At 38.5% G+C, this 72,089-nt stretch overlaps 2 pseudogenes across 2 annotated transcripts; one reads left to right on the forward strand and one right to left on the reverse strand.

The window, feature by feature from the left end:
* Positions 1–28,765: 28,765 nt before the first annotated feature.
* On the forward strand, positions 28,766–29,290 carry LOC311581804 (cofilin-1-like; annotated as a pseudogene). The gene has a single exon. The product of its transcript is annotated as a cofilin-1-like (transcript).
* A 14,799-nt stretch (positions 29,291–44,089) lies between these two features.
* LOC311581339 (ADP-ribosylation factor 1-like) lies at positions 44,090–44,612 on the reverse strand (annotated as a pseudogene). Its single transcript has one exon. The product of its transcript is annotated as an ADP-ribosylation factor 1-like (transcript).
* Between the last annotated feature and the right edge of the window lie 27,477 nt (positions 44,613–72,089).

The following is a 72,089-nucleotide window of genomic DNA, read 5'->3' on the forward strand; positions in this document are numbered from 1 at the left end:
ATGTAGTACAACGTTCTCGGTGTGTACAATTAGTGTTACTCATATGTAAATGATTTCAGGGCTGACTACTTGGTATTGGATAACCAATCTGGAAACTCCTCCCTGAAGCAGACTATTTCTCCTGCTCTAGGCTTTCTTTCTTTCTTTCTTTCTTTCTTTCTTTCTTTCTTTCTTCCATTGTTTTTAGATATAATTATCTCCGCCCTTCACTTGGACAATTGCTCCCAATGCACCTTCAACTGAATGAACACACATTCAGTCTTCCTTCCTCTGGGACTGTGATTTCTTCAGTTTCCTTTGCTTGAAGAGTGTTTCCCCTGTCCACGCTACTTTATTCCATGGTTTTGCTCCTTGCTTCAGTTCTGAGCTGTCACAGTGGCTTTGGAAGGAACAAATTTCTCTGTTCTTGAACCACAGGTGACAAACCTATGGTGACTGTAGGAAGCTCCATCAGACAGGAATGGTATGCATGGCTCTCATTGCAGAAACCGCCTCTTTGTTGGTTACTAGATTTGAGGAATTGTGGTCACCATCCTCCAATTTTCCATATACTTTTTTTCAAAATTGAAGTAATTCCTCTCATTTGTTCTATGTCAGCAGGATCAATGTCAAGTCATGGGATATATCTGATTCACTCTCCTAAAACCACAATGGAGATGTTTATGATATTTCTCATTTGAAAGTCAATATAAATAAAAACATATATCCCGTTTAAATTTCTGGCTTGAGTTCCAAAGAAAATAGGTTTTTTTCTTATATCCATTTCCCGGAAAACTGATTATTAAAGCAGGAAGAAGAGCTGCTGGCTGACGTTATTCTTTAGATGACTGCTATGCCGTAGCAACAGTTCACCTTGAGAGGAGATGTACAATCCATCCCGAGACTATAAGTCTTTCCATATGTCAGAAAAACACACAACCCTTTCATTGTTTGTAGCTGTCTGGTTTCCTTAGCAGCTTGTAAACAGTAATTTTAAATAGTAGACTACTAGAACGCTTCTACATATGTGATTGTTTCCAAATTTTGTCTCCACAGCTGTAGGCAATCACCAAATGGAGATGTCTGAAGGGACTTGTACGAGGGGCAGATGCCAGTCAATTACAGTGACCTCATTATAGCAAAGCACCTGGCACAGATAGACTGATAAAGTTTTCATTAGACTGGGGAAAAGAAACTACCATGTAGATGAATTTTGAGCTGATTTAGCCTATGAGGGAAGAAATTGAAATCTACTGTTTAGAAAAACTTCTGTTCTGAGAGCCCTTTTTTTTTTCCAAACAGGTTCCCAGCTATTTTTATAATTTATTGATTTTTATTTTATGTACATTGCTGTTTTGCCTGCATGTGTGAGGGAGTCAGATCCCCCGGGACAGGAGTTATTGTAATTGTCAGTGGGTGCTGGGAATTGAACCTGGGACCTCTAAAGAACAGCTGGTGCGTTTACCTGCTGAGCTATCTCTCGAGCCCCCAGGTTGCTAGTTATTATTTGGGGGTAAAACTTCACATGCCTGAGCTGCAAGCCCAAGCATAGATGCCTAAAAGGAGTTTAAGAAAGTGATAGGAAAATCTATGACAGAGCCCTGACTTGAGAGAGTTATAAGGTTTATTTTTTCCTCAAACCTAGATGACTTCAAGTGACCTTAAAATTATTACTTGCTCTGGATACCTCCAATTTCTATCCAAGAAAATAATTATCTGCATGAGACCAGGAAAAGAGATACTGGGTTGAAGTGTAAAAAGAATTGACAGGACTTCATGTTGGAGAGTCTAATTGCAATGTTGTCACTAACGGCTGAGTTAACAGATTTGTGAGATGTACTACAGTGATTATTCTGTCTGGGTCATCAGAAACTGTCCCTTAATGATGGATGGGGTTTCCTTTCTCTGCAAAAGAACTGGTGCTTTGCTGTCAATCAACCTAAGGAAGTTTAATTGTGAGGCAGAAAGTATAGCGACTTGAACTAAGAAAGAAGTTTAAAAAAAATCTGAACGTGATCAGTTTAACTAATATTCCAGGCATAATAGAAATTTAAAAAGAGTATAACTTTCTCCTAAAAATAAACTAAGATCAGAAAGGAATATAAGTCAGATTTGCCCCTGCAGCTTGGCTGAGTGTCTGAGGCCTCTGTCCTGACTCCAAGATTCTCTTTTCCCTCTCCTTAGAGCGACTACCTCAAAACCCCCTCCCTGCTTCTATTTGGTATACATTGGTTTACTTAACTCACCATTTTTAACAACCCAAGCTATCTTCTTCCAGTGTTTTGAGCCATTCCTTATGAATCCAGTCATCAAGGGAGAATTGGCCCTTTCTTCTAGTTAGTGTAAACAATAGAAACCTACCATAACTTAGATGGAGTCTTCCTTCAGATTTCCCTGGTACCTTTTGCCGGGAAAACAAAAAAGGAGAAGAAGAAGAAGAAGAAGAAGAAGAAGAAGAAGAAGAAGAAGAAGAAGAAGAAGAAGAAGAAGAAGAAGAAGAAGAAGAGAAAGAAAAGAAAGAAAGAAAGAAAGAAAGAAAGAAAGAAAGGAGAGGAGAGGAAAAGGTCATTTTTATTTTGTGTAAAACAAATTAACCAAGAAATCCTGTGTATCTGTCTCCTTACTCTCGTTGGCATCCACCTCTTGCCTCTATAATAGGCCTTTGGGCTCTAGGCTCCAACTGGGGAAGAAGCAACACCCCTCCTAACTACAGATTTGCTTTCTCTTCTGAACTGATTCATTTTTCATCTGAAATCTTGTGTCCCTGTTGTAACTATCATGCAGAAGAGGTGCAGCAACTGCTGCCACATGATGCTGCTTACATTAGGCTTTAAGTAACAGAAGCAGAGAACACTTTCTATAGCTGCATGTGCTGCCTTTCGGTGTGACTTTTCATCACATAAAGGCTTCAGAGATTTGGCTGCCATGCCCATCAAACCAGACACTTTTCTAATCTTCTCCTCACTTATCTCTCTCCATTTCACTTTTCTTTCCCTTCTATTTCACTATTCCTTCTTTTTGTTTTCCTTTCAGTTTAATCCTAATGTCAAGAAGGCTGCGGAGGAAATTACTTCCACAATATCTATCACTAGCAAACATTCTATTTGTCTGCTAGTCACAATATTTTCTTAACCTTTACATTTTTCTTTTTCTGAAATGTTTTCTTAAGGCAAATCAGTTGTACAAAACAATGTTTTTCTCAGTGACAGTTTATTCAACGGTATTATTGAGTCGGACAATTTCCATTCCCCATTACCCTCTTCTGTAGCCTCTCCCCTTCCCATTGGCTTTCATAATGTCAAGAAATAGTCACCATTGTATTTTCATGTTATATACATATACATGAAGCCATACAACATTTATACTGATATATATATGTACATATATACACTATATATGTATCTATAATGTGCATATGCATATGTATGCACATACACACATGTGTTTGTTCCATATAGATTACTTATTTTCATGACCTCTGTACCATCCATTGTTTGGCAAATGTCATAAGTTTGTTCTCTTTGTGTTTAAATGACACTCCGTTGTATGTCTATAATTTACTCACTTATCTTCTAGTAGACATCTAGGCTGGTTCTATGTTGTCACAATTGTAAACAGAACACTTATTAGATAAATGTACAAGTGTCTCAGATTCCTTCAGGTGTATTCCCAGGAGTAGTGTAACCAAATACTATGGTAAATCTATTTTTGGTGTTTTTCAGGTTTTTCACAATGTATTGTATACTGTTACATTCATTTCTATTCCTGGCAGCAGTGAATAAGGGCTCCTAATAGCATCATCTCCTTCTTCCTTGCCACTGTTGTATACATGTATGTATTGAAATAAGATCAGATCCATCTTCTATTGCCCCCACCACTACTTTGGGTTTTGTTTGTTTGCTTGCTTGCTTGCTTGATTTTGTTGTTATTATTTTATTCTAAATGCTAACTCCTTGTCAAGTTCATAGCTGGCAAGCATTTTCTCCCATTCTGTAGTCTTCCTTTCATTTGTGGTGTCTTTTGTCATATGGAATCTTTGGGGGGGGTGTGTGTGTGGTTGTGTGTGTGTGTGTTATAGTGTGCAACTTAGCATGTATGCATGCATGGTTGGGTGCACATCTGTCTTTGTGTATATGAACATGGGGACCAGAGTTCAACACTGGATTTCTTTCTTTCTTGCTCTCTTCTTTATTTATTGAGAAATGTTCTTTCACTGAACTTAGAGCTTAGTGATTCAGTGGACTAGCTGGCCTACAAGCCCCAGGAATTCTCCTGTCTCTGTCACTGTAGAGCTATGATTATAGGCTCTTGCTTTTTGCATGGGTTTTAGGGTTCTGAACTCATGCACTCATGCTTGTATGATAGGCACCTTACCAACTAAGCTATTTCCCAAACACATTTTCAATTTTCTTGCAACCATATTTTTTCAGTATTATCACTGAGATGTTGCACACTTTTTCAGAAAGTATTTGTTATTTTGTCTTTTTTTTTTTTTCTTTTTAAAGCTGAGGACCAAACCAAGAGCCTTGAGATTTCTAGGCAAGCACTGTACCACTGAGCTAAAAACCCAATCCCCCAGAAAGTACTTGAATATGCTTATATCTTGAGTTATTTTCCCTAAGTGGGGAGGAATTTTTGTCCAGCAACATGGCTGCTCTGACAAGGGACCACATCCAAAGATCTTTTGCGTCTGTGTGATCTGGTTGGAACGGCATACCTTTAATCCTTCTAATTGGATGCAGACCTGCACTTAGTACACATTTTTAATCTTAAACAAAGAAGGAAAAGTTAGTTTGTAGAAGGAAGCAGCCATCTTTGAAAGTGATGTCTAATTGAGGGGCAGAGGAAGTGATGAATCAGAAAGACTTGACAGCATAGTTCAGAGTTAGGACGCATCCAAGTCTCGCAAGAACAGCACAAGTGTGAGGGTATTTAAAAGCAGAGCAATGAGAAAAGGGAGTTCAGTGAGTTGGGAGCCAGTGCAATGAGTGCAGTACAGTGGAGCTGAATTCTTTCAAGAGTCCATGCAGTTCAGTGCAGGCCAGCAGAAGCAACTGAAACCAGAGAATAAGGAGCCAGAAGATTAGAACAGATTGCCAGAGTTAGTTTGAGGCCAAGAAGAGCAATTCAGTGAGAAGCTGAAAGAAGCCAGATTGAATCAGTCAGCTTAGATAGGAATTTGAGCCAGAACAGCCAGAGTTCAGAATGTCCTAGAAAGGGTGAACTTATTCAGTAGTAAGTCTCAGAGGCTGAAAACATTCTAAGCCTACATTAGCAGACAGAGGCTGGAAGCTGAAGCCTTCAAAGTCTTGGCTTGCAAAAGATTAGATTGTGTGGAGTCTAGAAGCTTCCAGGCCTAGGCCGGGGGATAGTTAGAACAGAGATAGAAATGCTGTGGGCTCAGCCCAAGCCATGTATTTGTGTTCTTCTACACCTACCTTTCCTTTCTATTGAGGAGGCTGCTTTTTTATGCAATATGTTTTGATACTTTCGTCTAAAATCAAAAGATTGTAGCCATGTGGGAATATTTTTATGACCTCTACTCTATTCCATTGTTCTATGTCTTTACTGGGCCTATACCATATTGTTTGTTTTGTTGTTCTTTTTTCTATGACCAGAAAAAAGGTATTATGGAAAATAAGGCATTGTGTTATTTTTTACATTATTCTTTTTGCTCAAGATTGATGTGGGTCATTTTGGTCTTTTGTGTTTCTGTGAAAATTAACAATTTACTATGCTTCTTTGAATAATATCATTGCAATTTTTATCAGGAATTCATCCAATCTGTATATCTCATTCAATAGTATAACCATTTTTGTACTATTAATTCTGCCAGTCTATAATTCTAAGTGTTCTTTCCAACTTCAATGCCTTCTTTAATTTCTTTTAGCAGTGTTTTACACTTCAAAATGGAAAGATCTTTCACACTCTTGTTTATGTTTATTCTTAAGATATTTCTCTGGTTTTGTTTCATTTTGGTTTGCTTATGAGGCTATACCTTTTCATACAGTGAGTCTTACTTCATTTCTGTTCTTTATATTTCAACAACTCACAATGTCAACACACTACTTTTTGATGCTGAATGAGAGAAGAGATGTGAGGCAGCTCATCCAGTAGTGTGTTTACCCAGCATGCACAAGCACCAAGCTCTCTCTCCAGCATCACGTAAACCAGCTATGTAGGTGATGAGTGAAGCCTATAGTCCTAGCACTCAAGGGTGTGGGCAGGAAGGGCAGGAGTTCAAGGTCATTCTCAACTACATAATAAATTCCAGACAAACCTGGGTTACATAGGGCCCTGCCTCCCAAGAAAGAAAGAAAGAAAGAAAGAAAGAAAGAAAGAAAGAAAGAAAGAAGAAAGAATGGAAGGAAGGAAGATCCAGAGTAGATCACAGTATGATATTAGTTTTTTCTGCATTTTATATCAGGAAAAAGATTAAACTTAAAAGAATGCCAGAGTTTGAACAAACATTGTTATTCTCTAAGACAAAAAGCAGTTATTCACCCCAAGCCTGTCCTATGAAATAACAATCCTGTTTCACAAAGATCAGCAGTATGTATTTCTCTAGAGAAATATGCCGCCCATTGAAAGCCTATGTTAATAAATCCTGTGCTTGTGAAAAATCATTTAGGTATAATATAAACATCCAGGCATGGCAAATAATGTTTTTATTTTTTAGAAGAGGGGCACACTACCTGTTGATGCTCATCTGCTTCCATTAAAGTCACTGAGCAAAGTAATTGAACTATCTCTGTGCCGCACTGGAGAAATAATCAACTTGGTAGATGTAGCCATAAGCAAAAATGCAAGTGGTAAACCTCCCTGGTTTCCAGCTATTTTAATCACAGCAGAGGGTAATGGGAACAAGTGAAACCCTGCACCTCATCACGGTTCATCTGGAGTAAGTAACTTCTCTTAGGAACTGTTTGTGAGGGGAGGCTAGAGATTGAGCCCAAGGACTGGTCCATGCCAGTCAACGCCTTTGCTGCTGAGCAGTCCACTCACAGTCTATATACTGTAGTTCATATCATTTTCTACTGATAAGCCACTTTATCTGCAACCTCATGCAGTTCCCACCAAGTTTGCAACTATGTCTCTCTCCAAAATTCCATGTTCACATCACTTTTCATGCAGTTCTTAAGATATGTTCTCTAAAATCTTTATCTTCATTGTCTTCCTGTAAAACCTTCTGTTTTACAAAAAGATAGCTAAAGTGTGAAAATATTTTCATTTTACTTTTAAAGTTTAAAATTTTTAATTTTATTTTCACTTTATTTTATGCAATATATTTGTTCTTATTTTTCCCATTCCTCTGCTCCTCTCACATCCCCTTACCCATTTACCCAGTGAACATAATGTTCTTTCTGTCTCTAAAAAGAAAGAAAGAAAGAAAGAAAGAAAGAAAGAAAGAAAGAAAGAAAGAAAGAAAACAAAACAAGTAAGCTTACAAATGTATACACACACACACACACACACACACACACACACACACACACACCAAAAAACAAAAAAAATAACACCGTGTCTGTTTGTTTTTTGTTGGCAAACTACTCCTGAGCATGACACTAGAGAAATATAAAATATGATTGGTGTTCCCAGTGCCATTCCACTGAAGAAAACTCAGTTTCCTTCTCTTAGAATCTATAATTTGCAAATAGCATATTGGTTAGAGGGATTATTACTTGGTCATTGTTCTGTTGCTGTGAAGAGACACCATGACCAAGGCAGTTCTTATAAAATAAAGCATTTTATTGGGGGGTTTATTTACAGTTTCAGAGGATGAGTCAATGAGCATTATGGCAGACATTAGTCCTGGAGAAATAGCTGGGAGCTCTCCTTCTTGACTTGCAGGCAGGCAGAGAGAAAGAGAGAGCACCTGGGCCTGGTGGAGAGTTTTCAAATCTCAAAGCCCATCCCCAGTGACAAATTTCTTCCAACAGTGCCACACCTATGCCAACAAGTCCACATACCCTAATTCTAATTTTTAAAACAGTTCCACACCTTTGTAACAAAGAACTCAAGTATATGAACCTCTGGTGACAATTCTTACTCAAACCAACACATGTTTGTGCCCATTTTCCCCTTCTAAAGTGTTAGGATTTGTTCCAGTTTAAACTTATACAAATATTGTACATTCTATTACAGTCTTAATGAGTACATATGTGCTTCAGCCCTGTTGTGTCTGGAAAACGCGGTTACCTTGGAGCCATCTTCCACCTCTGGCTCTTACAATCTTTCTGATTTTGTTCTAAAGTTGAAATATTTAATGACAAGCTAAAGAGGTTTTTGCTCAAAGTCCCTTGCAGAATCTGTACAGTCTTGCTAGTGTTTCATAAGTTATTTAAATAACTACAATCCACTGTGATACAATTCTCTCTCTCTCTCTCTCTCTCTCTCTCTCTCTCTCTCTCTCTCTCTCTTGCTCTCTCTCTCTTTCTCACGCGTGTGGGCGTGCATGCGTACACACACACACACACACACACACACACACACACACACAGAGAGAGAGAGAGAGAGAGAGAGAGAGAGAGAGAGAGAGAGAGAGAGAGAGAGAGAGAATCAGAGTGCTGGCAAAGACTTACTATGCAAGTATGAAGACCTGATTTTAATCCCTAGTACCCATGTTAGAAGTCATGCATGATCTTGTACACTTAAATTTCTATCAGTGAAGACACAGAATTTGGAAATTTCCTGGCTTCACTGACCAGTAAGCCTGGTCTAATCAGATGTCCTGTCTCAAAAAAACCCAGCATATATATGGCTCCTAAGGAATGACCTATGGTTGACCTCTGACCTCCACAAGCACATATACACACACATATGTGCACTGTAAGTGCATCTCCACAAGCCATACACATACAATGCAGAGATACATTAGCAAAATATTAATTATAATGTAATACAGGAAACAAATTTTAATCTAAAAATATTTAGCTCATAATTTTCATTTAAAGTTTTAGGAGAAAAAAGTCTTAGGAAGATTCCCCTTAGGAGGTAATGATTGAACTGAAAGATTAAAGGTAAGTGGGACATCTGTTGCAAAGAGAAGTTCCCTTGGTGAGAGGTAAAAACTACATTTATGTGTGGGTATAAGGACACACGTTTACAAGTTCTTGTTAGGAACCATGTTGGTTTTGTAAATGAGTGGGTGTAGATTCTCCTCTGATAACCATGATCTTACTAGTACTGAGTAGCTATCTAAGTCACCAGTACTGGGCTCGCCATCCCTTTTGTTGAGTATGTCTTACCTCTAATTAGAAAGCTGTTAGTTACTGCCAGGGTATGTGTGACACTCCTGCACCCATACGGTTATTGTACCATGCTGGTCATGGGTGTGGTTCATAGGCATTCATAGCTGGGTTGAACTGTTGGATGACTCCCTCCTTTGGAAGCTTGCATTTGCTTTCTGATACCAACTACAGCCAATTAATATTTATGCTAGTGCAGCCCAGTTCTGATAGGTAGATCAACAAACACTCCCACACCTAAGGCTAAGGGAACATATTAGAAGATGGGGAGGAAAATTGTAAGAGATATTGGATCAGAGAGTGTGTTGTGATCGTGTGCCTCCTCCTAATGACATCAGGAACTATATTTATAAAACTCTCACCACTACTGCCCAAGTGAGATCTAAGCATAGATGACATTATCGAACATACCAAATGAGACAGGCATAATTTCACAAGGGTTCAAAACTACAGAAAAAACTATAGGTAACTGAGTAAAGCTGAAGCAGGAGAAGTGGTTCTCCCCAGGAAAAAGCACATCAATCGGTTATCCAGTGCCAAAAGATCAGCCCAGAATATGTGCATCCAATTAACAACATATTGACCTACAATGTTATCTTTAGGAATATACATGTATATACAAATTTATATATGCATGCCATAACAGTTAATATAAAAAGTGGTCATGAATTTGAAGGAAAGAAGGGAGGAGTGTATAGAAGAGCTTGGAGAGAGGAGAGGGGAAGAGAAGGCTTGAAATTAAATTAAAATATAAAAATAAACAAAAAATATAATGACAATTGGCACAGAGGAGAAAGAGTTTTCTAATACTACATAGTTTTAGAACTCTCCTTGCCCACAGAGTGACCAGCACTGTGAGGAAAGATAATCTATCTTGGACTGCCTATGTCTGAAGATAGAATAATGCTCTTTCACCAACTTTTACTAATCAGGTCCTGCTCCTCAGAGAAAACTAAGAGTGTGCTGTGGATATAAAAAGTCTCCCTAAGTAGATCATGTGTTGAAGGATTGGTCTTGGTCTTGGAACTTCTAGAAACTTTAAGATGTGGGGCCTGTTTACAGAAACTCAACCAAGGTCACCAGGCGTAGATTTTTGGTGAATCTTGTTCCTGGGCGTGCTATCTCATATCCTGTTTATATCCAGGCTCTCTACCTATGTCTCTCTGTCTCACCTCTCTGACTCAATCTTTCTGTTGTCTCTCTGTCTCTTTCTATCTCTGTCTCTCTGCTCTGTCTCTGTCCTCTCTGTGTGCCTGTCCTCCATCCCTCTGTGTCTCTGTGTCTCTGCCTCTCTCTGTGTCTCTCTGTGTCTCTCTGTGTCCACCACTCGATCCCATTCTTCCGTGATGCTGTATTTCATAGTTGGCTCATAAGATTGCTAAGGATCCACGGCCTGAAATGCAAACAGCAGAAGAAGTGAAATAGGCACAGGAGGAAATGTTACTTCTCTACCATCATGTGCCTCAAATATGCCAATTTTGACGACATTGCACTGCTACAGAATAACAGTGATCCCTGTAAAACTGTTCTTTCAAAAGTAAGATAGATAACAAGCCTCCCGAACAAACCAATGGCACGTATTCTTATGACACCTGCAGATGCCTTATGAGAAATTGTAGAGTGTACGGTTTAATTTGAAATGAAAAGCTACAAATTGGCACCATGAAAGTATAATAAATTATAAAACTCTTTAAAAACTAATAGTATATCCAAATTTTGAATTGTCAAATAGTGTGGTAGTTGCTTATTTTCACTTTTCACTCTCCTGTGAAGATTATAGCCATAGCTTCTGTATTTTGTTCTTGATATGAAAAATATAAATGATTTTGTATAGTCAAGTGCAAATAATAGCAGCTTACCTCAAATACTGCAATATGAAATGTGAAAGCCGCATGTCAAAACCAGAGCAAAACTTGCTATTGCAAAGTACACACAAGACTGAGAATGAATCCCAGCACATGACTATAATAATTGCAAAGTAGTCTGAAGAGATGGTTCAGCAGTCACTAGCAGGTAATACTGAGGACTAGATTTTGGTTCCCAGAACTTAGACCTGGCTGCTCATAACCACCTGGAACTCCAATTCATAGAGATCAGATGCTTTAGATCTCCACTGGCACATGCATGCATTCACGCACTTATGCATGCATGCATGTGTGCACGTGCACGTATGCACACGCACACCACATAAATATCACATCACACAGTCATATACACACATCATACCCTTACCGTATTACAGAGTACTATACAAACACCATATACATACATGTAAGCAAACACACATATATTACACATACGTATCATATCACTCACACACACATCACACATATATCACATCACACTATCACACACATACACTCACATTCACATACAGATGTACATAATTTAAAATAATTAGAATAAATATTTTAAAATATCACTTAAAATAGATGATTAAAAGGAATAGCAAAACATTTTAAAATGATACAAACAATAAAGTACCAAAACTAACTGTTATGTATCAATCATCATTTTAAATGTAAAGAAATTAAATTCTCCATTAAAAGGATACAGAAGGATTAAAATTTTTAAAAAGACACAGCTATATGGTTCCAACAAGATTCTCCTTTTATTACATAGTATGGGTAGCCTGAAAATCAAAAGAAATAGAAACATATTCCATGCAAATATACACAAAGAAAAGAGCAAGAAGAGCTATAATTAGGTCAGATCTAAATTAGTTTTATTTGAGAAGAAAGATAACTCTGTTGTAATGAGCACTTGCTTCTCTTCTAGAAGTTCAATTTCCAGTACCCATATCAGGTGGTTCACAATCACTTGTAACAAAAGCTTCATAGGATAAGAAACATTCTTCTGGCTAATGCTGTCACCTGCATATACATGGCCCATTCTCAGACAGACATACAAATAAATAAATCAAAATTAAATATAAAAAGCTACAGGAAACTATAATGAAAGACAAATAATATCATTGCATAATATTAAAATCATCATTAACCAAGATGATATAAAAATTTTAATATAATATTGGGATCAGAATATATAATTACATAAAACAAATAATAAATCCAAGGAGACAAAGGGCAGCAACATATTAACCACAGAAGACCTCATTATGATACATTCAACAAAAGATAGATGGCAAAGACAAAAAGAGTAATGAGGAAACAGCATAAAATGGGCCTTGGAGATATTTATAAAACATTCTATTAAACAGTTGCACATTATAAGTTTGTCCCAAACATAGACAAGGCGTTCACCTGAAAGGATTATACTGTAGTCCATAGAACTGATGTTAACAGTTTGACATGGATTAAACCATAGCAGGTGTATTTTCTAACTACAGTTATCAGTATAAAAGTTGAAAGAAAAATCAGCAAGAGAGGAGCTGGGAAGAGGGCTTGTTGTGCAATCATGAGGTCCTGAGTTTGGACCACAGAGCACACAGAAAGCCACACATGGTAGTGCACATATGTAACCACAGTGGCCCTCCTCTATGATTGGCCCTATATGCAGCTAGGTGTATGTGTGAAAAATCTTCTCATGTGAGCAATTTTCAAAACAGTGTAAGCTCTTTGTTTCATCTGTCAGAAGGCTGGTTTCCAACAGTATTCTGGTACAAATATGACAAGTGACCTTTGACAGACTGATTTTCTGTGATTGCTTCCTTGTAAAATGCTATAAATTATAATCCATTTTCATGTATATGAATTAACTAGAAGCGTTATACAATGCAGTATGCTGAGCTTCACTCAAAATCAATACAATCATCTCTGCTGGTGAGTTATAATTGTAACATTCTTTAAAAGCTCTCCAACTTTTTCTATTAAAGAAGCAAAGTTAAGCATTACTGGCTGACATAAATAAATAGATAAGGTCCTTTCTAGTAGTAAGATTAGTGAAACTATGGACAACCTGCATATACCTGGTATTTCCTTCATCAAGACACACTTAGTGAGAGCATTCTGTAAATCTGGAAGCATTCCAGACAGGGAACATATAACCAGAAATGTCTCTGCTCTCTAGGATAGTTTACAGCCAATAAACTGTGATTTCTATTAATGCACTGGGTAGATCCTATAATTACATGTTTTATTCTCTACTATATCAGAATGGATAATTACTGTTGGTCCTTATACCTGAATTTTCACTTTGTGTCAACATTCCTGTGTTGCCAAAAGAGAGGAGGTGAATTCCTCCCTCAACCCTTAGTATAATGATTTTTTTTATTTTTAAATTTTAACTTATTATAATTTATTCTAATTACATTCTGAATAGTATCCCTTTGCTTATATCTTCCCATACCAACTCTCCCTCCCTCTTCTGCCCTATTTCCCTCCCCTAGACTTCTGACAGAAGGAGACCTCTTGCCTATCATATGACGACAGCCTTTCAGGTCTCATCTGGATAGCCTGCTTCTTCTTCATCTGTGTGTCACCAGGCCTCACCATCAAGAGGAAGTCATCAAATCTGGGGCACCAGAGCTCATGGCAGAGGCCATCTCCATGCTTACAGTAACCATGGAGAATGAGCTGTTCATTGGCTACATCTGAACACAGCTCTAGGTTTACTGCCTGCATTGTCCTTGGTTGGTACAAAAGTTTGTGCAGCACCCCATCCCCAACCCTGGGTCCAGATCCGCTGGACTTGATGGTCTCCTTGTGGGGTTCCTGAACACTCTGGGCCCTTTCATCTGCCCACTCTTCCGTACTACCTTCACCTGAGATCAAGTAGAAAGTCCCAGCATCTGTAAAGTCCCTCAGAGGACATCTATGTTGGGCTAATATCCACTTATAAGTGAGTATATACCATACGTGTCTTCCTGAGTCTGGCTTACTGCACTCAGGATGATCATTTCTAGTTCCACCTATTTGCCTGCAAATTTCAAGACTCTGAGAGACCAAGAAATCTCCTTCTATAGCTTAAGGATACTAGAATCTATTTTACAGTGGTGGATGATGAATTTCAAATTATATATTTTATACATTAGATAGAGATATAGCTAGGCTAGGCCATGCCCAGAGCACTATGGAAAATGGAAGCCAGAAATGAGAACTAGCCTGGCACACAAAGGTATCCTATGATAACTGACAAAAATAAAGGTAACAGGAGAGTGGCCTTTATGGAATGTCTTCCCTAGAATGGTGTTGTGGGTGATTGTGGACAACAATGTTTGGGCTTCTAGGTCTCTTTGAGCCATCTCAAGATAAAGAACAGCAACTCTGAGGAGATGGGCCCTTTCTTAGAACAAGATTCTCCATTGGCCTCAGCAAGTCACCAAAGAGCCTATTCAGTGATCTCTTCAGAGTAGTTAAAAATATGAAAAGATGCTCAAAGACAGTTGCCGTTAGGGGATTGCAAACCAAAATCATGAGATTAAATCCATTTCCCTGTTAGAATCAATAGTTACAGGATAACTCATATTACAATTCACAGACCCAAAGAAAATGTCATGAAGGGAACCCAAGGGCAGATGCTTAAATCTCACTCAGAAGGGGAAATAGAATAGACAGTGGAAGTGGTTGAAGAGAAGAAACAGTGTATGAAAGAGGACTCAGAGAGAAATGAGGATGGAGATCAGATGTGAAGAGAGCAGGGATGGGGCAAGGTAGTGAGAGCTTTCAGAAAGAAGAAAGGCCATGGGCGGGGCATCTCTGAGACAAGCTAGGGACCTACAACAGGGTAGGCTCCTCAGTGGCTATGGTGGTGACTCTAGCTAAGACTACTAGTAGCAGGGGTCATGGAGACTGAAGAGGACCTCATTTAACCAGACAGGACTCCTAGTGGAGGGAGGGGAGCACCAACCCACCCACAAAAACTTCAACCCAAAATTTACCCTGCCTACAAGATGTGCAGGGATAAACACAGAGCAGAGATGAAGGGAATGCCCAACCAATGCCTGACCTAACCTGAGACCCACAACAAGGAAGAGAGCGAACCCCTGATACTATATGCTTGTCGATGGGAACCTAGCATAGTAGTCCTCTGATAGTTCTTTTAAAAACAAGACTGAGTTCTGCCAATGATGCGTCTGGTTTCAGTTACATGGTGATTTGAATTCAAAATTGAGCACTCAGGAAGCCTGGCTTCTAAAAACTAAACATGATAAGCATTTACTCTCCTGGGTATTTTTTCTGAGAACTGAAGACTCTCTACTCAGAAAAACTATATAAAACACTTGTATCAGTGTGTATGTCTGTGTATGTGATTGCCACATCTAAAACCACCTCATGTGTTGCTCAGTGAAAGAATAGTAAAACAAATTGTGGAACATTCATATCATAAAATTCTTCTTTCCAATAAATAAGAATTAACTTTAAGAATGCCACCTGAGGGCTGGACAGATGGCTCAGTGGTTAAGAGCATTGTCTGCTCTTCCAGAGATCCTGAGTTCAATTCCCAGCTACCACATGGTGGCTCACAGCCATCTATAATGTGGTCTGATGCCCTCTTCTGGCATGCAGGTGTACATGCAGACAGAGCACTCATATACATAAAATAAATACATCTATTTTTTTTTTAGTGCCACCTGAATAAATCTAAATATGATTTTGTTTTAAGGGGGAAAATGCTAAACTCAAAAGTAAAACATAATATGGCTCTTTTCCATAGTATTATTGAAATGACAAGAGGACATAAATTTTATAAATGATATTAAGTATACAATTCAAACACCCATATCAGACACTGCAACCTTAACATCACACACACACACACACACACACACACACACACACACGCACGCATGCACGCACTCACTCACACACACACGCACACACACACTTTTTGGGTTGAAGTCACAAAAATAAAAGATTCCTTTTCCCCAAGAAGTATTTGTTTGTATTATAAGGAATCAAATTTAGTCTTAGTGTTATGTGTTAGAGAGTTAAGCATACTGTGATAACAAAGTTTATGATCACCCTGAAGACTGCTGTTTGTCTGATATCTGCATTTCAAAAAGCACTTAGGAAATGTTGACAAGCAAGATTCATAATTTTACAGATATGTTAGAAAGGATGTGTTTCTCCTTCACTGCTGGTGGGAATGCAAACTAGTACAACCACTTTGGAAAGCTATCTGGCGTTTTCTCAGAAAAATGGGAATAGGGCTTCCTCAAGACCCAGCTATCCCACTCCTTGGAATATACCCAGAAAATGCTCGAACACACAACAGGGACATATGCTCAACCATGTTCATAGCTGCTTTATACACAATAGCCAGAACATGGAAACAGCCTAAGTGTCCCTCAGTAGAAGAATGGACTAAGAAACTATGGTACATTTACACTATGGAGTATTACTCAGCTATTAAAAACAAGGAATTCCCGAAATTTGTGGACAAATGGATTGACCTAGAAATTATCATAATGAGTGAGTTCACCCAGAAGCAAAAAGAGACAAACGGTATATACTCACTTATATCAAAACACTAGTCCAAGGGATACGTCCCATGAAAAACCTTACTTACCAAGAAAGTGGGTCAGAGGAGAGGACATCCTATTGAGACTTTAGGCGAGAGTAGCATGGAAGAATGGGGAAATAACAGGACCCACAGGGTCCTGGAAACCTACAAGAAGAACTTTATGACAGGCAGATCTGGGTCCTGGGGTCCTCCTCAAACTAAGGCACCAGCCAAGGAGAAATAGGCAGTAAACTTCGAACCCCTACCAAGACCTAGCCGACGAACACGATATTCTCCACTGTTGAGTGGAGAGTGAGATCTGATTCTCACGTGAACTCTGGTGCCCCTTTTCTGACCATGTCCCCTGGATGGGGAGGCCTGGTGGCACTCAGAAGAAGGATAGCAAGTTACCAAGAAGAGACTCAATAATCTTAGAGCATACATAGGGGGAAGAAGTCTCCCTCAATCACAGACATAGGGGAGGGGAGAAGGGGGGAAGTGGGAGGGAGGGAGGAATGGGAGGAAACAGGGGAAGGGCTAACAATCAAGATGTAATATGAATAAATTAATTTAAAAAAAAAAAAGAAAGGATGTGTTTAGCTAGGAATGCATTTTTAAATTCTTAAGGGATTTAAACTCATAAAATGTGGGTCCTTATTAATTATACAAGCATAATTAAATATTTAAAGGAATATTTTAATGTAGTTTGAGCTAAATATATTCAGAATCAAAGCAAACACAAAAAGTCAGAAACCTCTTTGACTGTTTAAGGTTTCAATAATATGTCTGGCCCAAACTGGATATGCTGCAGGATAGGAGATAAATGCTAATGCTTTAATGCTTCTTTATGGAATTAAAGATCTCATAGAAAATTAATAGTATCAATGTGTTATCAGCATCAGAGACAGAGCAAGTGACAAAGCAACTCTTCAGTGTGATAGAGAAGTGGATGGTCTTCCTTAGGCCATGATGTGCGTAAGCCCTTGAATTTGAACTTATATACAGATAGCAATAACTAGGCAAGGTGTGCTTATTTGTGAATGCAAACGCTAGTCTGAGTGTACATTTGTATTTCAAGTCACAATCTGATAAAATAAAAACTTCCCTGTACCAAAATATAAAAACAGGTAGTAAGATATTCATTTTGATTCTGGTATCACTTAGTGGTACTACAGTAGTGTGGACTGTTGAGTTGACATAATTTTTTTTTGACGGGGGTCTTCATGGTGTTAACTGGGAATGTGTTCATTGCACACAGCTTTACACCCTCTCTCAGTACCCAGCTCTCCATCAGAAGATTAGAAAAGAAGTGAGATGAAAAATTGGAGAGAATAATGCAAGATTATACCCTTTATCATCAGGTGTCAAGACTTATGTTAGACACTACCATCCCCAGGGACTGAATATTATATGCACACTGCAGTGAAACACCAAATTTAAAAAAAAAAAGGGAAAACAAAGATGCAATTGCTATAAGGATATGTCCCGTTTAAATTTTAAATTAGAAGCATTGCCTTTTCCATGTTCTCTAGTTGTTCTTAGAGCAGAACTTCAAAGGCAAAATATTTTGAAGCCCTCAGCTGCCCCTCTCCTCCACTAAATCTGTGTTCCCTGGCAAAAGTCCATGGAAGTTATTTGAAATAAATCTGGCGGAACCTAGAAGAAAAGCTTCAGCCCACGGGAAGCCTGTGAGTACCAGAGGCTTGTATGCATGCTCCCTTGACACCAGGAGACAGCTACAGACATAGCACAGGTGCTCACAATCACTCACTCATTGGCTTACTACCTTTCCCAGCACCTGTGGTAATATCTCATTATTTGGAGAAGAGAGAGGATGTGTTAGTAGCAAAGTGACTTACTAAACAATCTGCAGCTTTCTATATTGTACTATGCTTCATCACATTAATCTATAAGTAGATAGATTGGTTAATGTATTTTATGTTAACTCATGAGATACAAGGAAAAGATAATTGCAGGCTACCTCATCTTTGCTTCCAGAAACGATGCCTATTTAGGAAATTGGTCCCATGATGACTACAATGCAAATAAGAAAGCCAAGATGTCATATATACATTATTTATGGGACACACACACACACATACACACACACACACACACACACACACACACACACACACATGCACATATAATGTGAAGTGTTAGAACTAAAGAAAGCATCCAGTCTAGATGAAAACACAGTTCATTAATCAGAAATGGCCCAAACATTAACTGTTAGCTCAATCAACTTCAAGTAAATTCATCATTAATTTGCATCCAGAAGGATAGAAGACTTGCTGATTTGCAATGTTCTTGCTGCCAATTTGCAAGCTCTTGGTGGGAAAAATGAGCTGGAGCAAAAAGGTAAATAGCCTTGCCCTTTGACAGGAAATTAGCAGGGTCTTTGTCGTGTTCTTCTCCGCTACAGTAGCTCCTGATGCTGTGAAGCCAAAAAAAAAAAAAAAAAAAAAATCATAAAATTTCATAGTCTCTTAGACATTGCAAACTAGGATTCTTTATGACTGTGGTAACTTAGCTGCAAAACACATCACAGTCAAGCTGACAAAATAATCATCCTTCTTTCATGCTTGCTCTTTCTTCCACATTGAGCCTGTCAGCTAACGCCTAAATGCCTGGAAGAATGAGTCTTTGAATTATGACATCATTTTGCATTTGTGAGGATATTTTCCTAACAAAGGCCAAAGCCGGGATAGCAATTTCACATCCAGTTACTGTGAACCCATCATCAAACCTCATGTCTAAACAAGAAAAGAAAAAAAAATTAATCATATGCATTATCTCCAGAAGACTCTGGCACCAAATTCTGTAAAGTCTGCTGGGTCCACTTACGGCACAGTCATTTGCTTTATCCAGCGTGTGGTTGGTACATCACTTGACTCTTAAGACTCTTCACAAACCTAATTTTAGACACGGATTTGAATGACAGTCATGGAAAATCATATGTGTTATGTTGCATAAATTGCTTACTGGTTTTCAACAGATCCTAGAGGTCTGATTGCAAAGGTAGATGCCTGCCTTTCTTAACTCTGGCAACACTTAGACAGACCAGAGGAGTTCCCTCTCTTTCAGGATTAGGCAGATGTAAGCATTGTTAGAATCTGTCAAAGCTGTTATACAAATGAGGTTACAATGATGACTTTGTGCCTATTTCCTGTTGCCTGGTCGATTGCCACCTTGACAAGATCTAGGAGCCTCTAGGATAGTGGTTCTCAACTTCCCTAATGCTTTGACCCTTTATTGCATTTCCTCACTTTGTGGAGACCCCAGTTGTAAAATTATTTTTGTTTCTATTTTATAACTGTAATTTAACTACTGTTATAAGCCATAATGTAAATACTGTTTTCCGGTTGAGAACCACTGCCCTAGGACTTAAGACTCTAGACACCTGTGAGCGTAGTTTAGATGAGGTTAACCTCTGGGAATTCCTCTGACAGATTAACATGATCACATTAATTGAGTTGGAAAGACTCATTCAAAGAGAAGCCCATATCCTTCCTTGGGCCTGAGACCTTTCTAGCATAGAAGGTGAAAGGTAAACTGAACATGTACATTTATTCTTCATCCTGCTTCCTTACTGTGGATGCAAAGTGACCAGCTACATCTCAAATTCCTGTTGCCTGGAACTTGACTGTCCTAATAAATGGACTCCTCAAGCTCTGAGCCAAAATAATCCCTCTTTCTCCTTTAAGTTACCTTTGTCAGCTACTTTGTCTCAGCACCAGGTAAAGTCCCTGAGGCACAGAGATATCTGTAAGGCAGTATGTGCAATGTTGTGCTTGCAATATTGATGGAAGTTATTAACTAAAATGACTTCCACAAAGTCATACTATCTCATGCACATATATGTAATATGTATATAATGTAATTATCATGTATATTCTTATATATGCAAATATATTTTATTCATTTACCCTAAAGAAGAATGATATTACTTTGTTGACTACAAAATGTGTGGAAGTCAGCATGATCCAGCTTAGCACAGTGATCCTGGCGTAGAAACATGGTTCTCCACTCCTTAACAGAGACAAAATAGAGCCCGATAATGACCTTTTAAAATACCACAGACCCATGCACAGGCAGCTTTTCCTTTGAATGAGTAGTTTTCATTTCTTTTCCTCCTCCCTGGGGTGACTCACATCTGCTCACTCATGGCTGTGACAGCTGCTTCTGAAAGTGACTGGAGTCCCCAGCTGATCTGCAGAGGAGATTGAGGTAATCAGTTTTCACAGGAAGCAACAATCAATTAAAAATTTTTTTTCCAATTCTGCATGGGTACTCAGCACCAAAAAGTATTTCATGGCTCTGGGCTGTAATATAAAAGAGAATTGTTAGCTAATGTTCTCATGTATGAACAAAAGAGTGTTTTCAGTCATCATAAGTGACAAATACTTGGTGTTCCTCATGAGGTAACCTCTGACATTTCTCCCTATTAAATGTCTTCCTTCAAAGCCCCTCTCTCCTGCATGCTCTCCCTTGTGTGTAGACTTGCCATTTAGTAAGTGACAGTCTTCTGGAATCCAATCTTAACCTTAATTAAATAACACAGATGAAGTATCTAATACACCTTCCTGAACTGTATCATAGTCTATTAAGCCTGTACTGACAAAAAAATGTCATATGCGAGACGGTTTATAAACAGCAGAGATTTATTTCTAACAGTTCTGGGCAACAGGGAATCTAAAAATCAAGGCACCAGCAGGTTTCTGTCTGACAGTGGACTGTTCTGTGTCCATAGGGACCACATTCTGCCTTCATGTGATATAAAATGGCAAGTGATCTGCACCAGGCCTCTTGTATAAACATATTAATGCTGTGTGTGACTATAGACACTCTGGACTTAATTGCCACCCAGAGGCCTCCCCCCATCCTGTCTCCTTGGCATGAAGATGGCAGTAGAGGAGTTTGCAGAAAGTACATGAACATTCAGATGTTAAGGAACATGTAGACAGCAAATGCAGTCTCCTCCTCCTCCCCCCCCATTTCTTCCTCCTCTCCTCTTTTTCCTCCTCATTTTCCTCTTCCTTTTTTCCTTCTCCTTCTCTTTCTCCTGCAACTTCTCATTCTCCTCCTCCCTCTCCTTCCTTTTGTCTACATTCTACCAAACTCCAGGTCATGGAAACAGATGTGCCCTAGTCACTTTTTCTGGTTTTTTTTGGTTTTGTTTTGTTTTGTTTTGTTTTTTGTTTTATGCTATGCCAAAGTAAAGTAATGAGAAATTGAACATTTTTAAAGATATTTGTCTGCATTCTCGCTTAATGAATATGTGTGTGTAACAGCATATGCTCATGTGTATCACATGCATGTAGTGGCCCACAAGGCTGGATTCACTGGACCTATAATGAGAACTTCCATATGGGTGTAAATAATTGAACCCAAGATCTCTTCAAGAGCAGTATACATCTGAAGTGCTAAGGCAGCTCTCTAGCCCCAAACAGAATTTTTTAGCCCCAAACCCTTTTAGAGACTTCCCCTTTATGTTTTTTTTATTTAATTAATTTATTCAGATTACATCTCAATTGTTTTCCCTTCATTTGTATCCTCCCATTCCTTCCTCCGTGGCTCCCGCCCCTGCCATTTTCACCCTATTCCCCTCCCCTTGCCTAGGTCTGTGACCAAAGGGAACCTCCTCCCCCACCATATGTCACAGACTATCAAGTCTCATCTTGGTAGCCTGCTTATCCTTTCTCTGAGTGCCACCAGGCCTCCCCACCAAAGGGAAATAATCAAATATGGGGCACCAGAGTTCATGTCAGAGTCAATCTCCACTGTTTTCTTATAGTTTCAGAGTGCTTATATAAATGACTTTCTTATTCAATCTTCTATTACTGTTAAAAGACACCATGACCACAGCAACTTTATAAAGGAAAACATTTCATGGAGGCTTGCTTACAGTTCAGAGGTTTAGACCATTATCAGCATAGCTGGAATCATGGCAGCAGGCAGACAAACATGGAGCTGGAGGGACCTAGAGTTCTATATCTTGATGCATAGGCAGTAGAAAGAGAAAGAACCAATGGGTCAGGCTTGGACTTTTAAAACCTCAAAGCCCAGCCCCACTAGCATGTTTTCTCTAACAAGGCCACACCCATTCCAACAAGGCCATGTCATCTTATAATAGCACTCTGTGGTGACCAAGCATTCAAATCTATGAGCCTGTGGGGGACATTCTTATGTAAACAACCACAATGACGAACATTTTATGAACTCTAAGACTGAAGCCATTTTCTCCCTTTCTTCTTCCCTTTCTTATTTCATTGTTTTGTTTGTTTGTTTGTTTGTTTGGTTGGTTTTGTTTTGTTTTGTTTTGTTTTGTTTTTTGTTTTTGGCTAAACAGTTCCTCAGCAGGAGAGCAGCTTCTAACACTTGACCCTGCCTCCTGTCTGTCCCAGTTCAAATGTATCCATATCACTGGAATAAGAATATATTTGACCATTATTCCATATCTCTTCATGAATTTCCTCAAAAGTCTTTGTTGTTCCCAGAACTACTGCTGATGCAATTTCCTCTGCTTAAAATATCACATGTAACACAGTAGTTCTATTCCCTGAGTGGACTCCTGTCTCTTCTCTGAAGAGGCACTAATATACATGTTTGTCAATAATGGATGTAAATAAGTTCTTTTTTCTCCGTGTCTTTAGCATTTCTTTTACCATAACTGAGGTGGATAATACTTCACTGTAGTTTTGTTTGGCATTTTCCTGATGCCTCATGCTAGATGCTACTGAGAATTTATGTATATATTTTTTTCTGGATTATTTGACCTTTTCTTCTTTTAAGACGTGCCCACTCAAATTCTTTGCCAATTTTAAAATTGGGTTGCTTTCCATTTTCAAATGTTTTTATGTTCTTTATATATTCTGGGTATTAACTCTTTGTTAAATGGGAAGAGTTATATTTCAAGCTGTAAGTTGTATCAAAGCTATAGCCAATGGAAATAAAAGCAGCACATCAAAGAATGATCTTCAAGCTCACAAGGCTACCCTAGGCAGACACTGAGAGATGAGTGGATAAAATATGGTGTATATATGTGCATACTATAGTACCATTTTCCAATAAAAAACCTTGAAATCCTGTTACTTGTTTCAGGTAAGTAGATAAAATTGGATTTTAAGTATAATGGGATGGACAGAAAACAAAATTATATTATAATTTTCAAATGTGAAGCCTAAAAGTACATGTAAATAAAAGCAAAAGCTTTTTGTAAAAGTAACTTTTATTTTCCAGATGTAATTGTCATCAGAGGCTTACTGCTGAGTAAGGTCACCCTTTCTAGCTCTTTCTGAACTCTTTCTGCCTGGTTTAACTCAAGCTATTCTGGCACAAATGCTTCTCCAATCAGCACTGGAGTGCTGGAGGAAGGATAGCAGACTACCAAGAATACACTTGATACCCTAGCATCATATTCAAGGGGAGGAGGTCCCCATCAGTCACAGTCATAGGGAAGGGGAATGGGGTGAAAGCGAGAGGGAGGGAGGAATGGGAGGATGCACGGGATGGGATAGCAATTGAAATGTAATGTGAATGATTTTATTTTTCAATAAAAAAATAAAAATAAAATATGAAAAACTGCCCCTGAACTCCAGGAACGGAACTGCACCATACTGAACTCCACTGCACTCACTCCCACTGACTGCTCAACTCCACCCCACTGCACTGAACTGCTGGGACTCACTGAACTCAAATGACTCAACTCAACGCAACTCTGACTCATCCTGTCAAATCTTTCTCTGATTCATCATGTAGTCTGCTCCTCAATTAGACATCACTTTCAAACACTGGTGCTTCCTTCTACAATCTAACTTTACCTTCTTGGTTTGGGATTAAATGTGTGTGCTAAGGCTGTGTCTGTATTCTGGCCAGATCATCTCTCTGGATGTGATCCCTTTCCAGAGCAGCCATGTTGCTGGATTAAATTCCTCAACAGCTTGCTGCCACCTGTACTTCTTTGTACAGTGTAGGTGAGATATAACAACACTCAGTGACGTAACATTCCATTACAGTGACTAGAAGAGGAACCATGGTGGATTCAATATAACCACATTTAGTAAGTCTTGAGAATACCAGAGCCCAAATAAATATTTGACTATAACAAGGTTGAAATTCATCTTTAATTTATATCAGTAAAATATTTATAACAAACAAATCAATAAAGAAAATATAGAATTAAAAATAACTTGAAATTAGCCTAATGATTAGGAATTTGGAGAAATACAAGGTATGAGAACAAGAAAAAAACGTGGTTGGATTTGAGGAGTATATACTGGATACATGTGGAACTGTCACAATGAATTACAATAAGGAAATATAAAATGAATCTCGTCATCATAGAAACTCTCACACAAGTTCATTGCATTCACTGAAACCTATCCAACACTGTCTTCCTTTGGTGTGAATTTCTCTACATCTCTAAAGCAATTTATCTGGCCTCTTACAGATTTGAAGAAATGTAAGCAATGAGTGAATTTTCACTTTCTTCTTAAAATTAGAACCCTATGGCCAGGCTCCTTCCTTAAGTAGAGATGAACCTTGAGACAAAGGGCAAAATACTTGCCATAGTTTTCTGATGAGGTCTGGAGCAGGAGCTTGAGCAAAAGCCCCAGGAGCATCGTTTCTAAGAAAACTTTACCATATAAAACCTAAAGCCACAAATTTGGCATTCTGTGTGAGCACCCCTCCTATTTTTGACAACCCTTCTTGATTGATTGTCTGATTGAATGTTCGTTACTATTCCCGTGTGGAAAATGGACCCTGTACTTTCCATCATCACATTTAAGCATAATTGAAGTTCAGGAATACTGAGAAAGAATATTAATGCAAGTAAAGACAGGCCTTGGTCTTTTAATTACAAAATATGTCTAAAGATTTCTTGCACTGAGTTACTATTTCTCTATTTGCTTTATTGGACTGGAGGAAAAACTAAACACTTTCTTTTTTGATTAAATGTATTTATTCATTCATTTTATATCCCAATCACAACCATCTCCCTCTTCTCCTTGAGGTCCAATCAACCCAGCTTCTTCTCCTTTTCCCCACTCTCCTTCTCCTGCCAGCAGGATGTGCATCACAAATAAGCACATCCTCTTCCACTGAGGCCAGATCAGGCAGCCCAGCGAGAGGCAAGTGATTCAAAAGCAGACAACTGCGTCCATGTCAGAGACAACCCTACCTTCACTACCTAGAGGATCCACATGAAGACTAAGCTGTCCATCAGTTACATATGTGTCGGTGGCTTAGGTCCAGGCCATGCCTGCCTTTTGGTTGGTACTTCAGTCTCTGTAAGTCCCCATGGGCCAAGGTTAGTTGACTCATAGCCTTCTCATGGAGTTCTTGTCCCCTCTTGGTCTTTTCTTTGGTTCTCCCATCTCTTCCACAGGACTCCCCAAGCTGTCTAATGTTTGGCTATGGGTCTCAGTGTCTGCTGGGTAGAGCCTCTCAGAGGACTGTTACGCTAGGCTCCTGTCTACAAGCACAGAGATTGGCTCTTTCCTGTGGAGTAGTCCTCAGGTTGAGGCCAGTCATTGGTTGGCAATTCCCTTAACCTGCACCATCTGTATCCCTGAACATCTTGAAGTCAGGGTAAATTTTGGGTAAAAGGTTTTGTGAGTGAGTTGGTGTCACCCTCCATCCACTGAAGTCCTGCATGCCTAGGAGGTGGCCACTTCAGTCTCCATGTCTACCACTGCTAGGTGACTCAGAGTCACCCCCAGTTCCTCCCAGGAGCCTAGCCTGTTGCAGGCCTCCAACTTGTCACAGAAATGCCCCTCGCTGGAATTTTCTTCTGTTTCCCAGCCTTCTCACTTCTCACCCCCATTTTGCCCACATATGATCTCTATCCTAGGTCCACTTTCCACAAACTCTCCCACCCAGTTCCCTAACTTCATCTACTTCCTCTGTGTACTCTATTTCACCTTCTCAATGGCATCTTTCCTCAGACCTTCTATGTTATTTAGCTTCTTTGGTTCTGTGGATTGTGTTATTGCTATTCTGAAATATATGGCTAATATCCACTTATAAGTGAATACATACCATGATACTTTGTAGTTCCGTCCATTTGCCTGCAAATTTAATGATTTACTGGTTTTTAATAGCAGAATAGCATTCCATTGTGTAAGTGTACCATATTTTCGTTCTCCATTCATGCATTGGTTGAAGGAAATCAGAATTGTTTCCAGTTCCTGGGTACTATGAATAATGGCTGCTATGAGCATAGTTAAGCAAGTGTCCTTGGTATGGTTTTTTTTTAGGTAGACACTCAGAAGTGGTAGAGCTGAGTCTTGAGGTAGGACTATTCCCAATTTTATGAGAAAACACCAAATTCATTCCCCAAGGGGTTGTACAAATTTACACTCCCACTATCCAGCATGCACTGTCACTTGAGTTTTATCTTAACCATTACAACAGGTATAAAATAGAATCTCAGGATTGTTTTGATGTGCATTTCCCTGATGGCTAAGGAGGTTGAGCATTTCATTAAATGCTTCTTGGCCATAAGAGACTCCTGTGTTGAAAATTCTGTGTTTAGGTCTGCACCCCATTTTTAATTGGATTATTTGGTTTGTTGGTGTTTAATTTTTTGAATTCCTTATGTATTTTAGATATTAGCCCTTTGTCAGATATAGGGTGGGTGAAGATCTTTTTCCAGTATGTAGGTTGTTGTTTCTTTCTAATGACAGTGTCTTTTTCCTTACAGAACCTTTTCAGTTTCATGAGGTCTCATTTATTAATTGTTGATCTTAGAGCCTGAACTGTTGGTGTTCTGTTCAGGAAGTTGTCTCCTGTGCCAATGTGTTCCAGGCTCTTCCCAATTTTTTGTTCTAAGAGATTTGGTGTGTCTAGTTTTATGTTGAGGTCTTTAATGCACTGTGACCTCATTTTTGTGCATGGTGGTAAATATGAATCTATTTGTATTCCTCTATAGGCAGACATCCACTTAGACCATCACCGTTTGTTGAAGATGCTTTCTTTCTTTCATTGTATGGTTTTGGTTTCTTTGTCAAAAATCAAATGTCTGTAGATGTGTTGGGTTTTTTGTTTGTTTGTTTGCCTTGTTTTGTTTGTTTGCTTGTTTGTTTTTGTTTTTGTTTTGTTTTGTTTTGTTTTTTCGAGACAGGGTTTCTCTGTGCAGCCTTGACTGTCCTGGACTCACTTTGTAGACCAGGTTGGCCTTGAACTCACAGCAATCTGCCTGCCTCTGCCTCCCAAGTGCTGGGATTAAAGGAGTGCGCCACCACCACTCGGCTGTTTTTGTTTTTAATGTGTTGGTTTATTCCTTGGTCTTTGATTCAATTCCATTAGTCAAACAGACTGTTTCTATGCCAGTACCATGTAGTTTTTATTACTATTACTCTATTGTACAGCTTGAAATGAGGAATGGTGATACCTTCAGAAACTTTTATTTTACAGTATTGTTTTGGCTATTCTTATTTTTGTAATGATTTTTCTATATGAAATTTAGAATTGTTTTTGGGGAGTCTGTAAAGAATTGTGCTGATATTTTGGTGGGAATGGCATTGAATCTCTTGATTGTTTTTGGTAAGATAGTCATTTTGTTTTGTTTGTTTTTGTTTTTTGAGACAGGGTCTCTCTGTGTCACCTTGGCTGTCTTGGACTCACTTTATAGACCAGGCTGGCCTCAAACTCACAGCGATCTGCCTGCCTCTGCCTCCTGAGTGCTAGGATTACAGTCATGCACCACCATGCCCAGCTAAGATACCCATTTTTACTATGTTAATCCTGCCAATCCATGAGCATGGGTGATTTTTCCATCTTCTGATATCTTCTTCAGTTTCTTTCTTCAGAGACTTGAAGTTCTTGTCATACAGGTCTTTCACTTTGCTAGGTTAGAGTTACACCAAAATAATCTATATTATTTGCAGCTATATTAAAGGGTGTTGCTTCTCTAATTTCTTTCCCCACCCACTTCTGGTCTGTATACAAGTTGTCACTTAAGCTGGGGAAATAAGTCTGCTTTTAGATGAGATATTTGAAACCTGACTTTGTTTCCATAAACATAAATCTTGTAAGCACGCTTTCAAATTTCTTTTTAAGAATGTTAAAATTTCATTCAGTCAGAGCCTGGCAGCAGCTGTGTTGGCTCATTTCTTCTGTAGCTCTCTATGTCCCTTTTGATTCCAGGAAACATAACCTCTGGTGTGGCTGTCTCTGATGGTGTCATCAAGGTATTCAATGACATGAAAGTTCGCAAGTCCTCCACACCAGAAGAAGTGAAGAAATGCAAGAAGGCTGTGCTCCTCTGCCTGAGTAAGGACAAGAACGTCATCCTGGAAGAGGGCAAGAAGATTCTGGTAGGAGATGTGGGGCAGACTGTGGACGATCCCTACACCACTTTTGTCAAGATTCTGCCAGACAAGGACTGCCGCTATGCTCTCTATGACGCAACCTAAGAGACCAAGGAGAGCAAGAAGGAGGACCTGGTGTTCATCTTCTGGGCCCCTGAAAGTGCACCCCTTAAGAGCAAAATGATCTATGCCAGATCCAAGGATGCCGTCAAGAAGAAGCTGACAAGAATCAAGCATGAATTACCATCAAACTGCTACAAGGAGGTCAAGGACCACTGCACCCTGGCAGAAAAACTAAGTGGCAGTGCTACTGTCATCTCCCTGGAAGGCAAGCCCTTGTGAGCTATCTCCATCCCCCTACCTGGAGCATCTAGCAGCCACAGACCTGCTCTTGGGTGTTACAGGCTGCTACTTTGCTGCCAGACTAGAGGGGCTGGGGGACCTCAGCAGGGAGAGGGTGATTCCTTCACCCCAGTTGCCAAACATCCCTCCCACACCCTGGATTGTCCTCTTCCCTTCATCTCTGATTGTTCTGGCCTTCCCAAACTGCTTTTGATCTTCTGATTCCTCTTGGGTTGAAGCAGACCAGGTTCCATCCCAGGCACCCAGTTTGGGGAGATCCTGTTTTTTTTCTCCTTTATTAATGTATTCTTGTTACATCTCAATGGTTATCCCATCCCTTGTATCCTCCCATTCTTCCCTCCCTCCCATTTTCCCCTTATTCCCCTCCCCTATGACTGTCCCTGAGGGGGATTACCTCCCCCTGTATATGGTCATAGGGTATCAAGTCTCTTCTTGGTAACCTGCTGTCCTTCCTCTGAGTGCCACCAGGTCTCCCCCTCCAGGGGACATGGTCAAAGGTGAGGCACCAGAGTATGTGAGAAAGTAATATCCCACTCTCCACTCTACTGTGGAGAATGTTCTGTCCATGTATAAACTCGGAATTACTGTAATACAGCAACTTTTACCATTAAGTCATTGCCTGGCACTACTCTTTTCTATTCTCCAGGCTAAGTCTCCTAAGAAGGATGTGAATGAGCCAAGTTTGATTCAGGCTGCCCTTTTCTGGGAATGCTGGCAAGTAGCTTATCAGACAATGAAAGATCAAGTTAATACTTGATCTTAATCAAGTTAATAATGTTAGGTATAAACAGAATCATTCCAGTGATATTTTATTAGATGATGAATTTCAACTACAGACATTTCCATTACCACAAGAAGAAATGGCATGATAGTTACATACAGTGTTCAAAAATTAACGGAATTATGGGCTATTGAAGGTATAAATGGTCATAGGGATTGTCTACTAGTATCCCCTAAATTCAATTAGACATTCAGTGGGGAGCTAGAATGGTGAAGTAATATGTGCATGTAGTAGTAGTAGTAGTAGTAGTCATAATCGTAGTAATAGACGTGGGGAAAGGTGACAATTTCTTAGCCACAAAGCACCAGTTTTTACATATTTTCTTTAAGTCTCTTGCTAGAAACATCATTCCTGTAGTAGCTTAGATTGGAATATTATAAACTACTTAGAACCTAATTTCTACTTTTCATAGTAGACAACATCAGAAAACGCAATTTGAGGGAAGTTAGACTCTATACCAGTCTATAAAATTTGGCACATATGAAAAGCAAACACCAGCTGCATAATGGTGGGGCACATGTTTAATTCCAACACTGGGGACGCAGAAGCAGGCTATCTTTCTGAGTTCAAGGCCAGCCCAATCTACAGAGAATTCCAGAAAAGCCAAGGCTATCCAAAGAAAACTTGTCTCAAGCAAAAAGAAAGAAAGAAAGGAAGGAAGAAAGAAAACAAACACCAAGGATATCTGAGAACTAAAATTAATGTGAGTAAAAATTTAAAACGTAAAGTTATTGGTCATTTCATGTCCTTTAGTAAGTGAACGTTTCTTAAATTAAACTAGAAAATTATAAATACTGAAGGAAAAGTTACACTTAATGTGTGCCTAAGTTGCAAAAAATAAACTTAATAAACAAGATTCTAACCATATTTATTTTGAAGATTGTAAATGCAGGCAAGTATAAAAACATACACAACATACATTTACACACAGTCATGCACACACAGACTTATGTAAATACATATTCGTGCATACAAACACACATTTGTGCATTCATGTACATTTATATATGCTTGGGCAGGAAAAGGGTCCTTAAAATTTTGTGAGAGAACTAAAAAACCTGCATGAGTAAATGGACAAAGAATATTATTTGAATAATTCATAGAACTGTTATTTTAAAAAGCAAAATAACATAAGACATTGAATTTCTTCACTCATCAGCAAAATTCAAATTAGATGAAAAATAAGAGATCCATAAACATTTTCTGAAAACAGAGAAAGATGGCACTTATTATACAAACCTGTGGGTAAAGTGCAGTCTTTTCCCTGCTGGTGAAGATGTAGTTTTAAAGCTTTTCTAATAGCAATCTGGCAAGATCTTTGGAATCTATATTGAATTTATCCTTGACCTTAGAACTTTCCTGAGACCTACTCATAAAAATAAAAGAATTAAGACATAAAGATATAAGAGTAATAAGATCAGCAACGCTCTTTGTAGTGGCAAAAGAAAAGAGTAAAGCTGGTTTAAAAGAGGTCATAGTGAAACTCCAGAATAGTATGTAACTCTGAATGGAAAAAAAAACTGCTGAAATTTACCAATTGACTTGAAGAATTCCCATGACATTCCACATTAAGAAAGATGAATATCAATGGAAATATGGCTTACTATCAGATTCTAAAAAAAATAATAAATGCATATGTGTATTTGCAAACAGATCTAGACACTGGATAAATAGATAAATATATAGACATTTCTGTATTTACCTGCATGTGTTTAAGTATAATTATTTTAACATTGAAAACTACATAAAATCATATAAAATTACTTACGTGTGACCTGAGTGTATAGGAGGGGCATATGGGTATAATGAAACAAGTAAAAAATGATGGAAAATGCATTTATATAAGTAAGGTCAGTGCCATTTATGCAAAATCAGCGTTGCTTGTACGCATAATTCTGAATACATTTCAAATTAAAATGGCTATCTTGCTAATCAACTCAGACTGTTGTGTGTAGTTCCAGTCAAATGTTAGATACATGCTTTAAACTGAGGAAGGATCATGGTAAAAGGTATCCTAATCCCCAGAGAGGACAGAGCAGAGTGTCAATTTGGAACAAACTCCACCTCCCCTCACAGTTAACAGATGATTTCACCACCCACTCCAGAGAGAAAATAGACATCAATGAACCAAAATCGCTCTGCTGCCCACTGCACTTCTATAAACCTAAGCTCAGCTGCTCCAACCCTCTCCTCCTTCTCTCCTGTCACCTACAGCTAAACTCACCTCAGGTTCTGTGATTCCGTAGTTAATACCCTCACATCTTGCAGCTTTTTCCTCACTAGGACTTTTTAGAAAAAGATAAAGGCTTTACTTTTAAAGTTTTCAAAGATGTCAAGTCTGGCTGAAGAATGTATGAGGTGAGTCTATAACACTGGAATCTTTGAAAATATATGTCAAAGCAATCCAAGACTGAGAGGGGGTCTGCCAAGGTGACTTAGTAGTTTCAAGAGGCTCCTGTGGAACTTACATGGTAAGATGAGCATCCCTAAGCATAATAATTGCATGAGTTATGTTAAACTCCTGCATACATAATGTTCAGTTTCATAAAAGAAAAGCAAATATTAAAAAGTCCTGGTATTTCTAAAATATATCTGGTAATTAACTTACAACAATAGACAATAATCTGTGCAGTGGAAATGTTCCTTCTTATTTTATAGAAATTGTATGTCAGTGAAATTCTCTTTTTGTTTGTTTTGTTTTGTTTTGTTTTTCTTCAGTGAGATTATTTATCCTAATACCCCACCCCCACCCCCACTGAAACCTTCTGAATCTCTTACAGGTGTTAGGACCTCAACTCTTAGTGTTAACTTGATACTGTAGTGAGGGCGGGAAATCTCATTACTACAGGTAGCGATTTTGAGCATTTCAGAAGCCTACAAGGAGTTATCACTCTGTTTGCAAAATGCCTCTCTAACTGTTGCAATGTGAAGCTTCTGGGTGAGAGACATGTTTCAGGTGGTTAGGTGAATGGAGTCAAGCAATTCAGAAAAAGCAGACCGAGAAACAGCTAGGATAATTTTTACATGTATATTTATAGCTTAATATAATTTTTTGCTTCTCCCATCTTTTTGGTTTATAATGATGTTTTGATTTCTTTAAGAATTTTGTACAAATAATTTTGATCATATTCATCTCCTCACCTGCCTATGCACACAACTTCATAGGCATTCGTGTCCTTCTCCCTCTCCCTCTCTCTTCATTGTTCTTCAAAGGAAATGAAATTGAATCTAATTTGTGCTGGTGAGTGACTTCTGGATATGGGGCCCACATTAGAGTGTAGTCTGTATAGCAGCTGTCACAGCATTGATAAAAATGAGTTCCCTCCCAACAGCAATAAATCGCCAAGTTTCTCAGCTAGGAAGGAGACTCCATGCCCACTTTCCCACTTCCATGCTGGCATTTGGTCTTGCTTAAGCTCCTGTAAATCTTGTACAAACTGTTTTAATTTTATTTATTTATTTTATGTATGAGTATTCTATCTGCATGTATGCCTGGATGCCAGAAGAAGGCATCAGATCACATTATAGATGGTTGTGAGCCACCATGTGGTTGCTGGGAATTGAACATAGGACCTCTGGAAGAGCAGATAGTGCTCTTAACCACTGAGCCATCTCTCCAGCCCCGTACAAGCTATTTTAATTTCTCTGAGTTCATATGTGCATTTCTCTGTTTGTTCATCCAATTAGTTTTTCTGAAATAATGAAATAAAATTTTTTGAAAAACCCATGTCTCCATCCAGTTAAATGGTCAATAAAGAAAAGCCTCAAGATTTATTTAACTAACGGTAGTATCAATAGGGAGATGTATAGCATTGAAATACTCAACTGTGCAACTGTCAATGTATTCAGACAATGCTCACTGCTTCGATCATAACAAAATATTCAATTTTCTCCAGATTATTGCTAGTATTTCATTATCTCCAGATACGTCTTCCACCCTTCACCCTCTCACTTTCAGCCTTGCTACCACACTGAAGTTCCTCATTCTTGGCAAAGGATGGCATTACAAATATTTGCTAAGTAGCAGCTGGGGCTCCTTTACCTCTGGCCTCACTTTTGCTGTTCTTCCTTGCCTTCTGTCCAGACCTTTCTGTGAATAAATTTTACATTGTAATCCAACACACATGAGTAGGTGAAGGTCCAGCTATATTCAACTAAAGTTTTCTACAGTCTTCTCTTTGAGTTCTATCAAAAGTAGATTTTTTTTCCTGGCATAGACAACACTGTCCTGTCACTCTTCCAGTATTGAAATCTTATTTGGGTCACTGCCATATCTGGTAATTTTTGTTTAAGTCATCATTTCTATGCTTGCTATGCCAGTATGAGGACTTGAGTAAGATCCCCAGAACCTATCTAGAAACGCCTGGGGTGCTGATACATGCTTGTAATCCCAGTAATAGGGAGACAGAGTCTGGAAGATCCCTGGGACTTGATACCCAGCTAGTATAGCCTAATAGTCTGCTGGAGAACAGTGAGAGACTCTGTCTCAAAGTAGGTCAATAGTATTCTTAAGGATAACACCAAAGGTATTCCTCTGGTCTTCACATATACAAACAACACACACACACACACACACACACACACACACACACACACACACACACACACTACAAACACCTGGACATCTACCTTCACGCATGGGTACCAACACTCACACATAGGCACACGTAAGTATGCACATGTACAAAAAAACTAAAGAACATTGGTTTTAATATTTTTTACTCTTTTATACATGCATATTGTAAATTTTGTTTTCAACTCCCATTAACTTCTCTTCATTCCCATGTCTCTTCTGCTGGAGCCCCTCTTCTTCCCAGGAAGTTCCCATCCTTTCTTGTCTGTATGTGAGTCACAGAGCTTGCTTAAGGTTGTTTGCATCAGCACCACAAGCATGAGATCATTTACTAAAGAATGAGGCATTGACCTTTTCGTGACTACATCACTGAAGAAAATAATGTTATTTTAAATCGTCTCCACACATTCAGCTTTACTACAGGCTCTTCATACTAGCCAAAGTTTTATTTATTATTCAAATCTTTCTCCCCCAACAAGTCTCTTTTATAAGTCAAGTCCTCCAATTCTTTTCCCACCTCCCACAGCCAGAAATCCGGGCCTGGGCTTGGGAACCACAAACTGCTAGCAACGTGCAATCTTCATATACCAGAGCTGAGTGCAGACATCCCTCGGGGAACAGAGGATCTTCTGCAGCAAACTGGATGGGTGAAAGGGCTACTGGATCCAAAACACAGAATTTGGTGCTTCTCAGACAGAAGGGGACACACTAGGAGTTTGCAGCTGTCTCCAAGTCTGGGAGCCACACAGGAGCCACACACTGTGAGCTCCCTGCACTCTTCACATGAGGGACAGTATCTGGATCCCAGAAACAGCATCCTAGCCTCCAAGCCACTATTCTACTCTGCTAAGGATCTGCCTGAGGAGACCAAGTTGTCAGTGGAACCCTGCTGAGTCCCAGATCTTAGGTGGCAGAGCTCAGAAGAACCTAGGTTTCAGAGAACAGTGTCTGCTATGCCTGTAAACCGAGCAGCTGCCTTCTGAAAAGACTCGCCCCCTCAACTGACAACTTAGGAAACCCAAGCCCCCACAGCAGATGGCTAAAGGAAGGGGGTAAGAACGCAATCAACAAAAACCAGGACAGCGTAGCGCAACCAAAAATAAAAATAAAAAATAAAATAAAATAAAATAAAGAAACAATGGATACACTGCAGCTAAATCTCAGGAAAATGACTTTAAAGCTATGCTGGTGCAGTTCTTTGAGAAATATAAAGAGGAAATTAATAGATCCTTCTAAGAATTACAGGAAAATAACAAGTGAATAGAGGCCATTGAGGACAACTAGGAAACCACAATCAAACAGGTGAAGGAAATAGTTAAAGACTGTTAATAGTTAAAGCTATTCAAGACATGAAAACAAAATTATAATCAATTAAGAAAACACAAACGAAGAACACCCTGGAAATGAAAAACTTAGAGAAGAATCAAGAATTACAGATGTAAGTAACACGAACACATTACAAGAGATGGAGGAGAAAAATCTCAGGTGCTAAAGAAACAATTGAAGAAATTGATACATTTCTCAAAAATAAAAAGATTAAGACATCCAAGAAATCAAGGACACCATAAAAATACATAATTGCAGAATAATAGGAATAAATGAAAATCACAGGTTCCAAGAACCAGAAAATATTTTCAAGAAAATCATGGAAGAAAAATTTCTCAACTTAAAGAATGAGGTACCCTTAAAGATAGAAGAGGCTTGCAGATCAGCAATTAGACTAGAAAAGAAATTCTTCCCACCACATAATAATAAAAACACTAAATGTACAGGACAAAGACAAAATATTAAAAGCAGCAAGGAAAAAAGCCAAGTAACATATAAAAGCAAACCCATCAGAATAACACCTGACTTCTCAATAGAGAGCCTGAAAGCCAGAGGGGCTTAGGATAATGTCATGTAGACACTGAGACCACAGACACCAACCCAAACTACTACGTACAGCAAAAATTTCAATCACCATAGATGAATAAAATGAAATATTTCATGACAAAACCATTCAGCAATATCTATGCACCAAGCTAGCCCTACAGAAGATACTAGAAGAAAAATTCCAACCAAATGAGGCCAATTATACCCAAGAAAACACAGGATAGAAATAATTTCACAACAGCAAAACCAAAAGAAAATAAGGTCTATATGGCCATACATTATCACCACCAATTCCACAATAAAAGGAACTAACAATCATTGGTCACTAATGTATCTCTCAAGATCAATTTCCTCAACTCTCTAATAAAAAGACACAGACTAACTGAATGGGTGCAGAAACAGGGTCCTACATTCTGCTGTATTCAAGAAACACATTTCATCAACAAAGGTAGACATTATCTAAGAATAAAAGGCTGTAAAAAGTTTTTCCAAGCAAAAGGACCCAAGAAGCAAGCTGGATTAGCCATTCTAATAATTAATAAAAATAGACTTTCAACTAAAATTAATTAAGAAAGATAGAGAAGGACATGGTGTTCTCATCAAAGGAAAAATCCACCAAGAGAACATTACAATCCTGAACATCTATGCCCCCAAAATAAAGGGTGGCCGCATTCATAAAAGGAACACTTTTAAAGCTTAAATCACACATTAATCCCAACACATTAATAATGAGACTTCAACACCATTCTCACCAATGGACAGATCATCGAGGCAGAAAATAAATGGAGAAATACTGAAACTAACAAACATTATGAACCAAATGCACCTAGTTAATATCTACAGAACATTTAACCTAAACACAAAAGAATATACCTTCTTCTCAGCACCTCATGGAACCTTCTCCAAAACTGATCATAGACCTTCACAAAACAAGCGTCAAAAGATACAAGAAAATCAAATTAATCCCTTGTATCTTATCAGACCACCATGGACTAAAGCTGAACTTCAACCATAACAGAAATAGCAAAAAGCACACACACACCTGGAAACTGAACAATGCTCTACTCAGTGACTACTGGATCAGGGATGAAATAAACAAACAAATTAAAGACTTCCTTGAATTCAGTGAAAATGAAGGTACAACATACCCAAACTAATGGGACACAGTGAAAGCAGTGCTAAGAGAAAAGTTCATAGCACTAAGTGCCTTCACAAAGAAATTGAAGACATCTAATAGAAGCAACTTAACTGAACACCTGAAAGCAAAGAAGAAGGAGGAGGAGGAAAGAAAAAGAAAAAGAAGAATAAAAAAAGAAGAAGACACACTCAAGAGGAGTAGATGGCTGGAAAGAATCAAACTCAGGGCTGAAATTTGAAAAAAAAAAATAGAAACAAAGAAAACAGTTCAAAGAATCAATGAAACCAAGAGCTGTTTCTTTAAGAAAATCAACAAGATGGACAAACCCTTAGCCAAACTAAATCAATGGCAAAGGAAGAGTATCCAAGTCAACAAAATCATAAATGAAAAAGGATACATAGTGACAAATACCAAGGAATTCCAAAGAATCATTAGGTCTTACTTCAGAAGCCTATATGCCACAAACATTGAAAATCTAAATGATATTGACAATTTTATTGATACATATCATTTGAATTTGGTTTGTGAGTATTTTATTGAATATTTTTGTGGCAATATTGATAAGGAAAGTTGGTGTGAAATTCTCTTTCTTTTTGGGTCTTTCTGTTGTTTAGGTATCAGGGTGACTGGCCTCATAGAATGACTTTGACAAAGTTCCTTTTGATTCTATTTTGTGGAATAATTTGAGTATTGGTATTATATCTACTATGAAGGTCTGGTAGAATTCTGCACTGAAACCGTTTGTTCCTGTACTTATTTTGGTTGAGAAATATTTAATTACTGCTTCTATTTCCTTAAGGGTTATAGGACTATTTATCTTGATCTTGATTCAACTTTGGATAATGGAACCTATCAAGAAAATTATCCGTTTCCTTTAGATTTTCAAATTTTGTGTCTTATAGGCTTTTGAAGTAAGACCTAATGATTCTTTAAAAATCCTCAGTGTCTGTTGTTATGTGCCACCTAATTTTCTTGACTTAGATCTGTCTCTATATGTTTTAGCTGGTTCGCCTAAGTGTTGTTTATCTTGTTGATTTTGCAAAATCAGACCTTAGTTTTATTGATTCTTTATATTTTATTTTTAATTCTAATTTATTGATTAGAGTTTGGTCAGTTCTAAGTGTCTACTCCTCATGGCTATGTTTGCTTCTTTTCTTCTAGTGTTTTCAGTTGTGGTGTTAAGTATCTAGTATAAGATCTTTCCAATTTCTTTCTGAAGGCAATTAGTGTTATGAAATTTCCTATTAGCACTGTTGTCATTGTCTCCCATAAGTTTTGGTATGCAGTGCCTTAAATTTCAGTGAATTTTAGAAAGTCTTTAATTTCTTTCTTCATGTCTTCCCTGACCCAGTGGTCATTAATTAAAGAGTTGTTCAGTTTCCATGTGTGTAGGCTTTTTGTTTTTCTGGACTTCTATTAAGTCCAGCTTTAATTTCTGAGGATCTGATAAAATACAAGAAGTTATTTCCATTTTCTTGCATTGGTTGAAGCTTGCTTTGTGACCAAGTATATAGCTCAATTTTGGAGAAGGTTCTTTTCAGTGCTGAGAAGAAAATATATTCTTTTTCATTTGAATGAAAAGTTCTGTAGATATCTGTTAGGTTTATTTGATTCATGAGGTCTGTTAGTTTAATTATTTAATTTCGGTCTAGATGACCTGTCCTTTGGTCATCTATCATCTATCATCTTCATGAGCATAGATTTAAGTTCATTTTCTTGTGTTTCAGTTGCCTTAGAGTCTACAGGGCAGCTTGCAGTGGAGTAACTGCAGTCTGGTGGTGCCATATTGCCCAGGCTTTTGTTGACTGTGTTCTTAGGCTGGCCATTAGCCATATATTTGTCTCTGGCAATAGCTGGTTTTTCCTGTTGCCTACTGGATTTCTCGGGGGCCAAGGGTAATAGGAAGAGCCTTGGGCAGGGGCTGAGTGTTCCTGGATCAAACCACTTCACATAGTGAGTATGGTTGTGTACTGGTGGCTGTATCTCAGGGAATAGGCCACTGTTTCCTCAAGTAGCTGTGTCCCAGTTGGACCCACAGACAAGGGACTGGAGTGGGCGAGTGTCTATCCTGTATGATCTTGAGGACTGGGAGGTCTCCTAAGGAACCTGGGAGCCCTTCTTCTACAATCAGCATCCCTGTCAGTAGCTCCTTCACCCAACAGTCTCTGACCTCATGCTGCCCAGACACCACAGGCACTGTGCACTGCCATCTGGAAGAGAGATAGTGTGTGTTCCAGAAGTCCGTGAAGTGTCCTCCCACTTGAAGAGGCCAATTGGTCTTTACATTGAAATAGTGCTGGTGCAAAGAAACAATGAACTTTGACTAATGACGTGGGGGAAATAGGAAGATATGTCTCAGAAGTGGCAATATTACCCCAAAGATCCAGAGGGTTCCTGGAGAGCCACTCGCCCTCAGTCTGTCTTGTAAGCCTGGAAATTCTAGTGCTGATATCATCAAAAGAATTAGCAGCAATAGCAAGATGGTAAATTAGCACAGGTGCCAAAAAAAAAAAAAAGGCATGGAATGCAAAAGGTGAATAGTCTTCATTTTCTCATTCAATGCCAACGCTCATTTTTATGTCAGCTCCTACCAGAAGCCTAAAATTGGTGTGGTCTTTTCAATTAAAGTGATGAGGACGATACCTCAATTAAAGCTCCCAAGTCAAATGATTCTAAATTGTGATGAGCTGACATTTAAAACAAACTATCCTCAACTGTTAGAGTGGTGAATCCAAAGTCTTCCTCTGGCCTCTACAGGTACATGAAAAAAGATACGTGTACACATGTGTATATACACCACCCACCCACATGTATGCCCACACATGCATAAGTAAGTTCTAATGAAAACTTGTTTGATGCTATCTGCTAAGAGGGAAATGTACCTATAAATAAGAAATGGATTAAGCATATATTGTATCCCGTTGCTTAAGAAGGCTGCTAATGACCTGTTTAGCATGCAATCCTTCTGCTTCCTTAAAGATCTTCACAGTGGCTTCACATGGCACCATTTTAACACTGGCTATATCTGGCTCAATAATTAAGAAACACCTCATAAATTCTGTTTATTAATGACTAACTTATGTAAGTTGAACGTGAAAGAGACAGGATGATCAGCTTAGTTGAACAACATGTTTAATGTCTTTGCACAGGGATTAAATGAATATTTTTGAAAGCTTGTACCATAGAACTCAAGGTCAGGAACTTATGTTTTATATCCAAAAGTGACTAAGTCAATGTTGTAGTTAGATATTACTTCTTTAATAAAACATGGATAAATAACAATATTGATAATCATATACAATCCCAGTATAAATCTTCATGACACAACTTTGAAAGTTGTGAGGTAAGATAGACATCACAGAAATATCTCTAAGGTACAATCCCCATTTTGTTTTATCAAAGGAAGCAATTTCCTTGGCTTTATATGCTGTTTGTAAGTTGTTTTTCCTTTATTTTAAATGCTTGTGCCCTGATTGTGTGTAAGGAGGAAGATTATCTGATAGTAAATACATTTAGCTTTGTTTTACTACTGGTGGGGGGAAGCATATTTTATTGTTGTTATTTTTAGGATGTGTCCAATATTCATATTCTTAATCCCCTAAGTCATGTTAATGATAGTTGAAGGTGGAGCCTTTGCATGTTACTAAGAGATGAATGACACAGCATTAATGGCCTTATAAGAAAAAGAGGGGAAACTTGAGCTAGCAAGTGTTCTCTGTCTGGACAAGAGTGATATAAACTGGACTATTAGCTTGATTAGATCTGTAATCAAGTAAGAGATACATGATTGGTCAGGTCCATTAGAGCATTTTCAAGAACTATGGAAGAACCCACCCCTCAAGAGTTAGCAACACCTTTCAACAGCTGCCAAGATATAAAAAAGTCCCCAGGTGTGTGTGTGTGTGTGTGTGTGTGTGTGTATGTAAAGGATGTTTGGGAACTAGAGGGTGTATGTAAAAATAATTAAAGAAAAAGAAGCCATTGATTTGAGAGATCAGGGGGTAACTGGGAGTGGGTGGAGTGAGGAAGGAGAGAAAATACGCAATTACGTTATATTTTCAAAAAGTTTAAAATATTGTAAGTTAAAAGAAAGAAGTCCCAACAAATGGCCGTGTTGTGTGCTTGCCTGCCTGGGTTTCTTATTGGTGAGTGCCAATGTTGCTTCTTGTTGCTGCTGAAGCTGATAACATTCTTAACTGACACCAAAACCCAGTTTCCTTGGACTTTCAAAATGAACAAGTTCTTGTCTTCTCCAATGTGTAGTTGGTAGTTGTTGAACTAACCAGCCACTGTAGTATAAACAATCTAGTAAATCATATTTATAACATATAAACAATCAGTTACTTTCCTCTAGAGAACTCAGATAAATAAATATATCATGAAATTCTATCCACCATATTACAAGGCTGCCAGGGCCCTCACTAAATGCTAAACAGATACCAATGCCATGCTTATAGACTACCTAGCCATAAGACCTGTAGAATAAATAAAATTCTGATCTTCATAAATTACTCATTAAAACTTATTTTATAAACATAAAATAGACTCAAACACCAAATGACTAACAGTGAGTGTCCACGAATTCTGGTAGCCTCTCTGTGACATTTGGCTGTTAATTACTGTTAAGAATATTTAGCTTGGGTTTTTTGTTTTGGGGGTTTTTTGTTGTTGTTGTTGTTTTGTGTGTATGTGTGACTCATACCAATGGGAGTGAGGGTGTCTTTTACTCCTTTGCCTTCTCTTCAGACGCTTTTCCTCTTATTGTGTTGTCTTGTCTTTCCTTGATATGAGGGTTCATGCCTAGTCTTATTGCATCTTGTTACGCCAAGTTCAAATAATATCTCTGAGATGATTGCTTTTTTCTGAAGAGAAACTGAGGAGCAATGGATCTGGGGAATAATGGAGGTTGGGACTGGGATGAGATGAGGGAGGGTAGGCTCTTGTCAGGATATAGTGTATGAGAGAAGAATAAAGAAAAAAAAAAAAGAAAAAAAGCATGTCTCCTTGAGCCTAACTGTATTGCTCAGGGTTCTCTGGAGTTAGGCATCTCTAACTCTACCTAAACTGATATTTAGTAGACAGAGAGAAGTAGGATTTAATGCCCATGAAAAAATGGACTTACTAGCAAGATGAGAGCAAGCAGGCAAAAAGCAAAAGCTTCCGTCTTCCATGTCTTTACATGGGCTTCTAGAAGTAGGTTTATCTCAGAATAAAGGTGTGTCTTCACTTGTCAAGATCCAGATTAAAGGTGTGTCTTTTGCAGCTCAAATAATCTAGATTAAAGGCACGTCTTCTTCTCTTAAAGATCCAAATTATAAATAGATCTTCGTACTTCAAAGTAAGCAAAAACTCTTTACAGTTGTGATCTCCATTTCTTGATTTTAGTTAGTTACTGATGTAGTCAAGTTGATAACCAAGAGTAGCCATCAAAGTAACCAACAGCTCTCCAATAGGACAATAAGAGAGAAACCATGCCAGGTACCAGAAATCTAGTCTAGTGATAGTAAGTCATAGACCTTGGGGGAGAACCTGTAATCATCATCACGTTACTAATCTAGCATAATCCCAAAACAACATTTGTTATTATATCCACCAAGGAGGAAGCTACTTCACACATGGAGATAGGGATGCTCCAGGATGCTGGTCTGTAATGGACCGACCCTTCCAGCTTGCATGCTCTCCTGCTTGTGATATCCAGGCCTCCTGCCAACCTCTGCAAGCAGGACCAAGAGTAAGTAAGCTGGGTACGCAGGCTGCCATCTGGCCTGGCCACAGGCCAAGTAGAAATCGGGCCCTGCATCCCTAGGTGACCATGTGAGGACAAGTGGAAGCACAATGCTATGGAATGCAGATGGCCCAAAGATAGGCGAGTCTTGAGGGCTCTACTGTGACCATGCAGTGGATGGTGGTTTGTTTGTCACTTTCTCTCTTGATCCCATGGGGAAACAGGTGATCCAATGGATTATCATTCAGGCCATAACTGTAAAAGCGACAATAGGCATAGTCTCTGTTCTGTGTGTTCAAGTGTTCTTACCCTGTATTTTTTTAAAACAATTTTAAAATATGCACTGTGTTTGGGTTAAAAACCAATCACCAAATGGATACCAACAGCAGTCTACAGTCTAACGGTTCCTGAAGGCCAGGTTCCCCCACACTCAAACCCCTTCTCAGTACTGACTGTGAGTTGGTTCTCTTTTTCCAATAAAAAAAAGCTAAATAATATGCATAGGAGTACCAGAAACTGCCTCAGTGGAAACAGAAATTATTTACATTAAATAAAAACCTGGCTGCAGGCTGCATCTGCACATGTACAGCACGATGCACTCTGTGCCTAACCCATGGAGACAGCTTCTGGCACTTAGGTCTACAGAGTCGCGCATTTGCCCCGGGAGAGGAAAGCAGAGGGCAGAGGACAGGAAGTGAGGGGGGAGGGAGGGGTCTGGTTCACTTCTGATTCCAGAGCTGATTGGACAGGCAGTCTAGTCCTTCATAGAGCCCGTCCCTGCTGGTGGCACAGGCGGCCTGAATGTACCAGTTCCTGTGGCATAGAGAGTGCAGCCCCAGCTTGTCTGTGATTCCAGCGGCGTTCATGGCAGTGGGGAGGTCCTGCTTGTTGGCAAATACCAAGAGAACAGCACCGCGGAGCTCATCTTCAGCTACCATCCTTATGAGCTCTTCGCGGGCTTCGTTCACATTCTCTCTGCCATTGCTCTCCACTAGAAAGCTCGAGCCTTGGGTGTTCTGGAAGTAGTGATGCCACAGCGGCCAGATCTTTTCCTGGCCACCCACATGCCACACGGTGAAGCGGATACTCTAGTGTCAACAGTCTCTATGTTAAAACCAATGCTGAAAATGGTGGTCACAGTTTCCCCAGCTTCAGTTTGTACAGCACTGTTGCCTTCCCTGTAGCATCTAGGCCCACCATGAGAATGCACATTTCTTTCCTCTTCCTCTTCCTCCTCTTCCTCCTCCTCCTTCTTTTCCAAAAAGCCCTTGAAGAGGTTTGCAAAAATATATCCCATGCTTGTTGACGGGTGGAAGTGATATTGGCAAGAGACCTCCACAGCGGCTGCTCCTAGCCTGATGTTGGTTTCTCTCTTTTTGTTATAGATGGATTCACTTTAAAAAAAAAAAAAAAGCCACAACCAATCAAAACCCAGAGTTGTGGCGCTTATTCGCTTATTCCCAGTAGATACATCTACAAAATACTTCTGCACCCAAGGTTCAGGGAACACTGTAGAAGATGAAGGAGAAAGGTTATAAGAGACGGAGAGTGAGGAAGTTTGCTGTTAAGATTGCTTCTCCTAGTACTGTCAGTAATTACTCCCATAAATGTTCGCCAGCCTCACTGCCCAATTGAGTGATGGTGACCAATGGATGTGGCCTCTGACACTGCTTCTAGTCACACATGTTTGTTCATACTGAAGAGCTTTTCTGACACTATAACACAACTCCTTCCAAAATACCTCTGCTTTTAAAATACAACTAATACTGCAGCAAAGCAGCTAGGAATGTGTTGCAGTCACTAGCCAGTCTCCTTGTGATCTCTCTTCTATTTCTGCACTTAAAAAATAAGTCCAAGAAATGCTTTTTTGTCCATCTGTGGAACACAACCACGGTGGCAAAAAAAAAAATGGAAAGAAATAGATCAGCATTAAACCTAGTAATCCCACTTCTTAGTTTATCACCACAGAATATGTTGAGACTTCCCTGCTAGACTGGCTTGAGTGACATGTAAGGGCTGTACACTGACTGGTTTGTGTGTCACCCTGACACAAGCTAGAGTCATCAGAGAGGAAGGAGTTTCAGTTGAAGAAATGCCTCCATGAGATGCAGCTGTAAGGCATTTTCTCAATTAGTGATCAATGGCGGAGGGCCCAGCCTATGGTGGGTGGTGCCATCCCTGGGCTACTGGTCCTAGGCTCTATAAAAAAAAACAAACAAACTTAGGAAACCAGTAAGCAGCATCCTTCTACAGCTCCAGGATCCTGCCCTGTTTGACTTCCTGTCCTGATTTCTTTTTATGATGAAGAGTGATGTGGGGTGATAAACCAAATAAATAAACCCTTTCCTCTCCCACGTTCCTTTTTGGTGCTGGAGTTTTGTCACTGTTATTGACAGGCTGTGAGAGATGGTGCATCACAATGTTACTTGCTAGGGTGTTTTCAAGTTGAAGAGTGATAACACCCAAATTGAAATAAATTTTCCCAGGTGTGCTTCTAGAATGTGGACACGTAAAACTCTACCCTGGAAGTAAAAACTAGGTCTTTATCTAGAGTTAAAGATGGGATATGGAATAGAGTTTATTTTTCTGTTGGTTTACTCCATCTATAAGTCCATAAAACAGATAATAGTATTTTTCAACTTTCTTGATTTTATTTATATTATATTAGAAAGATGTACCAGCAGTTACGATAAACCCGTATTGCATTGTTTCACTATATTCATTTAATATGACATGCCCTACACTACACACCTTAAGCCCACACTTTGGGAAACAAAAGACTTTTTGTCTTTCTGTCTGTGTGACTTTATATTTGACATTGTATTGGACCTCCATGTAGTAATTGATACATTCCAGGACATGATAGATTATATTCCAATCCAAAATCCAATCACTATAAATAAATTTTACTTGACAAAGTCAAAAGGAAGGCAACTCCCATCATGCATTTTCATTCAATAAGAATGATGGGTTCATTAGCTTAACTAGTTCTGAGAGAGAGAGAGAGAGAGAGAGAGAGAGAGAGAGAGAGAGAGAGAGAGAGAGTTATATTGACCTTAACTAATTTCAAAACATGACATTTATATTTGTGCATATTTTAATGCTTCTTATGATATAAAATAATAAACCAAAGTCTGCTTTGAAGGTGAAATTACACATCTTAAAATTAGAAATTCAAATATGCTCGGGAGCACAATCTGTGAATCAGAGGTATAAGAAGTGAGGACTGGAGCCTAACTTGCACTGAATTTACAAAGCATTCATTCTGATTCTATAATGGCATAAATAAAAATACAACTGGTCGAAATAGTCACACTGAGAGCAACTTCTATTACCAGATATTCAGGAGTTAGATCAAAGTTGTTCTGAACCTATTCCCACTTCTTAGACACACAGAAACTTTTTAAACCATAGGCACTCCTCTCCCCCAAAAAATATTTGTTTGCATGGTGACACATTGATGCTTACACATGACCTGGTGTGTCACAGCAGTCATGGCAATCAGAAATGTGTTATCTTCTTCTTTATAAACCTACATGGGAGCAGCCCAGATGGCCCTAACATGAAGCTCATGTGTGTATGTGTGTGTGTGTGTGTGTGTGTGTGTAAACAAATGCTCCCTCTAGCTTCTTACCTAATGCAGAACATACATGTGATTATATATTGTGTTTGTGTATTTATGTGACTTCTCATGTTATAGAATTGACTTCCATTGAACACAAGCAATAGGTAAATGAAATAAATGGTTGAGAGTAAAAAAAAATGTTCTGCTTTCTATCTTTTTTTTAACTCACTCCCAGCTAAGGGATATTACAAACTCTCACTATTCTCTGCATCATATAGATTCTTCAAATTTTTATTTATTTTTCTGGGAAAATTCCTTATACACATTAGAAATTTCTTTTTCTCCCTGTACACTTTACTGTCCATGACTTCATTTTGGCTAGTCTTCAAATTCACTGACTTTTCTTTGGCCGGTTTCAATCTAGTCTATCTGCATGTGAGCTAATTCGGTATACCTTTGCTCAATACTTGCTCTTTCTTATAGTTCCAAAATTCCCTTTGGCTTTATACTTATAATTGTAATTATTTGCTGAGATTTATTAAACTACATTTGCAAGCCTTAACCATGGTTTTGCAGTCAACTGTTTTATTATCATGTATTGATCACTGTTTTTTGTTTCCTCATATGTCTACAATTTTTGGTTGGACAAAAATACAAAGAATAATTTAACATATGCTTTGCATCAAAGTTGGTATTTGACTGGAAACAAGTGACAGTCTATCTTCCTTCCAGATTGGCTGGGGGTAAAAATAAGAATTGGGACAATTTCTCTTAGAAGTAAAACCCAGTCTGAAAATTCATAGGCACTCCCACTGTGACAGAGTGACTCATAAATTGTTGTGCGTAATTCAAGTTTTACTTCTGAAGGAACTATGGTCCTATACCATGTTCTGTCTTACAGGCTTTAGAAACATCTCTTATGATGTTCAGCTCAATTATATAAATTGTCCTTGGAGTGACTTTTCAATTTTCTATGTGACATCATCCCTTCTGCACTTAATTTTGCAAATGCATATGTTGCCTCTTCTCTGGGAGCATTGTTTTCCCCAATACTGCTAAAAGTACTTCAGGTTTTTGAAACACAATCATCTTGTTCTCATATATTATTGCACCTGCAGTGCTCTTAGCATTACACTGAAAAAATACTTAAAAATTTGTGGAAAGAAAACCACTTCAGATCTGACATTGAAATTGTCCTATAAGTGTAGTTGTCCCCTTGGAGGAAAATTAATTTATGTTATTAAACAAAGAATGATTAAGTTTAGAGCCATTTACCTAATGAGGCTCTGTATTACAAGGTCATTGCTAAGGGCTATGAGGAATATATTTTACTATTCTTAATTTAGTGTCAAAATCTAATCTTTTATTGTCATTTATAAACCTCTTTAAATCTTTTCCCCCAGAGAAGCAACACCCTTCTGTAAATAATCTCTAGAAGTTAATAGGTATGTGTGTGATAAGTGTCTTGAAATCAGTAGTTACTTTAGAGTTATTATGGGTATTTATCATAGACTTACGTATAATAAGCAGCCCCCAAGGAATGAGGAAATCAAACTTTTAAGGTAAGATGAGTGGTCTGCTGGACCTAAGAATCAGGCAAAGATGCTACATAGCCAGAAAGGCCCCTGAATTACACAGCTGGTCTCAATGAAGAAGCAACTGCTATACTTTAGCTCAGTTGCTCTAGCGGGTACCACTGGCTCTGGTAGTGGAAAGCTCACAGTATTAATGTAACCACCTCAGAAAACTAACAAATCCAGTTCAACAGGGATGGACTCCAAGGTATCTATTTGTTCACACTTAGCTGTCAATCAAAGCCTGGTAGGCAGTGTCTGTGGGTGTGGCCTGAGCAACACAGGACTTGATGCAGCTGCTAAGAAAAAAAAAGTGTTTGTGACATTAAGGTGCCCACCCCTCATCTCCATACTCCACCCTGACACACACAACCCAGTCTTGGAAAAAGTATAGATAAACAACCTGGGGAATTTCTTCACGCAGGGGATGTGTTTTCAAGGGGACAGTAGCTGAAAGCCCAGCACAGCTCCAGTAATAAGTAATATATATGAAGACATGAAAGCCACAGATTTATGTGGAGCTACTCAGAATAAATAGCTAGCATGACTATTTTCCCTTGTTTATTGATTGTAATTTGTTTCTTCTCCTATTCCTTTTAAAAATTCAATCAGGATGAGCTGCTCCCTGTCTAATTAAAGCAGAATGTAGAAGAATGTGTGGAGAAGATTTAGGCAAAACAGAGAGATCTGGAATAGAGTTGTGACTCGTGAGGAATCCAATACAGATGCCTATTTTACATAGAAGAAAAGATTTAGAGGCCTCTACGTTCCCTACGATCAGAGGCTCAACCTAGAAACAGGGAGACAGGAGGGAGACATCGTTTGCCCAGTAGAGACCAGGTACAGTTTCATTTGTAATTAGTATTTCTTTACTCCAATAAAGAAACCCTGGGTTTTCATAAGAAGCCAGAAGTCCGAACAAACCAAAAATCTCAAACTAGGCCTGGGCATGAGGGTGTTCATATGTCATTGCTGCTGTTCTGTAAGCTGAGCTGGAAGGAGTACCTGCACCTATGCAAAGCCCTCTGATCCAGGTGGGGAAATGATGTCTCCAAAGGAAAAAAAAAGAGTCAGAAGGAGGAAAAGGAAGTAGCAACAGTAAAATCTTCTCACTGGATAAGACAGTCATACCTCAGATGTGTTTAGTAAAAGGTGAAAAGTAAATTGTTTTGACTTTGCTATTTTGCCATCTATTTAAAATTACCTTTCTTTATTCTTGAAATTTTTCATGCATGTATACAATGAAACAGGATCATGTGCAAACCCATTTTCCCCCTTCAGCCCTCCAAATCCCCCAACATCTTTCTTGAAGACAATTGGCACTGAGAACCCGCTAAGACAGTTCTAGCACTCCATGCTACTGTCCAGAACAAAAGAAAATATGCAGGGCTCCAAAGAGAGTTGCCAAGCTCCACAGCACCATCTTTGGAGTGTCCTGCAAGAAGGTTGCCTGTTAAAAAGCAAAATGCATCTAGTAAACCTAAACCTCCTATTCAGATCTAGGCAATGGACAACACATTCGCCACAGTTGTGGGGAAGAGTGGAGACTGCCTCTGACATGAACTCTGGTGCCCCCTATTTCACCACTTCCCTTTGGTGAGGAGGCCTGGTGGCACTCAGAGGAAGGGGAAGCAGGCTCCCTGGATGAGACCTGATAATCTGTGATCATATGGTGGGCGTGGAGGTCCCCTTCTGTCACAGGTCTAGGGGAGGGGAATAGGGTGAAAGAGGGAAGGAAGGGGGATCAGGAAGATACAAGTGAGGGGATAGCAATCACAATATAATCTGAGTAAATTATTTAAATTAAAAAACATGAGCACTCACATACAGTGGGCAATGAAATGAAAGCTTTGCAGATTTCCATCAGGTCTCTTCAATTCTTTCTTAGTAGCATCTAGGAAGAAAAATATTAAGAAGAAAATAAATATAAATGTCTGATAAGCTGGACTACTTTTGCTTTGTTTTATTAAGTTTATTTATTTATTCACTTTACATCCCGACTACAGCCCCCTCCCTTTTTTTTTTAATGTGCTTAATGTTAGCCTTTTTTTTTTTTTTAAATGAATCTCTTACTTATCTTCCTCACATGCTTCAATACTGTTTTTCTCTCTAGTCCATTATTCTTAGTAAGGACAAAGGTCTTTATAATTCACACCCTAAAGGGAAAAATAAATAAAATCATCTTCCATCCATGTCACATTTATGAAAGATGTCAACTGTTTGCAGCAGCTAATCAGCAAATATGATCAGGATGCCTTCCTCTTATTTCAGATTTAACACTATCTCTGCCCATGTGAACATCTCTTAGTTTACTTCCCTTGTCACCTTTTCCTTAGCTCAACAGTTGGGAGTGAATCATTGCTGTCTTGAACCCAAGCCTCTGGGATAACCATGGGACCCTCAAGATCACTCTTCCTCCTAGATGAAGAAGGGGGTTCATGAGGTTCATAGAGCTCAAAAGGGGCTTCTCAGCACTGCAACTGTGTAAAGTCGCCCATGCTCCTGGAGGGAACCTCAATAAATTCACTGACTCACAAAGTTGGACCTGTATAAAAACCTTGATGAAATTGTCTATTGACATCTTCTCCAACTGTAATAAGTAGGCATTCTTTATATCTTTTCATGGTAATATATTTTAACATTGAAAAGAGTCCCAACATATCTTGACCCTCTTTTCCTCATCTATATAAACAATTTCTCCAATGAAGCCTATCTACTGTTATTTTAGATTTCTTTATTTGTTGTTATGTATAAATGTGCATGTACTGCTAAAGACCCTTCTTCAGATGAAACTGTACACAATGCACAATCTCCCTTTCTAAGATCAAAATCAAACCAAGTTAGGATTCCACCATAGATCACTTTGCTAAACAGTGAGTTTATTGGGCTACCTTACAGAGCATAGGATAGGGGAAATTTACTGGATAATGGTTGTTATTCCTCTGAAGTCCTCACCCAACCAGGACAATGACTGTCTCATGGCCCTACAAATGGAGTCCCTCCTAGACTAGTCTTTTCTGACTGTTTAAAAGGCTCTTCAAGAGTCATGCAGTTAAGGCAGAATTACATATAATAAGTGGTAGGGAACAGCAGGACAAATCAAGTGATGGGTGTATAACCCTCCTCACCCCTATGTAAGGGAATGTAAACAGTTAGTAACCCCAGCTATGATGATCCTTTGCAAGCAGACACAGCTGAATTTCTCTAGGTAGCAATTGCTTGACTCAGAGGATAGTCACATGCAACAATGTACGTATGGGCATATGACAATTGTGTGTAGGCACCCCTAAGGCCACATTAGGGAATCTAGGATCCCTCAAGGTTTCAGCCACAAGCTACTGTGGGCTGCCCAATATGAGTTGCAGGAACAGAACTCAGGTCCTCTGTAAGAGTGAGAAAAATTAACTACGGAACCATCACCCCAGCTTATACTTCTTTTATTTTAAATACTATTACGTGGCAAAGAACACCAAATTATTCCTTCTGGAACATATCTTAATCTACCCATCATAATATTTATAAGGCTTCTAACTTGACTCCTTATTTGAATGTCTCATAGCTTAACATGTAAAACTGGAAGCTAGGAATCCTTTAAAACGCCAGCCTTCCCTTGTTAAGTAAATACCATCCTCACCATACATGCAGTGGTGCAAGCCAGAGGTGTGTGAGGTGCTTCTGACTGTTCTTGTCTCCTTAACTCATTGTTTCAGCAGACACTTGGTTTGCTGAATGGTGCGGGGAAAAGAACAGCTTCATTTAAACTGTTTATGACCAAACTAGAGACAGTTATAAGCTTAGGTTAGAAATTAGATTGATTAAGGTCTTTTGCCTCCTGTCCAGGCCATTACTAATGTATAAATCTTTTTTATATTGCCATCACGGGATGAGTCAATTCTAAAAATTGTAAGAAATATTGCTGCAAGAGACGAAGGGGTTCATTTGTCTCATTATATGTCTCTCCACTATAGTATCCTATTGATATTTCTATATATTATTGATTGTTCAGCTAATCTTCCTTCTCTCCTTGTCATCTCTGTATCCTTCTCTATCTCCCTATTTCTCTTCCAGTCCCATTGTGTGTGTGTGTGTGTGTGTGTGTGTGTGTGTGTGTGTGTGTGTGTGTGTTCAGTGGGCTGCAGACACACAGTAATATGATGTTTCTATAACTAGAAGCTACAATGTGCTGTTTATAATTCTGCTCTGGTTTGTATTTCTTTTCTATTCTTTCCACATTGAAAAGTCCAAAGATACAAATTTTGATTTAGGAGACCTAAAGTATGCATAGGTTCTTTACCTCAAAGTATTGGGTGGGTGGGGGGGGTCTAGAAAAGACTTTGGAAATCAGAAAGCTCTATTTCTGTCCTTGTATAGAACCAACTAAGTTAAAGAATGAAAGTATGTATTCACATCTCAGGTATCTGATCTCAACACTCAGAATCTGATGAGTAGTGGAAGAGTGAACACATGAGTCAAATAGACTGTCATGAATATCTGCTCCAAGACTGACATTGGGAATCATTAGCCTTGGTTTTCCTCTCTATTCTGAATCCAAGAAGCCTACACCTTGTTTAATTCTTCATGACCAGGAAAAACTTTGAGGAAGATGTCAAAACTCCAGAAAGTTTTAGCATCATACTACTAATGTGCCTTTTGTGCTAGCACCTCATGGAAAATGCTCTGAAAGCTTCCCTTTGCATTTTACTAAAAAACCCAAAACATTCTTAAGACCTACACAGAAGCTAAGAAGAAAAAGTGATATGTACTCATTTACTGGCCCTCTGCCATGGCAGAAGACACATTCAGTATCTTGGTTACTTGGAGCCTCCTGTTTTACTACTATCACACAGTACTCTTCCGAAGGCATATCTGATTCTGGTACATGTCAGACACTTCCTGGATGTGCAGTATGCTATGTATTATTTAACTTCTCTGTGTTATGATTTCCTCTTTGGCACGCATGGCTAACAGCATTTCCTACCACAAAGGATCAATGTGGGATTTTAATGCCACAAAGTATGAGAAAAGCTACAGACACTTAGACCTCAAATGTTCCCAGAAATGAAATAGGAAACATTAATCTTTTATAATGCCATGAAAATCATTCAATTTTCAATGATTTCTTCACCCTACCTAATTTATTTTTTAATTCATTGCCATTTTTTTTTCAGGCTTTTCTTCCTTGGGAGATTAATGCTGTCTGACAAATTCTGTCAGGACAAAAGTGAAAGTGTCTTTTGCCTATTTGCAGAAACCACTAATGCGTTGAGACCCAATGTCATCTGTAAAAACAAAAGTTTGAATACACAAAAGTGAATGCATTTTTAATGGGCTCTAAGAATAATGAAGACTGATCTCAGCCTATCTCAAAATGCCGGGTGTGGGGGATGGGGAGTGAAGTCTCTGATCTCTTTCCCGTTTGTTTATTCTACCTTCGAGTTTATATTCACACAGTGTTTGAAGGCGAAATGTTTAGTCCTATGCTGCTGAAGAATTTGCCATAGTCATTTGAAATGCTCACTTTTTGTCCATCCTGATGTCACAGTGACAGAGAAATAAGCTGAGTAATGTCCCAGCAATTACACAGATAACTGCTTCATTCGTTTATTCCCTCTGTAGTTTTTGAAAACTAACGTAAAATGCAGAAAATAAGAAACACTGGAGCCCTTAGCTCGAAATGTGATCTATAGATTACACCCTTCCCCCTCAAGCCTTGCGGATATATGCAGAAGAGGAGGCAGAAAGATTCTAAGAGCCAGAGGTGGTACATGACTTCAAGGAAATAGTTTCTTTAGAATACACATATGAGCTCACAGAGCCAGTAGCATCACACATAAGACCTACATGCACTCAAGGCAGACAAAATCCTAGCACTGATAAGAGGAGGTCCCACTCCTAACCAAGAAACTATTTGCAATTGATAGCTGCCAAGAGAGAGGGAGAAAGTCAGTTTTCATCAATGGAATCAATACCACTCCAGGTCAGACCACATGCTCAGGAATAGTTGACCAGCACAAAGCAGAAACCATAATGGCTTGGTTATGATCTTTATTTCATTTGTGTGATTTTTGTTGCTTTGTTTTGTTTTGGCTTTGTTTTTGTTTGTTTTGTTTAGGGTGTGTGAGTGTGTGTGTGTGTGTGTGTGTGTGTGTGTGTGTGTGTGTGTGTTTTCTTCCTGTGTTTTGGTTTTGTCTTGACTTTCTTTAAGAGATAGAAAAAACATAAAGTTTCATGGAGAGAGAGGAAGGAGACCTGGGAAGGACAGAGTAGGGAAGGGAATATGACCAAAATATATTGAATGTAAAAATGTTTAAATAAATAATTTTAATTGCAAACACAATGGGATTGAAAAACACAAAACAAATATGTAAAAGTAAAGCCAATAGCACAATGGATCATAATGTGTACAAATGAGCTCCTGATATAACACACACAAGACATACACAAATGTGACTATGTCTCAGCATGGACAGGGGACATGGGCATGAAGACCCACCTGCAGCTAAGGATCTATTGTCAGTCATTATCTGCTGCGAGAGAGAGAATGGGCAGAAGTTGTGATTTTAAGGGTGTGGCCTCTGGTAGGCTGACCGTGCTCTAACAGAAGGTCACACACCTAAATGTCCTTGAGCACAAACTATACTTAACAGGTTAAACAAAGCAAAACAAAACCAAAGAAGATACAAACATGGATGAATATGGAAGGAAGGTGGATCTGGGAGAAGTTTAGGGAGGGGTTAAAATATATTGTCTGAAAAATATGTTGTGAGGACCTTGTAGGGTATGGACCTAGACCCTCTGTTCAAATGTAGTAGATAGAGAGGACAGTTCCTTATAGATCCTGTAATATGGGAACAGGGCCTACTTCTGGTGTAGACTCTGACCCCTACACATTGATCACTTCCCCCTGGTTGGACAGCCTTGCCAGGCAACAGAGGAAAAGGACATGGGCAGTCCATATGAGACTGAATAGGCTGAGGTAAAATGTTAGGGGAGGAGGGCTCCCCTTTATGAGGACTAGGGGAGGGAGAGAAGAGGCATGAGGGTGGGAAGGTGGGATTGGGAGGGGGCTACATTTGGGATCTAAAGTGAACAAACTAAAAATTTTTTAAAGAAATGAAAAATATGTTGTGTGAAATTTTCAAGTAACTAATTGAAAAAAACAGAGCTAAACTCTAAATAAGAGTAACATTATTATTTTGACACTTTCTGTGTCTTACTACCAGATTTAAACTTTAGCAGGAATTATAATCACTGAATTTGTAAGAGAAATGAATCTGAGACTATTTTGAGGAAAATTAAACAAATGTAATGCTTCTGCTTGGTTCATGTTACATTCCAATAATTCAATTCATAACTTAAATCTGAATCATTTAGACTCACATATATAACTCTCAAAATGCACAATTCTGTAAAGATTGCAAATATTAAGAACAGCTAAAAACCAAGTGTAAAGCATTGGTAATTTGCATTTAAATTATGGTAACATATATATCTTACAGAAATGTCTATTGAAAAAAACAGTATTCATGTAACAACCATTCAAACTTCTTTCTGGAAGTTGTATGACTTTCAAATATTGAATCACCTGCAACCAGGGTAATTATCTACCCCATATTAGAGGAAAAGATATAAAACATCTTTTACACAATAAGAAGCTCTTTCAGAAATTATTCTAGCTTTGAGTTAACAATAGGGCTGAGATTTAAAAAATTTAAATTGACAATGTTATTTCTAGACTAGCATAATATGTTCAGAAATAAGACATGAAGCAGTTTTCACAAATATTAACTTAGGCAATATTCATTAAGTATCATTTTTGGCCTCTAATGCCCAGGATATCCAGCACATCTGTAGCCCACATTGAACTAGTGTTTGGATTCTACTTAACAACTTGGTAAGGCTGAATATGCCAGCTACCTTCTTTAAACATCTATATGCTCATGAGAAAATCAGAGTAATGCACACTTTACAAAATTGTTGGAAAACAAACTAAGTACATGAACTTCATACCCAATAGACAAGGCCATATAAATGGATTATTAATGCAAATACTGTACCACTATCACAAAAACAATGTTAAGATACAGCCTTAGACTGTCATTGAGTTTTTTATATCATTGAAAATATAAAAATGATACATAATGTGGTGATACAAGCAAGAGCTGCCATAAAGCAATCATGCAAGAGATTTAATTCAGGCTATTGTAATATACATGCTGGAAAGACAGTCAATTCAAGTTTAGCATTTTCCATTCTCTCCTTTCATTGCCTTCCTCCTATGTACTATTCTTCTATTCATTTGCTTCCTCTATGATAATAAGAAAACTAAAAGTAATAGACAAAGCAAAGATGGAAGATGAGTGTGAATTTTGGAAGTTTGGCCACTAAGTTCTAATAGGAGTCCATACAAGTTTTGTAGGACCCATCTCTGACGAGTTATGAAAAGGCTCACAGAGGTCTCACTGAGAGAGCTGATATTGATCCTTGATTGGTGGTAGGGTGATATAGAAAGATTTAAAAAGGGGTGAGTTAGGAGGAAGTAATGTCACATAATGGAAAGTGAGTAAAGCTTATTTACCAAAGGAGTCCAGTGGCTGCTCATATCTTAAAATCATGATTCCTATTTTCTACCAGAATTCTCTGATATTTTATATTAAAGTTTTGCCTGTGAGGCTCTACATCAGATATTTCTGTGTAGAAAACAAGGTTGTCTGTTTGTACATCTGTGAAATGCAAGTTCTATGAAAAATAGAAAGAATTAGTGCAATGCTTCTTGGATCTAAGAGAATAGAGATGGAGAATGATTTATAGAGCAATGTGTTATCCAGGGTGTTTGAAAAGCTAGGCTTTGGGTGGAATACTTCTCCAGGTCAGTATGTTAGACTCATCGTCACAGGACATTTTAGGATGTTTTCATATGTTTCCTACACTCCAGTGCTAATTGTTTTAATTACTGTTGCATTGCTGTGAAGAGACACCAAGACTAAGGGATCTCATAAACAAGGCATTTAATTGATCGTTTGCTTTCGTTGGTCCATTTTCAACATGGCAGGGAATATGGAAGCACAAAGGCAGTTATTATAATGCAGAAGTATCTGAGAGAGTTATATCCTGATCAGGGAGAGAGAGAGAGAGAGAGAGAGAGAGAGAGAGAGAGAGAGAGAGAGAAAGAGAGAGAGAGAGAGAGAGAGAGAGAGAGAGAGAGAGAGAGAGAGAGAGAGAGAGAGAGAGAGAAATATATGTGCCTCTGGGAAATAATCTTTATTTATTTATTTGTTTGTTTGTTTAATTTTTTACAATATTTTATTAATTTATTCATATTACATCTCAATTGTTAGGCCATCCCTTGTATCCTCCCATTCCTCCCTCCCTCCCATTTCCCCTTACTCCTCTCCCCTATGACTGTGACTGAGGGGGACCTCCTCCCCATATATGCTCATAGGGTATCAAGTCTCTTTTTAGTAGCCTGATATCCTTCCTCTGAGTGCCACCAGGCCTCCTCATCAAGGTGACATGATCAAAAATGGGGCACCAGAGTTCATGTGAAAGTCAGTCCCCACTCTCCACTCAATGGTGGAGAATGTCCTGTCCATCAGCTAGATCTGGGTAGGGGTTCAAAGTTTACTGCCCATATTGTCCTTGGCTGGTGCCATAGTTTGAGCAGGACCCCTGGGCCCAGATCTGCCTGTCATAATGTTCTTCTTGTAGGTTTCTAGGACCCTTTGGAGCCTTCTATTTCCCCATTCTCCCATGCTTCTCTCACCTAAAGTCCCAATAGGATGTCTTCCCCTCTGACCCACTTTCCTGGTAAATGAAGACTTTCAATCTTATTCAAACCACCAGACTGGCATTCTTTCTCTTGTAACTATTTGACAGCATTTGTTTATCCTGCAGGTGAATGCTAAGAACACTTTCTGTGGCTTCTTTTCCTCTGATTCCCTCTCTTCATGAATCCTCCTAATTGCAGGTAGCTTTGTTAGGCAAGAGTTTTTTCCTGTGACGTAGAAGCTTCCAGCATTCGTTTATACCAGTCCCTTCATAAACATAATTAAGTAGTCTCAAGGTTTTCTGTGAATGTAAAAATTACTAACATTAACTGGTTGGTTTTATGTGTTTGAAGCATTAGCCAAAATTATAAGATTGTGTGTCATCATTGCCCACTTTTATGATAGATTTTTTTCTGAGTGCCAAGAAACAATGCATCAGTCAGAAACACGAACTGCTTGATGTTCCTGGATGCTTAGGCCAGAAGATGGAGGAATTGACCTAAGAACGTATTCCTTCTTGGCCATTCCAGATTCCTATGCTAAGACTTCACTGTTTAGCTCTGTGCCCCATTGGAAATGCTCAGGGTCCTTAGTCATCAGGGAAATCAAAATCAAAATGACTCTGAGATTCCATCTTATACCTACCAGAATAACTAAGATCAAAATTTCAATGACAGCACATGCTGGCTAGAAATGAAGAAAAGGGAACATTCCTGTGTTGCTGATGGGAGTGCAAACTTGTACAACCACTTTGGAAATCAATCTGGCACTATCTCAGAAAAGTGGAAATAGGTCTACCTCAAGACCCAGCTATACCACTCCTGAGTTTATACCTGAAAGATGCTCCACCATCACATGAACACTTGTTCAATTATGTTCATAGCAGCTTTATTCATAATAGCCTGAAACGGGAAACAACCCAGAGGCCCCCAACCAAAGAATGAATAAAGAAACTGTGGAACATTTACACAATGGTAAACTACTCACCTATTAAAAAACAAGGAAATCATGCAATTCTCAGCAAATGGATGGAACTAGAAAAGATCATCCTGAGTGAAATAGCCCAGACCCAGAAAGACACACATGACAGGAGCCTAGCATAGCTGTCTTCTGAGAGGCTCCACCCAACAGGGGATCAAGGCAAATGCTAAGACTCACAGGCCAAATATGGGGTGAAGCTTAGGGAGAGATCGGAAAAGTCAAGGGAATGACGGAAGGATAGGGAGGTAACAGGAGCTTCACAAGAACATCAACAGCGCCAACTAGCCAGAGCCCGGAGGGGCTTGAGGAGATAGAATCACCAACCAAGGACCATGCATGAACTCGACCTAGGCCCTCCGACATAGATGTAGCCTACGGGCAGCTTGGTGCTCATGTGGGTCCTCTAGTAAGGAGAGGGGGAGGCTGTCTCTGACATAGACTCCGTTCTCTGCATTTTGGCCACTTTCCCCTGGCAAGACTGCCTTGCCAGGCCATAAGGGAAGAGGATGCACTCGATGCACTCTGTCCTGATGTGATTTGATGTGCTGGGATGGGTTGTTAGTTGGGGGAGGGGCGCTTCCTGTTTCTGAGGAGTATGGGAGGGAGAGGAGGAAAGAGGAAAGAAGGGTGAGACTGAGAATAGAGGAGGGAGGGGGCTATGATTGGGGTGTAAAGTGTAATTAGTTTAATTAATTAATTAAAAAAGCATTCCTACCTGACAAGAGGAGATACAGGACTGCAGCAGATGAAGATACCTTGTGAATGTGGCGATACTTCAGGGTTATTTTTTTTATTTACTCCTAGCCAAATGATTTTCTGCTGCCAACTACATGTAAAATAGGATGGTGAAATATTACCAATTACATAGTACAAGATTTCAACAGCAAAACTAGAGCAAAAAAAGCTATCGTAATGAGTTTTGATGGAAAGATAAATGGACTTACTTTAATATTATTTGAGAGCAGACATCCATGAGCCCTAAGCATAAACATTAACCAAACTATTTCTTACTGCAGTGCAAAAAAAATAAAATAAAATTACGGAAAACCAAATTAAAGACCAAATTGTCCTGTGTTTTCTGAAAAGTGAACATCTCAGGTGCTATTCCTTTTCTAGTCTAAAGTTGGCCACTTTAAGATATGGTTAAGTTGCTATTTAAAACCCTTGAGAAATAATTAGCAGAGAAAATGTATAATGGAGAATTAATACATTGCACATTGTGCAAAGAAACTTGGAAAGATTCATTACTTATTCAGCATGGTGTGAGATGTGTAACTCTGTGCCTTGCTATGATTTATTTGTGTTGGGCTAAAAAGGAAAAAATACAATTCAATGGGTTGTGCACACTGCATAAAGGAATGTTTAATATTCTTAAAGCATCATGTGGTTGAACAGGTGCAGGAAAGATTCTAGTAAGAAAAAAATAGCTTCAGTCTCTGGCATGTGAATGACAAAAGGGAAAATGCTTCCTCTTCCAAGGAGAAAAAAATCACAAAACTTAAACTTTAGAATGTCACAAGATCTGCCTTCCTGTCATAAAATATCTAAAACTTTACATTTCAGAAAAGGGATCTTTTAGAACTATTTATCAGGTAGTGACGTCTCAAGTCCCAGTTCCATTACACGGATATGATAAGGCATTGCAGGGTCTGCTGTGACCTTTTTCTCTTGAATAAGATGCAGGACCCATTTCCCATACCATTCATAGGCAAAAATGCAAATTAAGAACATGGGCTCAGAAGAAGTGGTCCCTAGGTTTTTTGTTTGTTTGTTTGTTTGTTTTATTATTATTTTAATTAATTAAACATTTTTTATTTTTTACATATACAGTTATATTATTACACATGTATACAATAGATTACCTATAGCAGGAAGAACCATGACACAATCAGGAATTGTATAAATGTTACATTCTTAGTATTTGGCTATTTGTATTTGATAGCTTTGAAGAAAACATCTTCCTTATCTCGGTGCATCTAAGATTCTGAATATAAGTCATTCTCCACCAAATATTGTCATTATCAACTTAAAACATCTACCTAGACCTAAAAACATCTTAACCCCTAAACAACTAAGCTTCAATGTAAAACTAGGCCACCTGGTCTTCAACTCCATCAGAGACTTGAGAAGGAATAAACTTGATCACCTGAGTATCCCGGGAGTGCAGGTTAGTAGCTTTCCAAATGAGATGAGAGATACAGTTTGCTACCTGGAGGCTTACCCAAACTATTATATTAGAGCATCATCTTCAGCCTTCTGGCCCACTATATCTAACAGACATACTTGTGAGTTAGGAACTATTGAGGACTTTCTTTTTCTTTTTTTTCTCCTTTTTAAAAATATTTTTTATTAATTTATTCATTTTACATCTAAATTGTTATCTCATCCCTTGTATCCTCCCATTCCTCCCTCCCTCCCATTTCCCCTTACTCCCCTCCCCTATGACTGTGACTGAGGGGGACCTCCTCTCCCTGTAAATGCTCATAGGGTATCAAGTCTCTTCTTGGTAGCCTGCTATCCTTCCTCTGAGTGCCACCTGGCTATTGAGGACCTGCTTACCCTGCCTTGGCAGAGTTTGGCCGTCGACTCTGCCTGCATCCAAGCTTGCCCTTCTTTAGGCACAATCTGGGTAGGCGTTTGAAGCTTACGGCCTGTATTGGAACTCTAGATGAGAGAAGCATGAGAGAATGGCAAAGTAGAAGGATCCAGAGGGTCCTAGAAACCTACAAGTAGAACATTATGATAGGCAGATTTGGGCACAGGGGTCCCGCTCAAACTATGGCACCAGCCAAGGACAATACAGGCCGTAAACTATACTTACTTTTTTGATGTGTGTGTCTACCTCTCTGTATGTGTACCCTGTGTGTTCAGGTTTCCATAGAAACCAGAAGAGGGAATCCAAAGCCCTGATACTGGAGTTACAGATAGTTGTGAGCCATTACTTGTGTATGCTGAGAACGAAACCCTGGTCTTATACAAGAGAAGCAGTTTCCCTTAACTGCTCAGCTATCTCTTCAGCACTGCATATTTCCTTAAAAATAGCAGGTGGTGTGGTGAAGTGGCACCTGATGCCAAACCTGAAGACCTGAGTCTAGCACCCTGACCACTCATGATAGGAGAATGCCAATACCTCCATGTTAAGGGACAACTAACTCCATTTTCTCTTTTGAGTTAAAACAATGATAGACTTTGACCACGTCCTTTGTCTAGGTCATGTTGTTGTTGTTGTTGTTGTTGTTGTTGTTGTTTTCTTTCATTATTCCTCTATAATCTTGTGAATTATATGTTATAAGTTGTTTCCATGCTTCTGAAAATTGACTGACCATAAATGTTTCATGGTATGTTAAGAGTCTGACCATAAATCCATAGCATGCATCTTTCCTAGGATCATAAAAAAAAAAAAAACTGCAATGCTCTTGGGTTTTTTTAATCATTTGCTTGTTTGCTGAAAAAAAAAAAAAAGGCCTTTCTGTTTCTGGTCTGGGCCACTTCATTTTCCTGCCAAAGGAGAATGTAAGTCAAGGATGGACCTGAAAATTAAAATTTGCCTTTAAGTATCTTGGTGTTAGCTCCTAGTTTTTGACACCATAAAACACTAGTTGTCCTCTGACTTCCCCATGTATGTTGTAGTATGAAGTTGCACATACACACAAATATACAAAAAAATACATAAATGTAAAAAAAATAATTTTTAGAGACAATGTGTTTAGAAACATTATTTTCTTTTAAGTAAAAGTAAAGAAAATGTCTTTTTTCCCATGAATAGGGAATTTAACTGTAAAAAGAACTAGAATTTCTTTTAAGAAATATACCTTGAATCAATAATGAGATAAACAGCAGTTTAAAGGGACAAGAGCTAAGGAAAGCAGGCTGCAGAGCATGGGGAATCTTATGCAAGTATTTCTATAGACATCCTTTAAGTGCAGCAGGATTTTTTTCCTCTAATTTCCTATTTAGTCTTAAGTTCAAAGAAAGGGAAGTTGAAATAAAGCAAATCCCTTTGCATTGATGAGTTCATACATGCAGAATAGTCTAGTATTTTCTGAAAGAAAAGTAAAGCTAATTAGTTAGTTACCTCAATTTGCTCTTAAAAAACAAACAAACAAATACCAAAAAAATCTCTGGGAAAAAAACCACTTTGACTGGTAGGAACTGTGAATGTGTTTTCCTTTTAAGTAAGGCATTTGGAATCAGCTGTGTAGGGCTGATGTGGGATTACTTCTAATGTTGCACAGCAAGCTCCTACTTTTTACTTACATCGATTTCCAGCTTTCCCTAATACCTCTCTTATACCTAGCACTCTTGTATATAAATTCATCCCATTCATCATGTTCTTGGCCCACACTAAGATCTACAACTCCATAAGAGCAGCACAGTCCTGCTGTGTTCTTCCTCTATATGTTTCTACAAAGCCAGCCAAATGTTCCTTTTAAAATACAAACCAGACCTTACCTCTTTCTTCAGAAATAGCACCAAACTATTTGTCATTTCTTTAATCCCAAAGTATTACAATGTACAAGATACAATACACCAATGTAACTAACTGCACACAGCTCTCTACCCATCTCAGGCAGTCCTACTCCAAATCTCACGTCTCCTCAGACGTATCAAAGATGGTTCCCTCCTTGTCTCTGTCACTCTTTCATCTCTATGAAGGGCATTTCCTATTATATGTCATATCTAGCTATTGTCATCCTGTATGTCTCTCATCAGACACAATCTTTTCTGTGTGCCATCTATGATGATTCTAGACACTTCAACTGCAATAATTTCCATATGACTGTGTATATCGCCTAGTAAATTACTGACTCCAGGCCAAGGAGGCTAACTACACCCAGGAATAGACAGGAAATAGATAACTTCACCTTAGAAAAACAAAAATTAGATGAGAACACACACTACCACAACCAACATCAAAATAAAAGGACCTAACAGTCCCTGGTCATTAATCTCCCCCCAACATCAATGGTCTCAATTCTCCAATAAAGAGACACAGATTAACAGAATGGATGCTTAAACAGGGGGCAAAATTCTGCTGCACGCAAGAAACATAGCCCAGCCACAAATATAGGCATTGCCTGAGAGTAAAGGGCTGAAAGGTCATCCAAGCAAAGGGACCCAAGAAGCAAGCTGGAGTAGCCATTCTAATATCTCATAAAATAGACTTTCAACCAAAACTAATCAAAAGAGATGAATAAGGACACTTCATACTTATCAAAGGAAAAACCCAACCAAGATTACATCACAGTTCTGAATATCTATGCCCCAAATACAAAAGCACCCGCATTTGTAAAAGAAACATTAATAAAACTTAAACCACACATAGATCCACACACATTAAGAATGTGAGACTTCAATACCTCCTCTCATTGAAGAATAGGTCAATGAAACACAAGGTAAACTAAGAAATAATGACACTAACAGATATTATAAATCAAATGGACCTAAGAGATATCTACAAAACCTTTCACCCAAACACAAGAGATTATACCATCTTCTCAACATTTCACAGAACTGTCTCCAAAACTGATCATATTAGGTCAAAAAGCAAACCTCAACAGATATAAGGTTGAAATAATACCTTGTATCTTATCAGACCTTCCTAGACTAAAGCTGGACCTCAACACCAACAGAAATATCAAAAAGCCTACACACACACACACACACACACACACACACACACACACACACATAAACAGAAAGTGAACGACTCTCTAGTCAATGATAACTCGGTCAGAAAAGAATTAAAGAAATTAGTAACTTCCTAAAATCCAGTAAAAAGGAAGGAACAACATACCCAAATTTATGGGACACATTGAAAACAGTGCTAAGAGGAAAGTGCATAGCATTGAGTGCCTTCATAAAGAGACTGGAAACATCTCATACAAGCAAATTAATGGCACATCTGGAAGCCTGAGGGGGGAAAAGAAGCAGACACAACCAAGATGAGTAGATGGCTGGAAATAATCAAACTTGGGGCTAAAATCAATAAATTAGAAGCAACAGTATCGAGCAATAGTAATAAAAACAGCATGGTACTGGTATAGAAATAGGGTGGTTGATCAATAAAATAGAATTGAAGACCCAGAAATAAAATCCACACACCTATGGACACTTGATTTTGACAAAGAAGCCAGATCTACTCAATGGAAAAAGGATAGCATTTTCAACAAATGTTTCTGGTTTAACTGGATGTCTACATGTAGAAAATGCAAATAGATACATATTCATCACCCTGCACAAAAATCAAGTCCAAGTGGATTAAAGACCTCAACATAAAACCAGACCCACTAAATCTGTTAGAAGAAAATGTATGAAAGAGCATTGAACTCATTGGCACAGGACAAAACTTCTTGAACAGAACACTAATAGCTCAGGCTCTAAGATCAACAATTAATAAATGGGACCTCATAAAACTGATAAGCTTCTATAAGACAAAGAACACTGTAAACAGAACAAAATGACAATCTACAGACTGGGAAAATACTTTCACCAACTATATATCCAACAAAGGGCTATTATCCAAAATATATAAAGAACTCAAGAAATGAAACACCACCAAACCAAATTACCCAATGGGGGAAAAAATGGAGTACAGAGCAAAACAGAGAATTCTCAACAGAGGAACTTTGAATGGTTGAAGAACACCTAAAGAAATGCTAATGATTGTGACTGAGGGGGACTTCCTCCCCCTGGATATGCTCATAGGGTATCAAGTCTCTTCTGGGTAGCCTGCTATCCTTCCTCTGAGTGCCACCAGTTCTCCCCATTCAGGGGAAGTGGTCAAACATGAGGCACCAGAGTACATGTGAAAGTCAGACCCCACTCTGAGGAGGGAAATGGGAGGGAGGGAGGAATGGGAGGATACAAGGGAGGGGATAACCATTGAGATGAAATATGAATAAGTTAATAAAATAAAATTTAAAAAAAGAAATGCTAATGGTCCTTAGTTATCAGGGAAATGCAAATCAAAACAACTCTGAGATTCCATCTTACCCCTACCAGAATAGCAAAGATCAAAAATTCAAGGGACAGCACATTGGCAAGGATGTGGAGAAAGGTGAACACTCCTCCATTGCTGGTGGGTGTACAAACCTGTTCAACCACTTTGGAAATCAATTTGAGTCATTCTCAGAAAATTGGGAATAGTGTTATATCATGACCCAGTTAAACCACTCCTGGGCATATACTTGAAACATGTTCCACCATACAACAAAGACGTTTGCTCAGCTTTATTCTTAATAACCAGAATCTGGAAACAACCTAGATGTCCCTCAACCAAAAAAATGGATAAAGAAACTGAGTACATTTACACAATGGAATATTACTCAGCTGTTAAAAACAAAGAAATCTTGAAACTTGTAGGCAATTGGATGACACTAAAAATGATCATCCTGAGTGAGTTAACCCAGACCCAGAAAGACATGCATGATATATACTCACTTATAAATGGATATTAGCCCAACATAGATATCCTCTGAGATACTTAACCCAGTGGGGGTATCTGGACAGATGCTGGGACTCGCTGCTAGACTCTTGGAGTAGCACTGAGAGTCATATAGAATAATGGCAGGATGGAAGAACCCAGAAGGCTCAGCAGCCCCACAAGGAGACCAAGAAGGCCAGTGGATATAGACCCAGGGAGGCCTGCACAAGCTTTTGCATCAACCAAGGACAATACGTGCAGTGAAATTAGATCCCATATTCAGATATATCCAATAGACAGCTCATTCTCCAGGGTGGTGGGTGAAGCATGGACTGACTCTGACATGAACTCTGGTGCCCCCAATTTGATCATCTCCCATGGTTGGGAGTCCTGGTGGGCACACAGAGGAAGGGGAAACAGGTTATCTGGATAAGACCTGATAGGCTGTGGTCATATGGTGGGAGAGGAGGTCCCCTTCTCTCATAGATCTAGGGGAGGGAAAGAGGGTGAAAGAGGGAGGGAGCATGGGAATGGGAAGATACAAGAGAGAGGATAACTATCGGGATGTAATGTGAATAAATTACAATAAATTTTAAAAAGAAAATGGAGTACATGAAACAAAAACCTCTATAATTATGGCTTAAATGTAATTCTATTGCCCACATGCTTTGTTTATATTATATTTTCAAAGGAGTCACTGACATTAAGGATAACGTATATACTAATAATTTGCTCTAAAGTATATCCTATATAAAAGATTTATATTTCCATAGTAGGCTTGTCTCTGAAAGTGTCCAGACTTAAAAGTCTGAACCCAAATCAATAATTTTCCAAGTCATCATTCTGCTTCACTTGGGGTGAAAATAAAGATTTTGTTTTCACCAATTAATTTGAACTGTTGTATAAGGACATAAAGTTTTGTATATCAAAGAAGAACTATGCAATATTTTAATACATCTACAGTGCATAATTCTTAAACTGAAGTTAATATTTTGTCATGTCAAATGTTTATTCCTTCAAGACAATTATAGAAAGTGCTTTATCCTGTTTCTGGGCTATTCAGGACACTGTTGTATGCTGTTTGGTTTTAAATAACATATTACGTCTGTCTCCTTGTGATTGTTAGAGTTTTATGATTGCTTATGCATTGCCTGATCCCAGTAAGAACAGGAAACCAAGAATCCTTAGTAATGTAGTCTGTAGAGGTTTAAGCATCTGGTCTTGTATTTAGTCTTAGACATATGGTCCTACCTAAAACTTTTCCTGTGTTACATTCAGCTGCATATAGTGAATGAGTTCCTATTACAGAATTCAAGTGCTTGTTATTACTAGATCTGTATTACCAGGCTTAACTATTTTCTCCCTTGTAACTAGATATATCTATCTGTCTGTATTCAGGCACAACATCTAAGTTATTTAATAATTGTATTTAAATATCATCTGGACTGAATGACTTCTTACATACCCTGTTTGGGTACTTAAAACTACAGACTGCATAACTGGGCATATATATATATGCAAAATTGATGCATTGGATTTACTAACCGAAATCTCATCTCATTTATGGCAAGCCTAATTCTAGCAGTAAATATAACTTACTTACTTCCACTTAGTGACTGTGTCCCCCCTGCTGCTGTCTAGAGTAGCTGCCTCATTTAATCCCATGCTGGTTGTGTTCCCACTGGCTTCACCTTTGTATTATCTTTTATGAAATTATCTAACTGACTGGAGGCATGGACCAGCAGTTAAGAGTGCACGCTACTATTGCAGAGCACCTGAGTTTGACTCCCAGACCCATATCTGGTGGCTCACATCCTACTTTATGTCCAGATCCAGGTGATAAAACACCCTTTTCTGGATACCATGGACAACTATACTCATTGTAAACCCACATAGAGACACACATGTATGCACACAATTAAAAATAGAACAAAATATTTTGAAAAGTATTTATAGATTAAGCCCTAATTAATATTCCACTTATTTCAAAGGCATTTTCACTAATTTAAAATGCCCAAATTTCAAATTTGATTCATTAATATATGCAAGTGTAATCATAAAACTAATGAAAAACAAGATAGTTTTCTTTCATACAGGAGTTTAAATAATTCAGAAACGATAATTCATTCTTTAGAAGCATTCAACTATTTTCATTTATATACTCTTGATTTTTTTTATGTAAGTTTCAGTAGAGTAGTGCTCAATGGCTGCTTTTTATGAAAAGAGTGTTTCACTACATAGTATGATGGTAAATCCCTCAATGTCTCTGTGAAAAGCCATCGTGAATACTGATACTATATACCTGTAGATTTTATGCATTTCAGGTGACTGCCTCTATCTTTATACTCTTTATTATTGTTCATTTCTCTTTCTCTGTGATAAATATCCAGTGTTATTTCTCCATATAAAGTCATTTATTAGAAGTCAGCTGTCAGGCCTCTTATCATCTCTTGGGTAAAATTCATACCTCCCACATATCAGCTTACCCACTATTCTTTCTCTAATCTGACTCTCCTCTGCTGCCTTATCTCTTTTTACTATTCATAAACCAATATTGATTCTGCCTATAAAATTCCACATTAAGGACAGTTACACCAAACTGTTATCTCAGCCATGTGGAACAATATTCCTGAAATTCTAACAAGCCCACTCCTTGGATGTTTTTCTCACTCACTGTTCAATTGAAACAGATTAGGAAAATTGCACAGACTTCTCAGAACTCTATAGTGACTCATTTCTGTTCTTTCTGGTGGTAACAATAACCAAAGAAAGACATCCAGGCAGGTGGCTCTGATACCAACCTACCATTCAAAAGCAAACTATTGAAAGGACAGGATTAGATTGTCTTAATACACTGAACTCTACTTCCAGAAGAACAAAAAAAAAATGTCCATAGACTAGAGATATGGGAAAATGACATTTTGGAGGCATCACCTATCTTTGCTGCAAAGAGACAAAGCCTTTATTTAGTACCTGGATACATAGCCTTTATATAGTATCCAAAATTTAAGTGCACAGAAGGGCCACCAAATTCTATCAAAACCCATAATTCTTTTGCCAAATAATGTGCTCTTTTCATTGCCTGGAACTTAGCAGGAACATAATGTGTTATCAAAACACATTGCAAAGCTTTAGAGTTCCAGTCAGTACTGAATGATTGGTGCTGTACAGTACATTGGTAGAAAGGCCAACCAGAATGACATCATGAATTTCAGATTGCAACAAGGAGATTTGTTACTACAGCAGCTTCAGTCATTAACTCGCTGTACTTCTGAGTGGGTTTTTATTCCTATGTTTTGAAAGACACTAGGTGAAATAGAAGCTATCAAGTAAAATAAGTTATATGTGTTATATTTGACTACTGTGCTCATATCACCTCCTATTTTCTGAGTATAATTTGTAGTGTTTGTATCTAGTAGTAATTCAACTGTGTGCATCTTTCTTGTCACCACAGAAATCTTGGAAATTGTAAGTATACTGATTTTAGTAATGGTAGTGTTAGACGCGATTACGTACACATTCTTGAATTCCTCGTATCAAAGCCCTCCCATCCCATGGCTTTACCCAGCTCCTACTTGGATATTAAAAATTCTCATTTCCTAAGTTGATACTGAAATTTCCCACTGTTAGTATCTTCTTCCACTGTCCTAACCATGATGTATGTTATGTACTGATAGCAGCAGGGTGTTGGTCTGTGTGATGATTCATCCAAGACATCCACGTGAGTTCTTTCGGATTTAATTATGCCCATTTGCCACCTTTCTGCCTTTGTCACCAAGTCTAGCTAAAGTGTTCTGACAGTTGAATGATTTTTGTTAGAAATTCACAGAATGTTCTCTCAGCTTTTGTTAATGTTAAGAAAACATCTCTTCATTTGATCTTTTATTTTCCACATATAAATTAACTTCAAGGTCAACAAAATTACTCAGTGAATAAAGGTGTTTGCTCAGATATTTGATGACCTGAGTTCCAGTCCCAGGAACAACCCACATGATAGAAAGCAAGTGCCAACACCAACAAAGTGTCCTCTGAGCTTCAGTCTTTGACTCTCTTGTCTTGCCTGCCTCTCTCTCTCTCTCTCTCTCTCTCTCTCTCTCTCTCTCTCTCTCTCTCTCTCTCTCTCTGTCTCTACACACACACACACACAGAGACACTCACACACTGATGCACATATACACAGATGCACACACCAATAAATACACAGAAAACTTTTTAAAGGAACATCAGGAAAATCTCCAAGAACAAAGACAAAGATTGAAGCAGAGTAGCTCTGTCAAGAGATAAGTCTTCTACTTATTAATAGCCATTCTGAGCAGAATCAGAACACTGTTTATGTCATAGCCTGTGGTAATGATAACCTGGATAAAATAATTAAGTGCTCAGAACATAACAAGTTAAATGTATAAAATGTTGCTATCATATCATGTTTATCATCACATTACAATTAGCAGCTTACTGTGAGGATAAGAACACTAGATTTAAATCAAGATCTTTACTAAGTGTGAAGTAACACTCAAGCTATTTAACATCTATCTTGCTGCCCTGGTGTTCATCCTATTTCATTTGTATAAACATTTCAATAGCTCCCCACTATAACACTAAAATTCAAAGTCCCTAATACTAAGGTTATGGTTTTCTGTTTTCTCAAGCCTGGGATTGCCAACAGATGCATCATGCATTCTGAATGGTCTCTACTGAGCTGTTTTATATCTTCCATCCTCTATGTGACAACCTCTTTTTCCTTTTTCTTTCCTTTTTTTTTTTTAAACATGAACCATGCATGGCCACTTTATTAGAACATGATGCTGATCCAAATGCTATGGAGAACAGTGGGAACTCACTTCCGCATTATTCCCTTTGGAGTAACAGCACATCAATGATAGCCAAACTGCTGACATACCATGCAAACATCACTATAAGGAATAAGGTAGAGACAATGCCGCTTTGATGTCCATATTATTTGCACTGGAGTTGCTTTACTTTGATATATTTGCCCATGTCCACAGTTTGATTCACCAAACTTACTTGCACATGGATATTTGACAATTTCATTGTGATTCTGATATACCTCTGACAGAAGAATGTCTGAAAAGATAAAATAATAATAATAATATGGGAATACTCAGATCTCACAAACTTAACACATCTCTATCAGAATTGGGATTGATGGGCATTCCTTCCTCTCAAGCTCTGCTTCCTAAAGACACTGCAATGTCTTTCTTGTCTTTATGTCCCTGATGAATGTTATACACAGAATTATTGCCTCCACTCGTGGCAATGCAGAATGTCTTTCCAATTTCCTCACGGGTACTCTCTTAACTGTAGCCTTTCAGGATTTCATGTAGTTGCATACCGTCAGTGCATTAGATGAACAAG

The sequence above is a fragment of the Acomys minous genome (genome assembly GCF_964271855.1).
Source record: "Acomys minous genome assembly, chromosome: 13".
Lineage (NCBI taxonomy): Eukaryota > Metazoa > Chordata > Mammalia > Rodentia > Muridae > Acomys > Acomys minous.